The 72089-nt window shown below is 43.5% G+C and overlaps 1 protein-coding gene across 1 annotated transcript; it reads right to left on the bottom strand.

Moving 5' to 3' along the window:
- Positions 1-29713: 29713 nt before the first annotated feature.
- LOC143765201 (protein-glutamine gamma-glutamyltransferase E-like) lies at positions 29714-58661 on the bottom strand. The gene is made up of 13 exons (XM_077251639.1): positions 58504-58661; positions 55050-55223; positions 51480-51722; positions 47644-47762; positions 46372-46500; positions 46106-46283; positions 42696-42834; positions 39607-39710; positions 38277-38519; positions 35570-35899; positions 33392-33549; positions 31659-31792; positions 29714-29961 (listed from the first exon to the last, which is right to left on the bottom strand). The coding sequence occupies exons 1-13, from the start codon at positions 58508-58510 to the stop codon at positions 29811-29813; spliced, it is 2109 nt and encodes a 702-aa protein (XP_077107754.1). The 5' UTR covers positions 58511-58661; the 3' UTR covers positions 29714-29810.
- Between the last annotated feature and the right edge of the window lie 13428 nt (positions 58662-72089).

The raw sequence follows: 72089 nt of genomic DNA, 5'->3' as shown, positions 1-72089 counted from the left end.
CCGAACAGATTCTGCTATGTGTGTGGTTCTTCTACACCAAAAGGCCAAGTATGTTCAATCACTTATGATATTAAAATGATGTACCAGATGTACTTTAAGTGTCCAAAAGCTGGGCCCCTCATGAGATATGCTCAAATTGTTCAAATGGTCTTTGTGACTGGTTGAATAGGAGGAAAGTGGCTATGCCATTTGCTGTTCCCATGATTGGGAAAGAACACAAAAATCATAGTGATGACTGCTACTTTTGTTTTGTCAAACTGAAGGGCTTTTCTACAAAGAACAAACATAAGATTAATTACCCTGAACTTGAATCTGCGATTAGGTCATTTCCACATGATGGTACCTTGCCAGTTCCTGCACCACCATTGTCTGGATTTTATGAAAATGATGTAGAGTATGAAGACTATGGAGCTGAAGCTACTGGCAAAGACATGGAGTCCTCAAGTCAAGATGAGTATGTACCTGATGGAGCAGCCAGAACACTTTACTCAACATGAATTAAATGATCTCATCAGAGACCTTTCATTGTCAAAAGATAAAGCTGAATTTCTTGCATCTAGGTTGAAACAGAAGAATCTTCTTCACGATGACGTCAAAGTGTGTTATTACCGAAACAGAAATAACACTTTAACACAATTTTTCACAGTTGATGGACCAATGGTGTACTGTAACAATGTGAATGGCCTCTTTGAAGAACTGAATCAAGAGTATTTTGTTGCAGATTGGCGATTGTTTATTGACTCATCCCAGAGAAGTTTGAAAGCAGTGCCGCTTCACAATGGAAATCTGAAGCCATCAATCCCTATTGCTCACTCATGTCATCTAAAGGAAAGTTATGAAAATATGTCAGTTGTTTAGGATGCTATACAATATAAGCATCATCAATGTTATATCTGTGGAGACTTGAAAGTGATTGTTCTGCTAATGGGAATGCATTGAAGGTTTCACAAAATATTGCTTCTTCTTTTGTTTATGGGACAGTAGAAACACAGTAGAGCATTATGTTCATCATGATTGGGGACAGAGAAACATCTGTGTTCCAGGTAGAGACAATGTTCAGCATAATCCTTTAGTTGCTGCAACAAAAATCTTTCTTCCTGCACTACATATAAAGTTGGGATTGATTTTAAAAACTTTGAGAAAGCCATGGCAAAGACAAATTCACTAGGGTTCCAGTACAATTCACAGAAATTCTCCAGCATTTCACCAGCAAAACTGAAGGAAGGAGTATTTGTTGGTCCTCAGATCAGAGAGCTTATGAGAGAGGGGGTGTTTGAAGGAACTCTAAATGATAAGGAATTAAGATCTAGGAAAAGCTTCAAGTGGATCTGTGAAAACTTCTTAGGAAAACAAAAATCTCCAGAATATGTTGAAGGTGTTGAGAAACTGCTAAATGCATACCAGTGTCTTGGATGTCGCATGTCTCTTTTTGCATTCACATTTAAATTTCTTCCCTCAAAATCTTGGGGATGTAAGCAATGAACAAGCGGTTTCACCAGGACATTAAAGCAATGGAACATCACTATCAGGGTTTTGGAATAACTCAATGATGGCAGATTATTATTGGATGTTATACTTTTATTATTATTATTATTATTATTTATATAGCACCATTAATTCTATGGTGCTGTACATTAGACGGAGTTACATCAAAATACAAATATCACTTACAGTAAACAAAACTAACAATGACAGACTGGTACAGAGGGACGAGGACCCTGCCCTTGCGGGCTTACATTCTACAGGATTGTGGGAAAGGAGACAGTAGGTCAGGGGTTACAGTAACTCCAATGGTGTTGAGGTGGCCATGTGGTCATTACAGGTTGTAAGCTTCTTTGATAGGGACAACCCTCAAAACTCATATCAACAACAGTCTAATGTCAAGCACTTTTAATTTCTGCTCATATTTTGGTTTCTATTTTACATGTGAAATTATTTTGGTTCAATAAAAACTGTCTTGTAAGGTGAAGCATTTTTTCCTGATATGTATATTAGTGTTTTCTTAATGTCGCAAGTATATTTCCTATACCTTATAATAATGATGCTGCTCCATGGAAACTATACGTGCTACAGAAAAACTATATTCATTTTTTAAATCATATGGCATAAATATGGCAAATTCAGATTCGGCGACCGATTCCGAACATATTTGCTCAACTCTAGTGAGACGTATAAATAGACAATGTGTGACATGTTAGATGATGCATTACGTGAATGAAAACAGGTGTAGGATAGTGATGCATGCTATAAAGATATGTTGAATATACAAAATGTGTAAAGACTATAATGTGAACAAAGTGCAATTTGCTGCTGTATCCGTAAAGGTAAAATGGGTGCATTACTTGATGTAACACTGAAATATGTGAAGCAGAAGTGGCCTAATAATATACCAAACAGCAATGTGATGTACAACTGCAAGACTGAAGAAGAAGAAGATGAGAGTAGTAGCAGTCTGTGAATAAGGCTGGGGTCACACGAGCGCATAACACGGCTGAGTGCTATCTGATGTTTTATCGAATAGCACACGTGACAATGTTATACTATGGGGCAGAGCAGGTCAGCGATTATTTTCTCATGCTGATTCGGCATGAGAGAACAATCACATCATGCTGCAATTGACAGCGAGACTCGGATCACTCGCACCCACACAAGTCTTGGATGTCATCCCAGTGCAGTCCGATATATGCCTAGTCATGGCATGGAAGAGACGGAGAAATTAATTTCTCTTTCTCCTCCGCACCTGTTCTGCGATTTTCTCATGAGAGAGCACAGGCACTCTAATCAGGCTCGCAGCAGAGCAGGAGCCGAGAGTCATAGCATATCTCAGCCCATGCTCTCACATAGGATGTAAAACACAGGTGTGTCTCCGGCCTAATACAACTGTTCAATTGATTGGGGGAGAGAGTGAATGGAAATGTACTAGCCGCAGCATACACAGACTAAGAGCTCACGCCCACTTGCAATGTAATCAGACGAGTGCAATCTAATAAAAAATCAAATTGATCTCTGCCAAATGATAACCTATGGGGCAGCCTACATCTGCAATTATTTTCTCATGCCTATTTGGCATGCGAAAACAATCGCAGCATGCTGCGATTGTGCAGCGCCCCAGGGTCCTGGTTGTTGCAGTAATGTCATTTTCCTCTAGGGGAGCGTGATGTTACGTTTGGAGGCAAAGAAGGACAACTGCATCCAGGTATCACAAACATGCAACACATTTCACACTCCAGGCCACCGGGGGAGCTCTTGCTCCCATTTATTAGGTAACTCCCCACATTGGTAAAACTGGTCGTCTGTAGGGAAAGTTAGTTAGTTGCTGGCTGAGCTTCACTCTGGTAGTTGGTCCCTGACAGGGGTGGGATCCTGTCAGAGATCGAGGAAGAAGGACACGGAGCTGTGCATGCCCTGAGAGCTGCAGCTCCTAGAAAGAGACACTGAAGGAGAACTGTATTGCAGAGAGGGTGAAATAAGTCGTAGCAAAAGGAGTGGATACCAGGAGGGGAACAGCCCTACACAGGCTGCCTCCTTCTGAGGCGCAGGATCCTGGTAGCCGAAACACTGAGGGAGCAACGACCCTTTATGCCTTGCTCCAGAGACCGGCAGGACAGCTAATTTCACATTACCTGTCCGCCCTACACCCAGGAGGCAAGGTGGCACCCCTTAGAGGCTGGGGCATGATAGAGTCCCTATAAACTGCCCCAAGCCACCTGTCATATGGGTTTGTCCTATCCTATCCGGGGGACAGAGAGAGAGAGACATAAGATCTACAACATCTGTGAGGACCTTATGAGAAGCTTAGCAGTAAGGGACTACAACACTGCAGCGCTAGAGCAAGGCTACTGATTTCCACCTGGACAAGGGAACTCTGGACTTGCCTCCAAACCAGCCGGACTCTGCCTGCCCTGTGATCTGGTGCCCTGGACTGTGGATGCTGAAGTCTTCAGTAAAGGTAAAGAGACTGCAACCTTGTGTCCTCGTTCTTCACTGCACCTCTCACCATCCACCATCTACACACTGGGAAGCCCTGGGGACATACTTCACCTGTGGGACGGTATACCATCTAGCTGCCATAACATCACCCCAGCGGATCCCTTAAAGCAGCGTCGGTGACCCTGACCGAATACCACAGGTGGCGTCATGAACACAAAGTTATATCCCTTTAAAGACCTTTCCCTTTTACACGGACGCCCCAGGGCCACGGACAGGGGCCCATGGGGGAACTCCAATTGCATCCCTGAATCTGATCGCACGCACCCATATAAGTCTATGGGTGTGAGTGAAACATTGCACTGTACTCAGATATCACCCGAGTGCAGTGGGATTCCCATGAATGCTGGCAATAGAGGAGATGGAGAAATTAATTTTTGTCTCCTCCGCAGCTGGGCTGTGATCATTTTATGTGAGAGAATCGGAGCACAGAGCACTGACACTCTGATTATGCTTGCTGCAGAGCTGGAGCCAAATGTCATAAGCATATTGCGGCCCATGCTCTCACATAGGATGTAAAACGCTGGTGTGTCTCTGGCCTAATTCAGTTATTCAATTGATAGGGGGAGAGAGTGATTGGAAATGTGCTAACCACAGCACACACAGACTTAGGGCTCGCTTCCACTTGCAATTAAATCAGATGAATGCAATCCAATAAAAAATCGTATTGTATTGGAACCAATGTTATTCAATGACTCAGTGATCTGCAGCGCCCCAGAGTCCTGGTCGTTGCAGTACTGTGGCTCCGCCACTAAGGGGAGCCATGGTACGTCTGATGGCACTGAAGGAGTTCATCTGACCAGGTATCACAGACACCAATACATTTCACAGTCGGGCCTCCAGGGGGAGCTAAGGGTGCTATTCATTAGGCCACTCCTCAGATACTGGTAAAACTGGGGGTCAGGCAGGAAGTTAGAGAGAAAGCTGACTGGATAAGAACCAGGCAACACCTTGTGGCAGAGGGTGTTGTGGGAGAGGATTCGGTAGGGCCTCTGTCAGGTTTGGGACCCTGATGGAGACCTGGCTACAGGAAAGAATGTAACGGGACCGTGCCTGCACAGAATAGCGGCGGTGCCCTAAGGAAGGAAAAGAAGAGAGATATATTGTGCTGAGTGAGAAACGAGATCGAAGCAAATAGGAGAATACCAGTAGGGGTCGTGCCGTGAGATCGAGGCAACATCCTACTGAGGCGTGTAGCCGGTGGCCGGAACGCCGAGGAAGTATATAGACATCTAGCTTCAAGCAATACTTCAAACCTACGGCAGGACAGTCAGTCTCAGGCGGGCTGTCTCACATTAAATCACCTATGCAGTCTTGGGGGGCAACTTGTGGAGAGGGGCGACTCTAGGGTCCCGGAAGAGCTCCGAGCCTACCCGTCATACGGGTGCCATCCTGACCAGAACATCGGGAGGGACGGAGGATTAGCAGAACATCATCTAATCGAGTTGTGAGGGAACTTAAGAAACAGACACAACCGTTGTGGGGTACTTTCCGTAAGCACAGCAGGGAAGGACTACAACACATAGCGCTAGAAGGAAGGCACTGATTTCCACCTGCAAAGTGAACTCTGGAGGTGCCATTGGACCGGCCGGACTTGCGCAGCCTGGTGATCTGGATTCCGGACTGAGGACCCAGAGATCTTCAGTAAAGAGGTAAAGAGACTGCAACCTGGTGTCCTCGTTATTTACCGCGACCTGCACCCCACAACTGCACCACTATCACCACTCACTGTACCGGACGTCCCCCACTGACCGACAGGGCCACGGACCGGGTCTAGCCACCGTGACAACCCCAGAGCAGAGACTCAGAGGCCCGGTACCGGGTACCCCTCGGCCCAGCGGTGGTGTGGGGGCGCTCCATTTTGGCGTCACGAACAGGATCTACTTAAGCCTGAAGAATCAGGTCATGTGTGCCTTGGAACTGTGATTTATTGTGCTTGGACTGTACTTTATTGAAAAGACTGTGTATTGCCATTTGCCGAGAGAAGTTCCCGCCAAAAGCCGCCGCCATTGCTACGCCAGAGAAGAAGGAGGGCGTGCCATGGGAGGAGACTACCAAAGTGGCACCAGAAGCGGCGACCGCCCCCTGCGCCTCTTGTTGCAAAGCGATGACCTGCCTCGAAGCAGAGGACCACCCCCTGACCTGGAATGGCGGGAAGCGGGTGACGGAGAAGCTCGGCCCTGGAGAAATGGCGGAGTCCGATGCATGCACTGCCACCGACTATCGGACCATGACGATAAACAGCAAGTGCCAGAACGAGGAAGGAACAATCCCGGCTTGCCCTCATCCACCGGAGGCGGACCCACGTCCACCGCAGCGGAAGGACCCGAAGTCCTTGGAATCGGCAGCAGAGCTGAGCCTATCCATCCTGACCTCGGAGCCAGCGGAGGAGGAGTCGTGGAAGGCGGAGCCACCTCCGGAGACCGCATTGGAGGAGCCGCGGTCCGGGTCGCAGCCGACTCCAGCATCCTCGTCAATGGACTGGATCGGCATCGGTGGAACCACACCAGGCGCAGGTATGGACGGCGCCCCTGCTCCCCTGCCCGGTCCCGCTCTCGCGACCAATCCTCCCCACAACAGTAACCACTTATTCACCGTTGAGCGGTTCGTCCTCACCCCCAGCACGATGGGGAAGTTTATACCGCCGCTACCAACCAAGAGGGGAGAGCCCATAGATGTGGGCCCAGACGGGGTGATGCTCCGGTGGGACACCCCCTGGGTTGAACCGGATGGAGTCCCGGGGGATGGTCTCACCCTTGCAATACTTACCTGGGAACAGTACAATCAATGCTTGATCCAGCACTGGAAAAATCGAGACGAGGTTGAACAACATGATACGCAACGTAAAAAGTCTGTGCATGGAAGGAAAGACGTGGTAAAGCGGGGAACTGTGTTGGCCTTCCACCCAAAGAGGGGATGGGGTTCCATACAGGAGCCGGGACTGCCCACTGACGTCTTCGTTACAAGTTACAACGTGAAAACTCCCTGCTGCGACCGGAATGGCGACCCACTACGAAGGGGGGATCAGGTGACGTACACCCATCACCGGGGCGCACAAGGATGGTGTGCTCGGGATGTCCGGCGATGTGAGCCTGAGGGGACGTCACCTGCTGCCCCGATCATGACAGATCCAGATTTGCCAGATCTTGTGACCATCACCACCGTACGCCTAGTAGCGGCTACTGAACTTGCAAGCAGGGTTAGCCTTCAAATCCAGACACCGGGTGATCTGACGGCCCCTGCGGGACCTGCCACCGGCACAGACGCCACAGCAGTCGGAGGTCAGGGGCCAAGGCCGCCAGAGCAAGAGTAAACCTCGAAACCACGAGAATGTAAATAGTTCCTTCTTTAATTGTTTGTTTCCCTGCTTTTTGCTGCTAAACCCGTCCAGGGTTAATCCTTCAACGGATCCCTTTGTTGACCCGGGATCCCTATTGTTTTTGTTTGTTTTTGCTATTTTTCCCCTGTTATTAAGAACTGCCGCAATCATGAACAATGCATGATACAAACTTCTTGTATATAGTTTACACCTTCTTAAGGGTGTTTCCTACTGGTTTTATTTGGAAAAGAGACTCTTTGCGAAGATACCGCACCGGAGCCTTTGCTGAGTACAGACTGGTAGCTTGCAAGGATACGCTACCTTGTGAAGACTTGGTCCCCTTTTAAAGGGGATGTTTGTTGTTACATTTCAAGGAGTGACATTGCTTTAAGACTGGAAGAAAGCAATAATGTCATAGGAAAGTGAAAATGATGATGGTGTTTATATGTAAAGTTATATGTATTTGACTAGTTAATTGTAAAAGAAATCCTGATAATGTTCATTGAAAGAAGATGTGAGAGCTAGAAGAAAAGTGCAGTAGGCCCGTGGGGGTAGACAGAGTGTCCTGCATAGTTGGTAGCAAGAAAGTTAAGATGAAAGTTAAAGCTCTAAGAAAATAGTTGATAATGTTGATAGAAAATGGGGATAGAAGGTGAACCCTGAGTCCTTCATAGAAAACTAGTTCATTGTAAAGAAAGAGTTAATAATGTGTTACCGAGGACAGAAAGTGAACCCGTAGGGGTTAGGTAGTGAGTCCTCCTAGGAGCCATATGAAAATGGCTTAGTAGTCCTAAACTGAAAGAATGTTATGTTCTATACTGTGTATAGTAGAGGAAAAGACAGAAGGCTCGGGCTGAAAGGAGCGGTCTGTTGTGAATTTGCTTTTTGCTCCCTCTAGTGGTTACTAGTTTTTTGACTCTGGTTTTTCTGTCATTCCTTTTATCCGCACCTGGGTCGTTAGTTAGGGGTGTTGCTATATAAGCTCCCTGGACCTTCAGTTCAATGCCTGGCAACGTAGTTATCAGAGCTAGTCTGCTGTGCTCTTGTCTACTGATCCTGGTTCCAGTTATATCAGCTAAGTCTGCCTTTTGCTTTTTGCTATTTGTTTTGGTTTTGTATTTTTGTCCAGCTTGTTCCAAATCTATATCCTGTCCTTTGCTGGAAGCTCTAGGGGCTGGTGTTCTCCCCCCGGACCGTTAGACGGTTCGGGGGTTCTTGAATTTCCAGTGTGGATTTTGATAGGGTTTTTGTTGACCATATAAGTTACCTTTCTTTATTCTGCTATCAGTAAGCGGGCCTCTCTGTGCTAAACCTGGTTCATTTCTGTGTTTGTCATTTCTTCTTACCTCACCGTCATTATTTGTGGGGGGCTTCTATCCAGCTTTGGGGTCCCCTTCTCTGGAGGCAAGAAAGGTCTTTGTTTTCCTCTACTAGGGGTAGCTAGATTCTCCGGCTGGCGCGTGTCATCTAGAATCAACGTAGGAATGATCCCCGGCTACTTCTAGTGTTGGCGTTAGGAGTAGATATATGGTCAACCCAGTTACCACTGCCCTATGAGCTGGATTTTTGTATTCTGCAGACTTCCACGTTCCTCTGTGACCCTCGCCATTGGGGTCATAACAGTTTGCCATGCCAGTATTAAATGTTTAATGCATTGCAGAAGAGGGATTATAAGAAAGAAGATTCTGAGTTTTTTTTTTTTTCTCCTTCCCCTTTACCTCAGAGTGGCTATGCTTGCTGCAGACATGAATGTCCAGACCTTGATTACAAGTGTGGACCAGCTGGCTACTCGTGTGCAGGGCATACAAGACTATGTTATCAGAAATCCTAGGTCAGAACCTAAAATACCGATTCCTGAACTGTTTTCCGGAGACAGGTTTAAGTTTAGGAATTTCGTGAATAATTGTAAATTGTTTTTGTCCCTGAGACCCTGTTCATCAGGAGATTCTGCTCAGCAAGTAAAAATTGTTATTTCGTTCTTACGGGGCGACCCTCAGGATTGGGCTTTTTCGCTGGCGCCAGGAGATCCGGCATTGGCTGATCTTGATGCGTTTTTTCTGGCGCTCGGTTTACTTTATGAGGAACCCAATCTTGAGATTCAGGCAGAAAAGGCCTTGCTGTCTATGTCTCAGGGGCAGGACGAGGCTGAAGTGTATTGCCAAAAATTTCGGAAATGGTCCGTGCTGACACATTGGAACGAGTGTGCACTGGCCGCTAATTTTAGAAATGGCCTTTCTGAAGCCATTAAGAATGTTATGGTGGGTTTTCCCATTCCCACAGGTCTGAATGATACTATGGCACTGGCTATTCAAATTGACCGGCGGTTGCGGGAGCGCAAAACCGCAAATTCCCTCATGGTGTTGTCTGAACAGACACCTAATTCGGTGCAATGTGATAGAAAAACCGCAAATTCCCTCATGGTGTTGTCTGAACAGACACCTGATTTAATGCAATGTGATAGAATCCTGACTAGAAATGAGCGGAAAATTCATAGACGCCGGAATGGCTTGTGCTACTACTGTGGTGATTCTACACATGTTATCTCAGCATGCTCTAAACGTATAGCTAAGGTTGTTAGTCCTGTCACCGTTGGTAATTTGCAGCCTAAATTTATTCTGTCTGTAACTTTGATTTGCTCACTGTCATCTTATCCTGTCATGGCGTTTGTAGATTCAGGTGCTGCCCTGAGTCTCATGGATCTCTCATTTGCTAAGCGCTGTGGTTTTACTCTTGAACCATTAGAAAATCCTATTCCTCTTAGGGGTATTGATGCTACACCATTGGCAGCAAATAAACCACAGTATTGGACTCAGGTTACCATGTGCATGACTCCTGAACACCGCGAGGTGATACGTTTCCTGGTTTTACATAAAATGCATGATTTGGTCGTTTTAGGGCTGCCATGGTTACAGACCCATAATCCAGTCCTGGACTGGAAGGCTATGTCAGTCTCAAGTTGGGGCTGTCGTGGTATTCATGAGGATTCCCTGCCTGTGTCTATTGCTTCTTCTACGCCTTCGGAAGTTCCGGAGTATTTGTCTGATTATCAGGATGTCTTCAGTGAGTCTGAGTCCAGTGCACTGCCTCCTCATAGGGACTGTGACTGTGCTATAGATTTGATCCCAGGCAGTAAATTTCCTAAGGGAAGACTGTTTAATCTGTCGGTACCTGAACATACCGCTATGCGTTCATATATCAAGGAGTCTCTGGAAAAAGGACATATTCGTCCGTCTTCTTCCCCTCTTGGTGCGGGATTCTTTTTTGTGGCAAAAAAGGACGGATCTTTGAGACCTTGTATTGATTATCGGCTTTTAAATAAGATCACTGTCAAATTTCAGTATCCTTTACCGCTGTTGTCTGACTTGTTTGCCCGGATTAAGGGTGCCAAGTGGTTCACCAAGATAGACCTTCGTGGTGCGTACAACCTTGTGCGCATTAAGCAAGGTGATGAATGGAAAACCGCATTCAATACGCCCGAAGGTCATTTTGAGTACTTGGTGATGCCTTTTGGGCTCTCCAATGCGCCTTCAGTTTTTCAGTCCTTTATGCATGACATTTTCCGGAAGTATCTGGATAAATTTTTGATTGTTTATCTGGATGATATTTTGGTTTTTTCTGATGATTGGGATTCGCATGTGGAGCAGGTCAGGTTGGTCTTTGAAATTTTGCGTGAAAATTCTTTGTTTGTCAAGGGCTCAAAGTGTCTCTTTGGTGTACAGAAGGTTCCCTTTTTGGGGTTCATTTTTTCCCCTTCTGCTGTGGAGATGGACCCAGTCAAGGTCCGAGCTATTCTTGATTGGACTCAGCCCTCGTCAGTTAAGAGTCTTCAGAAGTTCTTGGGCTTCGCTAACTTCTACCGTCGTTTTATCGCTAATTTTTCTAGCATTGTGAAACCTTTGACGGATATGACCAAGAAGGGCTCCGATGTAGCTAACTGGGCTCCTGCTGCCGTGGAGGCTTTCCAGGAGTTGAAACGCCGGTTTACTTCGGCGCCTGTTTTGTGCCAGCCTGACGTCTCACTTCCCTTTCAGGTTGAGGTGGATGCTTCGGAGATTGGGGCAGGGGCCGTTTTGTCGCAGAGAGGCCCTGGTTGCTCTGTTATGAAACCTTGTGCCTTTTTCTCTAGGAAGTTTTCGCCTGCCGAGCGAAATTATGATGTGGGCAATCGGGAGTTGTTGGCCATGAAATGGGCATTTGAGGAGTGGCGTCATTGGCTCGAGGGTGCTAAGCATCGTGTGGTGGTCTTGACTGATCACAAAAATCTGATGTATCTCGAGTCTGCTAAACGCCTTAATCCGAGACAGGCCCGCTGGTCATTGTTTTTCTCCCGCTTTGATTTTGTTGTCTCGTATTTACCAGGTTCAAAGAATGTGAAGGCCGATGCTCTTTCTAGGAGCTTTGTGCCTGATGCTCCTGGAGTCGCTGATCCTGTTGGTATTCTTAAAGATGGAGTTATCTTGTCAGCTATTTCTCCGGATCTGCGACGTGTGTTGCAGAGATTTCAGGCTGATAGGCCTGAGTCTTGTCCACCTGACAGACTGTTTGTCCCGGATAAGTGGACCAGCAGAGTCATTTCCGAGGTTCATTCCTCGGTGTTGGCAGGTCACCCGGGAATTTTTGGCACCAGAGATCTGGTGGCCAGGTCCTTTTGGTGGCCTTCCTTGTCAAGGGATGTGCGGTCATTTGTGCAGTCCTGTGGGACTTGTGCTCGAGCTAAGCCTTGCTGTTCTCGTGCCAGCGGTTTGCTCTTGCCCTTGCCTGTCCCGAAGAGACCTTGGACACATATCTCCATGGATTTCATTTCTGATCTTCCGCTATCTCAGGGCATGTCCGTTATCTGGGTGATATGTGATCGCTTCTCCAAGATGGTCCATTTGGTTCCTTTGCCTAAGCTGCCTTCCTCTTCCGATCTGGTTCCTGTGTTTTTCCAGAACGTGGTTCGTTTGCACGGCATCCCTGAGAATATTGTGTCAGACAGAGGATCCCAGTTCGTTTCCAGGTTCTGGCGATCCTTTTGTAGTAGGATGGGCATTGATTTGTCGTTTTCGTCTGCTTTCCATCCTCAGACTAATGGACAGACGGAGCGAACCAATCAGACTTTGGAGGCTTATTTGAGGTGTTTTGTCTCTGCTGATCAGGACGATTGGGTGACATTCTTGCCGTTGGCTGAGTTTGCCCTTAATAATCGGGCTAGTTCCGCCACCTTGGTTTCGCCTTTTTTCTGCAACTCTGGTTTCCATCCTCGCTTTTCTTCGGGTCATGTGGAGCCTTCTGACTGTCCTGGGGTGGATTCTGTGGTGGATAGGTTGCAGCGGATCTGGAATCATGTGGTGGACAACTTGAAGTTGTCACAGGAGAAGGCTCAGCGCTTTGCCAACCGCCGCCGCGGTGTGGGTCCCCGACTACGCGTTGGGGATTTGGTGTGGCTTTCTTCCCGCTTTGTTCCTATGAAGGTCTCCTCTCCCAAATTTAAACCTCGTTTTATTGGGCCTTACAAGATATTGGAAATCCTTAATCCTGTATCTTTTCGTCTGGATCTTCCTGTGTCGTTTGCTATTCACAATGTATTTCATAGGTCCTTGTTGCGGCGGTACATTGTGCCTGTAGTTCCTTCTGCTGAGCCTCCTGCTCCGGTGTTGGTTGAGGGCGAGTTGGAGTACGTGGTGGAGAAGATCTTGGATTCTCGCCTCTCCAGGCGGAGGCTTCAGTACCTGGTCAAGTGGAAGGGCTATGGTCAGGAGGATAATTCCTGGGTGGTCGCCTCTGATGTTCATGCGGCCGATTTAGTTCGTGCCTTTCATGCCGCTCATCCTGATCGCCCTGGTGGTCGTGGTGAGGGTTCGGTGACCCCTCACTAAGGGGGGGGTACTGTTGTGAATTTGCTTTTTGCTCCCTCTAGTGGTTACTAGTTTTTTGACTCTGGTTTTTCTGTCATTCCTTTTATCCGCACCTGGGTCGTTAGTTAGGGGTGTTGCTATATAAGCTCCCTGGACCTTCAGTTCAATGCCTGGCAACGTAGTTATCAGAGCTAGTCTGCTGTGCTCTTGTCTACTGATCCTGGTTCCAGTTATATCAGCTAAGTCTGCCTTTTGCTTTTTGCTATTTGTTTTGGTTTTGTATTTTTGTCCAGCTTGTTCCAAATCTATATCCTGTCCTTTGCTGGAAGCTCTAGGGGCTGGTGTTCTCCCCCCGGACCGTTAGACGGTTCGGGGGTTCTTGAATTTCCAGTGTGGATTTTGATAGGGTTTTTGTTGACCATATAAGTTACCTTTCTTTATTCTGCTATCAGTAAGCGGGCCTCTCTGTGCTAAACCTGGTTCATTTCTGTGTTTGTCATTTCTTCTTACCTCACCGTCATTATTTGTGGGGGGCTTCTATCCAGCTTTGGGGTCCCCTTCTCTGGAGGCAAGAAAGGTCTTTGTTTTCCTCTACTAGGGGTAGCTAGATTCTCCGGCTGGCGCGTGTCATCTAGAATCAAGGTAGGAATGATCCCCGGCTACTTCTAGTGTTGGCGTTAGGAGTAGATATATGGTCAACCCAGTTACCACTGCCCTATGAGCTGGATTTTTGTATTCTGCAGACTTCCACGTTCCTCTGTGACCCTCGCCATTGGGGTCATAACAGCGGTCCTGTAAGAAAGGAGAGGCAGTAGGTCTGGCGCCGTTAGGACAGGCGGTCCTGCAGATTTAAAGAAGGAGAATGTGAAGTTAAAATTGCCTTATAATGTGATTATAAGAAGGTCTTTAACGGATGCTGAGTGTACGTCCTTAAGGGCGATGTTAAATTATTGTTCAAAGAATTGCACTAAGTAGAATACCCGGTTGGGTAACAAAAGTTATTTATAGCCTGTTGCTGTAATATTTAACCATGTTTTGTAACGTTCAAGTGTCCTCACCTCCCATAAAGGGAAGCTCTGTTCAAGTATACTTATTGTTATTTGCACTCAACAAAAATTGTATGTCTTTTTGCTAACCTGTATTGTTGTTTCTTCCCAGTCCCGGAGTACTGGATTTAACCGGGGGGGGGAGTGCAGCGCCCCAGAGTCCTGGTCGTTGCAGTACTGTGGCTCCGCCACTAAGGGGAGCCATGGTACGTCTGATGGCACTGAAGGAGTTCATCTGACCAGGTATCACAGACACCAATACATTTCACAGTCGGGCCTCCAGGGGGAGCTAAGGGTGCTATTCATTAGGCCACTCCTCAGATACTGGTAAAACTGGGGGTCAGGCAGGAAGTTAGAGAGAAAGCTGACTGAATAAGAACCAGGCAACACCTTGTGGCAGAGGGTGTTGCGGGAGAGGATTCGGTAGGGCCTCTGTCAGGTTTGGGACCCTGATGGAGACCTGGCTACAGGAAAGAATGTAACGGGACCGTGCCTGCACAGAATAGCGGCGGTGCCCTAAGGAAGGAAAAGAAGAGAGATATATTGTGCTGAGTGAGAAACAAGATCGAAGCAAATAGGAGAATACCAGTAGGGGTCGTGCCGTGAGATCGAGGCAACATCCTACTGAGGCGTGTAGCCGGTGGCCGGAACGCCGAGGAAGTATATAGACATCTAGCTTCAAGCAATACTTCAAACCTACGGCAGGACAGTCAGTCTCAGGCGGGCTGTCTCACATTAAATCACCTATGCAGTCTTGGGGGGCAACTTGTGGAGAGGGGCGACTCTAGGGTCCCGGAAGAGCTCCGAGCCTACCCGTCATACGGGTGCCGTCCTGACCAGAACATCGGGAGGGACGGAGGATTAGCAGAACATCATCTAATCGAGTTGTGAGGGAACTTAAGAAACAGACACAACAGTTGTGGGGTACTTTCCGTAAGCACAGCAGGGAAGGACTACAACACATAGCGCTAGAAGGAAGGCACTGATTTCCACCTGCAAAGTGAACTCTGGAGGTGCCATTGGACCGGCCGGACTTGCGCAGCCTGGTGATCTGGATTCCGGACTGAGGACCCAGAGATCTTCAGTAAAGAGGTAAAGAGACTGCAACCTGGTGTCCTCGTTATTTACCGCGACCTGCACCCCACAACTGCACCACTATCACCACTCACTGTACCGGACGTCCCCCACTGACCGGCAGGGCCACGGACCGGGTCTAGCCACCGTGACAACCCCAGAGCAGAGACTCAGAGGCCCGGTACCGGGTACCCCTCGGCCCAGCGGCGGTGTGGGTGCGCTCCAGATCATCTGCGACTTTTTTTTATCATCTCAGATCGGATTGCGATCGGATGCAAATTTCAGACTGATAAGTAGTGTTGAGCATTCCGATGCTGCAAGTATCGGGTATCGGCCGATACTTGCTGTATCGGAATTCCGATACCGGGATTCCGATACTCTTGTGGTATCGGGTATCGGGTATCGCAACAACATTAATGTTAAAATGTGTAAAAGAGAGAATTAAAATAAAAAATATCGCTATACTCACCTGTCCGACGCAGCCGGGACTTCAGCGAGGGAACCGGCAGCGTTGTTTGTTTAAAATTTGCGCTATTACTTGGTTACGTGAATTCCCGGCTTGTGATTGGTCAGGTCGGCCATGTTGCCGGGACGCGGACCAATCACAGCAAGCCGTGACGAAATTACGTCACGGCTTGCTGTGATTGGTCCGCGTCCCGGCAATATGGCCGCCCTGACCAATCACAAGCCGTGACGTCACGGGAGGCTGGACACGCGCCCATTTTAAAATGAGCGCGTCCAGCCTCCCGGCTTGTGATTGGTTGACCGCGGCGCAACCAATCACAAGCCGTGACGTCACGGGAGGCTGGACACGCGCCAATTTTAAAATGAGCGCGTCCAGCCTCCCGGCTTGTGATTGGTTGACCGCGGCGCAACCAATCACAAGCCGTGACGTCACGGGAGGCTGGACACGCGCCCATTTTAAAATGAGCGCGTGTCCAGCCTCCCGTGACGTCACGGCTTGTGATTGGTCAGGGCGGCCATATTGCCGGGACGCGGACCAATCACAGCAAGCCGTGACGTAATTTCGTCACGGCTTGCTGTGATTGGTCCGCGTCCCGGCAACATGGCCGACCTGACCAATCACAAGCCGGGAATTCACGTAACCAAGTAATAGCGCGAATTTTAAACAAACAACGCTGCCGGTTCCCTCGCTGAAGTCCCGGCTGCGTCGGACAGGTGAGTATAGCGATATTTTTTATTTTAATTCTTTCTTTTACACATTTATATGGTTCCCAGGGCCTGAAGGAGAGTTTCCTCTCCTTCAGACCCTGGGAACCATCAGGAATACCGTCCGATACATGAGTCCCATTGACTTGTATTGGTATCGGGTATCGGTATCGGATTGGATCCGATACTTTGCCGGTATCGGCCGATACTTTCCGATACCGATACTTTCAAGTATCGGACGGTATCGCTCAACACTACTGATAAGATAATGGGTACAAGAAAAAAATCAGGCAGCACACGTTAAATGCGTGTGCTGTCCGATTTTTAAGCACCCTTCTCCTTGAAAACCTGACATTTCATCAGCCACGTACAGTAAAATCACACCGTGACCCATCAGAAAAGAACAGATAGTATAGATATATACATATAATACAGTCCTGGTCATCATTATTGACACCCCTTTATTTTTTTATAGACTGTACAATATCTTCAGAAACAAATGGAAATGTACCAAAGTTGTATCCTCAGCATTTTTTAATTAGTTGTCTAAAGTAATACAACAATAAAAACAGTGTTTTTCAACTCACAAGTTGTGTTGGACCCTTCCGTATGACATATGATCTTACATCTCTATTTTTTTTCACCTTTTGCTGCCTGGCATCATATCCCGCCCATACTCCCTATACACACAGCAAACACTAGTAAGGCACTCCTCTTTTGTGTCTTGTGTCCTCTTTTTGCCCCCCTATCTCTTGAATTTTTTCTTATCATATTGTTTCTTTGGGTATTTGCCCTATCGACCAGGGCCTTGTAAGGACAGTAAGGGCAGCCATCGAGGAGCGGGGGCACCACTGATGCATCTGGTAGGGTGCCAACCTCCATTGGTAGACAGGAAAAAGCTTTAAGGTGTGTGCAGTGTCAAGAGAGCCAAATATCCAGTGTGGTCACTTATGATAATGGTATATATCTACTATCAGGCCATGTGCACACGTTCAGTATTATTTGCGTTTTTTTCGCGTTTTTTCGCTATAAAAACGTGATAAAACGTGAAAGAAAGGCAAAAAAACGCTTACATATGCCTCCCATTATTTTAAGTGTATTCCGCATTTCTTGTGCAAATGTTGCATTTTTTTCCACGAAAAAATCGCATCGCGGAAAAAAAAGCAACACGTTCATTAAATTTGCGGAATTGCGGGGATTCCGCACACCTAGGAATGCATTGATCTGCTTACTTCCCGCATGGTGGGCTCAGCCCCGTGCGGGAAGTAAGTGGATCATGTGCGGTTGGTACCCAGGGTGGAGAAGAGGAGACTCTCCTCCACGGACTGGGCACCATATAATTGGTAAAAAAATAAAAATAAATAAAAAATAGTCATATACTCACCTTCGATGGCCCCCGGAGTCTTCCCGCCTCTCAGCGGTGCATGCTGCCGCTTCCGTTCCTATAGATGGTGTGTGTGAAGGACCTGCGATGACGTCGCGGTCACATGACCGCGATGACATTGCGATCACGTGACCGCGACGTCATCGAAGGTCCTGCACACACCATCTATAGGAATGGACGCTGCTGAGGAGATCGGCTGTCTGCAGAGGGTGAGTATAACCACTTTTTCATTTTTTTATTATTTTTAACATATCTTTTTACTATTGATGCTGCATAAGCATTAAACTAGTTTAATATTGGTGGCCCAGCTGACACATACTAGTGCATTAACCTATCCTAGTGAAGCAGGTACAAGGATGCAGTAACGGTCGGAGGCAGAACAAGGGTTAACAGAAGGACTTAATGTAACAGCGTTACTAAACACAGGGAGAGGATAAATGGAGGGGAAAGGTATCAAGGTATCAAGACTTATCGATCTGACGTAGATGAGGAACAGTCTCTGTGACGATCGATGACGTCCTGGCTTGAACACTTGAAGGATCCGGAGTCGTCCTGGTCCGGAAGAGGTCCTGGGTCCTGATGTCACCAGTGGTCCTAAGATGTCCGGTCATGGGTCCTGAAACCAAGAGGAGAACCGCTGGAGAATTGACAGTCCTTTCTTTTAAGTGCCAGAACAGCACTACAGTATGTGGGAGCAGATATATCAGGCAACTGTATTTGGTTTGCGGCCTGGTTGCTCTGTCTCGAGGTACGTCCCCTGTGGTCGGGTCATGAAGAGGAATCAGAGGTGGATTATAATGAGGTCAATCTGTGCGGTAGCCAAGGGCCCAGTGGTGTGGGGGGCACTGGGCAACCGCTCAGATTGACCGTCGCCATCAGGGCATTACTGCCCTGACTCGAGTATGGGCCCGGAGGGCAGAGGGGGGCCGCATCAGGCCCCGTCTCATCTGCTCACCGGGCCCTTACCGGTGCTGTGGCAGTTTAACGCTATTGACGTGCGGGCTCCAATTGGAGGCTGGCAGCTGAAGTCAGCCGCAGCGCGCACATCGCCGGCATCTGATGTAATTGTCAGTCGCCGGCAAGTGCGCGCTTCAGCAGCGTGTAGGGAGCTTCGCTGCTGGAGCGCGGACAGGTGAGGAGCACTTTTTTTTTTATTACTGCGAACGGCAATCCGGGGGGCCCGGGCCAGAATGCTGGAGACACTGGGGGCAATATGCTGGACACACTGGGGGCAATATACTGGACACACTGGGGGCAATATGCTGGAGACACTGGGGCAGAGATGCTGGACACGCTGGGGGCAGAATGCTGGACACATTGGGGGCAGTATGCTGGAGACACTGGGGCAGATTGCTGGACACACTGGGAGCAATATGCTGGACACACTGGGGGCAGAATTCTGGACACACTGGGGGCAGTATGCTGGAAACACTGGGGCAGATTGCTGGACACACTGGGGGCAATATGCTGGACACACTGGGGGCAGAATGCTGGACACACTGGGGGAAATATGCTGGAGACACAGAGGCAGACTGCTGGACACACTGGGGCAATATGCTGGACACACTGGGGGCAGAATGCTGGACAAACTGGGGGCAATATGCTGGAGACACAGAGGCAGACTGCTGGACACACTGGGGGCAATATGCTGGACACACTGGGGGCAATATGCTGGACACACTGGGGGCAGATTGCTGGACACACTGGGGGCAGAATGCTGGACAAACTGGGGCAATATGCTGGACACACAGGCAGAATGCTGGACACACTGGGGGCAATATGCTGGACACACTGGGGCAGAATGCTGGACACACTGGGACAGAATGCTGGACACACTGGGGACAATATGCTGGAGACACTGGGGCACATTGCTGGACACACTGTGGACAATATGCTGGAGACACTGAGGCAGATTTGCTGGACACACTGGGGGTAATATGCTGGACACACTGGGGGAAATATACTGGACACACTGGGGGCAATATGCTGGAGACACTGGGGCAGAGATGCTGGACACACTGGGGCAGAATGCTGGACACACTGGAGGCAGGATGCTGGACACATTGGGGCAGAGATGCTGGACACTGGGGGCAGAGATGCTGGACACTGGGGGCAGAGATGCTGGACACTGGGGGCAGAGATGCTGGACAATGGGGGCAGGACTGGAGACAGATGGGGCAGGATTGGAGACATGGGCAGAATGTAGATATGGGGCATGATTGGAGACACGTGGCAGAATGAAAGACATGGGGCAGGATTGGAGACAGATCGTACAGGATCATGGGGCAGGATGGATATGATGGAGACTGATGGGGCAGGATGGGGAGATCATATGGGGCAGGATTGGATACTCATGAAGGCAGGATGAGAGAACATATGGCTGATGCCAGGAATGAGATACACTAGGCCAGGATGGGGAATATCATTACCATAGGGGCTAATTAAGGCATATTATTACTGCAGTCATGTATTCATTTTATTTTTTTAGGATACTGTTTTAAATGGGGGGCGGTCCTGTTACTGTGTAGAGTGACACTATGTTGCCTCTTTTTCTTCATGTGGTGTAATGTAGAAGTTGGGAAAAATTAAGTAATGTGTTCTGCAAGCGGAGCTCGAGATAACTGTGTTATTTCCTGCAGAGACGAGTCCTGGCTGGATGAAGTGATGGCGGTCTGTGCTGGATGAAAGATGAAGGACTTCACCTAGAGACGTCACTGGTGAGTTAGTGCTACCTATACACTGACACTATACACTGTATACTATATACAGAGCACCTGTATATAATGTCACCGGTGATCACTATATTACCTCTACACAGACACTGCATACTAAGTACAGATCTCCTGTGAATACTGGCACTTACGGTGATAGTATTGTGTTTTTTTTGTTTGTTTTTTCTTCGACCTAACTGAAGGGTAAATTGACTAGATCAATGGATGTTTGACAGGTTATAGTTTCACACAGCAACTATTTTTCTGGAATAATCTGGTTCAGGTATATGATGACCCCGTCACATGACCCCATCACATGACCCCATCACATGACCGGGGGCCCACAGTGTCTAAACAGCCCGGGGCCCTGGCTACCCTTAATCCACCCCTGAGAGGAATTACTCATGCTCAGTGGTGTTATGGGAGTCAGAACTGTCAGGGATACCGGGTGGCGTTTCTGCCTTTCGTCTCCAGCAAGTCTCCGTGGGCCCCTCAGGCTTGGGCCTACTTTGTCTTGACTATACAGCACGGGAGGACTCACAGTCGACCTCCGCGCACTACAGCTTCCCTCCGCCACTCTGCCTGTTCCCGCACACTGTCGCTCTTTTATATTCTCCATGCCCCTGGTTTCAAGATTGCCCCTTCTTTTTAGCCAGGGTCACTTAGGGCTAATGGAACGCTCGCCAGGGCCGTGGGGTACTCGGTACTGGGTCTGGTACTTAAAAGAAACTGTCAGGGCGGCGGCGACCCAATCAGTGGCCCTGGGCACCCATATAGAAGGGAAGGTCTTTAAAGGGGTTTGAATAAAGTTGGTTTGTGATGCCACCTGTGGTACTCGGTAAGGGGTGACTGAGGCTGCTTAAAGGGGTCTGCTGGGGTGATGTTATGACAGCTGGGATGGTATGGCTTCCCACAGGTGAAGCTGGGTCCTTAGGGCTCCCAATGTGTTTTGCAAGGATGGTGTGTGTTATGACCCCAATGGCAGAGGGTCTCAGAGGTTTCAGCGAAGTCTGCAAACACAAAAAACCAGCTCATAGGGAAGTGGTAACTAGGCTGACCGTATACCTGATCCTAGCACAAACAACTAGCAGTAGCCGGGGAACGTACCTACATTGATTCTAGATGTCTCGCGCCAGCCGGAGAACTAACTAACCCTATAAGGGAAAATAAGACCTTTCTTGCCTCCAGAGAAAAGACCCCAAAGTTAAATACAAGCCCCCAACAAATAATAACGGTGAGGTAAGAAGAAAAGACAAACGTAAGAATGAACTAGGTTTTAGCAAAGAGAGGCCCAATGACTAATAGCAGAATATAGGAAGATGACTTATACGGTCAGCAAAAAACCCTATCAAAATATCCACGCTGAATATTCAAGAACCCCCAAACCGACTAACAGTGTGGGGGGAGAATATCAGCCCCCTAGAGCTTCCAGCAATATCAGGAATCACATTTTGTACAAGCTGGACAAAAATAAGAACAATGCAAATAAACAAAAAATAAGGAAGCAGGACTTAGCTTATCTTGCAAAGAACCAGGACCAGCAGACAGGAGCAAACAGAAATGAACTGATTACAACGATGCCAGGCACCAGACTAAGAATCCAGGAAGTTTAAATAGCAACACCCCTGGCCTAACGAACCAGGTGGGTACCAAGCTGGGGAAAGACAATCCCAGTGCCATACCACTAGAGACCACAAGAGGGAGCCAAGAAGTATAGTTCACAACAGTACCCCCCCTTTAAGGAGGGGTCACCGAACCCTCACCAAGACCACCAGGGCGATCAGGATGAGCAGCGTGAAAGGCACGAACCAAATCGGCCGCATGAACATCAGAGGCGACCACCCAGGAATTATCCTCCTGACCATAGCCCTTCCATTTGACCAGATACTGAAGCCTCCGTCTAGAGAGACGAGAATCCAAGATCTTCTCCACCACATACTCCAACTCGCCCTCAACCAACACCGGAGCAGGAGGCTCAACAGAAGGAACCACAGGCACAACGTACCGCCGCAACAAAGACCTATGGAACACGTTGTGAATGGCAAACGACACCGGAAGATCCAAACGAAAGGACACTGGATTAAGGATTTTCAAAATCTTATAAGGACCGATGAAGTGAGGCTTGAATTTAGGAGAGGAGACCTTCATAGGAACAAACCGAGAAGACAGCCATACCAAATCCCCAACACGAAGTCGGGGACCCACACCGCGGCGGCGGTTGGCAAAACGCTGAGCCTTCTCCTGTGACAACTTTAAGTTGTCCACCACATGATTCCAAATCCGCTGCAACCTATCCACCACAGAATCCACCCCAGGACAGTCAGAAGGCTCAACATGTCCCGAGGAAAAACGAGGATGAAAACCAGAGTTGCAGAAAAATGGCGAAACCAAAGTAGCGGAACTAGCCCGATTATTAAGGGCAAACTCAGCCAATGGCAAGAAGGTCACCCAATCATCCTGATCCGCAGAAACAAAACATCTCAAATAAGCCTCCAGTGTCTGATTAGTTCGCTCCGTTTGGCCATTAGTCTGAGGATGAAAGGCAGATGAAAACGACAAATCAATGCCCATCTTAGCACAAAAGGATCGCCAGAACCTGGACACAAACTGGGATCCTCTGTCAGACACGATATTCTCAGGAATTCCGTGCAACCGAACCACATTCTGAAAGAACAAAGGAACCAGATCGGAAGAGGAAGGCAACTTAGGCAAGGGTACCAAATGGACCATCTTGGAAAAACGATCACACACCACCCAGATGACAGACATTCCTTGAGACACCGGAAGATCTGAAATGAAATCCATGGAAATGTGTGTCCAAGGCCTCTTCGGGACAGGCAAGGGCAAAAGCAACCCGCTGGCACGAGAACAACAAGGCTTAGCCCGAGCACAAGTCCCACAGGACTGCACAAATGACCGCACATCCCGTGACAAGGAAGGCCACCAAAAGGACCTAGCTACCAAATCTCTGGTGCCAAAAATCCCCGGATGCCCTGCCAACACCGAGGAATGAACCTCGGAAATAACTCTGCTGGTCCATTTATCAGGAACAAACAGTCTGTCAGGTGGACAAGAGTCAGGTCTACCAGCCTGAAATCTCTGCAACACACGTCGCAAATCAGGAGAAATGGCCGACAAGATTACTCCCTCTTTAAGAATACCAGCTGGCTCTGAGACTCCAGGAGAGTCAGGCACAAAGCTCCTAGAAAGAGCATCAGCCTTCACATTCTTTGAACCAGGCAGGTACGAGACCACAAAGTCAAAACGGGAGAAAAACAATGACCAACGAGCCTGTCTAGGATTCAGGCGCTTAGCAGACTCGAGATACATCAGATTTTTGTGATCAGTCAAGACCACCACACGATGTTTAGCACCCTCGAGCCAATGACGCCACTCCTCAAATGCCCACTTCATGGCCAACAACTCCTGATTCCCAACATCATAGTTCCGCTCAGCAGACGAAAACTTCCTAGAAAAAAAAACACATGGTCTCATTACAGAGCAACCAGAGCCTCTCTGCGACAAAACAGCCCCTGCACCGATCTCAGAAGCATCCACTTCAACCTGAAAGGGAAGTGAGACATCAGGCTGACACAAAACAGGCGCCGAAGTAAACCGGCGCTTCAGCTCCTGGAAGGCCTCCACGGCTGCAGGAGCCCAATTAGCAACATCAGAACCTTTCTTGGTCATATCCGTCAAAGGTTTAACAACGCTAGAGAAGTTAGCGATAAAACGACGGTAGAAATTAGCAAAACCCAAGAACTTCTGAAGACTCTTAACAGACGTGGGTTGAGTCCAATCATGAATAGCTCGGACCTTGACTGGGTCCATCTCCACAGCAGAAGGGGAGAAAATAAAACCCAAAAAGGGAACCTTCTGCACTCCAAAGAGACACTTTGAGCCCTTCACAAACAAAGCATTATCACGCAAAACCTGAAACACCATCCTGACCTGCTTTACATGAGAGTCCCAATCATCAGAAAAAAACAGAATATCATCCAGATAAACAATCATAAATTTATCCAGATACTTCCGGAAGATGTCATGCATAAAGGACTGAAACACTGAAGGAGCATTAGAGAGCCCAAAAGGCATCACCAAGTACTCAAAATGACCTTCGGGCGTATTAAATGCAGTTTTCCATTCATCTCCCTGCTTAATGCGCACAAGGTTGTACGCACCACGAAGATCTATCTTGGTGAACCACCTGGCACCCTTAATCCGGGCAAACAAATCCGACAATAGAGGCAAAGGATACTGAAATTTAACAGTGATTTTATTCAGAAGCCGATAGTCTATACAAGGTCTCAAAGATCCGTCCTTCTTGGCCACAAAAAAGAATCCCGCACCAAGAGGGGAAGAGGATGGACGAATATGCCCCTTTTCCAAAGACTCCTTGATATAAGAACGCATTGCGGCATGCTCAGGTACAGACAGATTAAATAATCTTCCCTTAGGAAATTTACTACCCGGAATCAAATCTATAGCGCAGTCACAGTCCCTATGAGGAGGAAGAACACTGGACCTGGACTCACTGAATACATCCTGATAGTCAAACAAATACTCAGGAACTTCTGAAGGAGTAGAGGAAGCAATAGACACTGGCGGGGAATCGCAATGAATTCCCTGACAGCCCCAACTTGACACAGACATAGCCCTCCAATCCAAAACTGGATTATGGGTCTGTAACCATGGCAGACCTAAAACGACCAAATCATGCATTTTATGCAGAACAAGAAAACAAATCACCTCCCGATGTTCAGAAGTCGTGCACATGGTCACCTGTGTCCAAAACTGCGGTTTATTTTCCGCCAATGGCGTAGCATCAATTCCTCTAAGAGGGATAGGATTTTCTAAAGGCTCCAGAACAAAACCACAGCGCCTGGCAAACGACAAGTCCATAAGACTCAGGGCAGCACCTGAATCCACGAACGCCATAACAGGGTAGGAAGACAATGAGCAAATTAAAGTCACAGACAAAATAAATTTAGGTTGCAAATTACCAATGGCGACAGGACTAACAACCTTTGTTAGGCGTTTAGAGCATGCTGATATAACATGTGTAGAATCACCACAATAAAAACACAACCCATTCTGACGTCTATGATTTTGCCGTTCGGTTCTAGTCAGGATTCTATCACATTGCATTGAGACAGGAGTCCGTTCAGACAACACCGCCAGAGGACCAGCGGATTTGCGCTCCCGCAAACGCCGGTCAATCTGAATGGCAAGCGCCATAGAATCATTCAGACTTGTAGGAATGGAGAAACCCACCATCACATTCTTAATGGCTTCAGAAAGGCCATTTCTGAAATTTGCGGCCAGAGCACACTCATTCCATTGAGTAAGCACGGGCCATTTCCGAAATTTTTGGCAATACACTTCAGCTTCATCCTGGCCCTGAGAGATAGCCAGCAAAGCTTTTTCTGCCTGAATTTCAAGATTGGGCTCCTCATAAAGCAATCCGAGCGCCAGAAAAAATGCATCAACATTTGCCAATGCCGGATCTCCTGGTGCCAACGAGAAGGCCCAATCCTGAGGGTCACCACGCAAGAAGGAGATAACAATTTTAACTTGCTGAGCTGAGTCTCCAGACGAACGAGGTCTCAAAGATAGGAACAATTTACAATTATTCCTAAAATTCCTAAATTTAAATCGATCTCCAGAGAACAGCTCAGTAATAGGAATCTTAGGTTCTGACATAGGACTACTAGTAACAAAATCCTGAATGCCCTGCACCCGTGCAGCAAGCTGATCCACACTAGTAATCAGAGTCTGGACATTCATGTCTGCAGCAAAGCCTGAAGCCACTCAGAGAAAAAGGGGAGGAAGAAAAAAAAAAAAAACTCAGAACTTCTTTTCTTTTAATCCCACTTCTGCAATGCATTAACTATTCACTTGGCCTGGCATACTGTTATGACCCCAATGGCAGAGGGTCTCAGAGGTTTCAGCGAAGTCTGCAAACACAAAAAACCAGCTCATAGGGAAGTGGTAACTAGGCTGACCGTATACCTGATCCTAGCACAAACAACTAGCAGTAGCCGGGGAACGTACCTACGTTGATTCTAGACGTCTCGCGCCAGCCGGAGAACTAACTAACCCTATAAGGGAAAATAAGACCTTTCTTGCCTCCAGAGAAAAGACCCCAAAGTTAAATACAAGCCCCCAACAAATAATAACGGTGAGGTAAGAAGAAAAGACAAACGTAAGAATGAACTAGGTTTTAGCAAAGAGAGGCCCACTGACTAATAGCAGAATATAGGAAGATGACTTATACGGTCAGCAAAAACCCTATCAAAATATCCACGCTGAATATTCAAGAACCCCCAAACCGACTAACGGTGTGGGGTGAGAATATCAGCCCCCTAGAGCTTCCAGCAATATCAGGAATCACATTTTGTACAAGCTGGACAAAAATAAGAACAATGCAAATAAACAAAAAATAAGGAAGCAGGACTTAGCTTATCTTGCAAAGAACCAGGACCAGCAGACAGGAGCAAACAGAAATGAACTGATTACAACGATGCCAGGCACCAGACTAAGAATCCAGGAAGTTTAAATAGCAACACCCCTGGCCTAACGAACCAGGTGGGTACCAAGCTGGGGAAAGACAATCCCAGTGCCATACCACTAGAGACCACAAGAGGGAGCCAAGAAGTATAGTTCACAACAGGTGTGGTGCAGTCTCTTTACTGAAGGGTTCAGGCATACACTGTCCAGGGTACCGGATCACAGGTGTCGATGGTCCGGCTGGCTTGGAAGTGAGCCTGGAATCCCCCTTACCAGGTGGGTTTAGAAGCCTTCTGTCTAGTGCTGTGGTGTTGTAGTCCCTTGCTGCCTTAGGCCTCTCACAAGGTCCTCACGTTTTCTTTCTGTCCCCTTTAGGTAGGACACTACCCATACGAGAGGTAGCGCGAGCCTTTTTACAGGATCTCTATCACAACCCGGGCTCTATTTGCTACTGTGTCCTCAGGTGTCAATGGTGGACAGGTAACTTGCCATCTGCTGTCCACCAGTTTCTGCCGTGGGGCATAGAGTTACCCCCAAAACCTCCGTCTTCCGACTACTGGTATCTGCGTTCAGCGTGGAGGAAGCCCAGTCGCAGCTTCTCTCTCCAGCTCTTCACTTCACCTTTGCTCCTTCCTCCTTCATGCTCTCTACAAACTGTTCCTTTCTTTTCCTTTCCTTGGTCTGCACGGCCCCTCACTTTCCTCACAGGAGCTGCAGATCTTCTCGTCTGCACTGCCCCTTTCCTCTGTCTCTCTCACAGACTGCTCACTAACTTCCCCTCCAGCCAGAATATATATGGGGAGCCACCTACAACCTGGATCAGTTTTGCATGTCTTTGAATACCTGATAAAAGAAATCCTTCCTTGCTTCCAAGTGTGACATCACTCTCCCCGTGAGGAAAGCAATGCCACTGTAACAACTAGGAACCTGGGGTGTTACACCAACAGGGACAGCCATCAATGAGTGGGGACACCACTATCATATTCTCTAGGGTGCCAACCTCCATTGGTAGGCAGGCAAAAATATAGGCTTTAGTATAGGGCAGTGGTAGCAAGTCCCTTCAAGTATATTTTGATTTCTTACTTTTTGTGTGTATGTATGTCTGTTTTTGGATGACTTCATTCTTTTAATACATATCTAATAAATATAATTTTAGGTATTTTTTTCTATGATAAACTATTATATGAGAGACTACACTTACATTTTTTTCTGATAAGCCAGCAGCTGACGTTGGGTTGCAATTGACTGGGCGCATGGCAGCGATGTCATGCAAACCTATTGCTTTGACGCTGAAGAGAGCTGCTGGCTTCAGAAGACAACAAAACGCCACAAAGGAGTGAGGGAAAGGTGAGTAGGAGTGTTTGTGTTTTTTTATATATATTGAACAACAGCAGTCCAGGCAGGATGGGGCAGAGCAAATACTAGGATAGGGGACATATTCCAGGATAAGGGGGAGCATATACCAGGATGGAGGGACATGTACCAGGATGGTGGAGCATATACCAAGATGGTGGAGCATATACCAGGATGGGGGAGCATATACCTAGATGGGGGAGTGTATATCAGGATGGGGGAGCATACATCGGGATAGGAGAGCCTATACCAGGATGGGGGAGCAAATGCCAGGATGGAGCATATGCCAGGATGGAGGGACATATACCAGAATGGGTAGCATGTAAAATGATGGGAGAGCATATTCTTTGTATCTGTAGTCTGGTACCATTGCTCGTATCTGTGGCTGCACAATGTTGCTCCTGGCTGCTGTCTGCTGCACCATTTGCTCCCTGCTGTCCCCACCTGCTTTCTGCATGAGTTGTTTTTCTAATCTAAAACCTCAGTACTCAGGTTAAATTGCCGGATTGGCATTTTGCGATAAAAAGTGGTTTTGAGTTGCAGTTTGGGCACTCGGTCTCTAAAAGGTCCACCATCACTGATCAAAAAAATTAACTGAAGACCAATATATATATATACAGTATATATATAAAGCTTCTCCAAAAATAATCAAACTTTTCACTGACTAATCCAATTGGAGTAGGAAAACACTGAAGACACTGTACATGTGAATTCATAGACACAGTGTCTTCAAAAATGGCATAAAATTGTAAAATGTACCAATAAAAATGCTCACCACCTGGAAAGAGATCGGGTTCAGTAGCTAATATATATATATATATATATATATATATATATATATATATATATATATATATATATATATATATATATATATATACTGTATGTATATTGTTTGAACATATTTTCTTTATATTAATAGTATTTTCCTTTGTGTGACATTTTTTGCTTGCACCTCATTTTGGAAACTACATTGATAATGCAGGACTGCTATTATAAGTACAATTTCTACTTATAATCGCAGAGGGCCCTTATGGGGAATGGGGTCTATGGGAATCTGCCCAGTTTACTCCCTCCGAATGCCGATACTGGGCTTCAACAGACTCCCAATGCACTTCCAAACTACGGTAATTTACAAATTGCTTCTAACTTTGATTTCTCAGCGATGGCACACTAAAATTACTACAAGACAGGTATAATTGTTATTGTTACAACCTATGCTGCCATATCACTGGCTTGATTAGTAAAATGGTCCTGAGTTGTCCTTTCAACAACAATAATATCACAAGCTATGCATCTGGATAAAAAAGGGGACCAGGACAGAATATTCCATTCACTTTATTTACATATTAACACATATAAAGCTTGAGCATTTATCATATATTTATTCACCCCCCTCCTCAAAGAAACATGTTTTTTTTAAGATTGAGCCACAACAACTGACTGAAATGCCTTAACATTGGGGAATTTCTTAGAGGAAAAATCTGCGCAGAGGCTCTTCTCTCCAACTCTGTAGGGGTTGATTTCAAATTCAATGGTGACTCTTTGGTTTTGCTTGAGAAGTGGCACTCTGTAAAAGTAAAGGTACATCTTTTATTAATAGTTACTGTACAATTTGTAAAATGTGGATTCATTTACATTTTACAGAATCCGTTTAAAGGGTTATTATTTCCATCTGGTTGATGTTAGTCTTCATAATAGGGATTCCATCTCCATAAACCAAGATGTGGCTGCAGATGGGTATTTTTTTCTTTTGTTCAGTTAGATAGGAATTTCATAAGCAGACAAGCATGGTATGCTTGGCACTTTTAGAACTCCTTAAAAGAATGGAGAATGCCACTGATGCAGCCACTTCTTCATTTATAGGAGATGAGTGTCAGGAACCCTTATTCTGAAGATAAGTGAGGTTCCCAGATCTTTAGACTCACATCTATAAGACATTTAAAGCATAACCTGTAAATATTCCATAAATGTCTAACATGGGAATGTCCTTTTAAAAAAGAAACCCCGACACAAACTGAAATTGTGTTGAAAAGTAGTAGTGGTCAAACTTTTTTTAAAATTAAGAACAGAGTATTACACAGATGATGCAGAGGTTGTGGTGGCACCTAGGCCCGGAAGTCTAAGGAAAGCATAAATGGTTCCTTTGCCACAAATGGTGAAAGGAGAAATGAACAAAAAAAGTGCTATAAATGAAAAGTAATCACTGGGCGCCCTGATACAGATTCTAGGTACTTTTTCAGATTTCTCAGAATCAAAAAATGATGATAACTGTGAAGACAGTTAGTTACTTTTTGCACTTGCTCCACTTGCCAACTTTTTTTTTCTGGACAATATATCAAACAATCATGGATAGCCAACAATACTTACTGACACATTGTAATATCATAAATTGATTATAGTTACAGTCAAAAAAAGTTTGCTCAAGCCTCTCTTGATTTGAAAAAAAAAATCACAGACACATCAAATTTATTTTACAAACAGGCTAAAAAGTGATCTATTTAATGGACTGTCGAGGAATGTCTGGACGGTTGGTAACACTTGCTCCACAGTCATGTTTTCTTCATTCATGACTGCTGATTCACCCCACTGCCTTGGTCAGTGCTAGATTACATACTAGCCCTCAGGAGATGTGTGAGACAACAGGTGGTAGCAATGGTTGAGACCGTAAATTTTCTATAAGATTTCTCAATAAGACTGCCAATAGAAAAAAAAACCCTGAAAGAAGTCTGAGTTGATGCCAGCAGAACAACACGGACACTTATCCTACATGTATCCTGCCCTGAGCTGTTCTTGTACATCTTAAGCTATAACTTGGGTACCATTGCTCTAAAAAGTTGCCTGAGTTAGACTCTCTACTGCCTTTTATAATATAATTGAATAATTATCCTCATAAGACTATATTTAAGGAATCATCTATTTCAGACAGCCTTTTTTCCATATGCCATAGACAAGAAAGTGGTTCTCTCACTGATGAATGTGGTGCATCAGTTCTTTACACTAATTACTACTAAATTCTCTGCAGCACTGATATAGGAAAAATCATTATTTAGTAAGGTTTAATTAAATCAATTGACCATTACATGACCCTAAAGTGGACAACCCCATTAAGAAATTTCTGAGTAGTTAATGTCTATATACTGTATGTGGCTATACGAGGTTTGAAGTGCGCTACTATATCTTGTATTTTAAAACATTTTTGAACATTACAATATATTTGCACATTGTGCATGAACTTTGTTAAAAAAATGTGTACAGCACACTTACTTAACAACGAGGGGCTCCTTCATGAGGCCACATCCCTCAACAGTGAGAACACTGTCATCAACATTTTCTTGAATAGGATTAGCAAATATTATGTCCACAGTTGATCTTTTTTTCAGTTTAGCTTGCTCGTTAACCTAGAAATATAAAATGAAACATGTAGGATTAGCAAGTTAGGTGGAAATTGTAATCTACAGGCCACACACACAATACATGAATGTCTATGGGCACGTGAGTTGATGCGGGGTTTGATGCTGCGTATTTATGCAGCATCAAGCCAACAGTGGCCAGCTGTGACAGCATAGTGGATGGGATTTCAAGAAATCTCATGTCCACTATGTGTCCACAGATGCCCGTGGATCACCCACGGAGATTGACATGCTGCATGAGTCTCCAGACTGCAGCATGTCAACTTTTTCTTGCAGAGATGCTTGTCTCCGCAAGAGACATTTCACCAATAGAATGTATTGGATGCGGTAAATCCGCATGGGTCAGTGAACACATGCGGATTTACCTGCGTTCAATATATGGCAGTGCTTTTGATGCAGTGCCCATGCAGGGCTTTGTATAGTTGGGAAAGGGGGATGGACTGACAAGATGCATGTAGGTACCACAGGGAAAGGTCCCACCCATGCGTCCTGCTAGTTTCGAATATGGGTAAATTAATGCGCTTCATATAAATCTAATGTGCTTGTTTGTGTCATGTCGGCAGGCTGTGATGAGGGGTTTTTTGGAGTTGATGGGCAAAAATGTAGTTGGGGGTTGTACATTGAATAGATGATAACCTCCTACTGGTTTTGCAGTTTTGGTAATTGCCTGGTAGAGTTTGGGGCTCTTTATTGTGGGGCCCCTGGGACTTGATGGTATGGAATTGATTTTAATGGCACTAGAGGTGCCTCCGAGCCTGTGGTTGTGGCTGGCGGTAATGCTGGGTGTTTATTAAATTTGTTTGCGCCTGGTTTTGAAGCACCACACACCTCTTTACCTCAAGTTATTTAATATCTGCTATGTTTATTATAATAAAGGCCGATTTGGTCAACTTAATTTAAAAAATGTGATTATGTCTTTACTTAGGAAATCCAGGAGAAAAGAGGCTGGGGAGGTAAAAAATTGAAACTGGAAATTTAAACCTCTACAATACTGTAGTCCTGCAGTCAAGGAGAAGCAGGTTGGTTGGTTTTGAACATGCCAATTCTTTATTCCCACAGGAGACTAGACAAAATCAGAGGTGTTTGGGAGAAGTAAATTCTTTTCAACCCATTGAGGGTAACCTGTTAATTGATTCTTGCTACCCACATTCGGGGCAGAATGGAGCTAATCCTCCGACTGTATGATTGAAATCAGGTATGTTTGAAAAGCTACATGAGATTAAAAGCAGGGATGTGACTAGACCAGTATGACCACTCAAATGGCTTCTCTCCACCATGCTCCAGCTGATTGACAGACCTGTCCCATGGGCATTCATAAGGAGAGATCTGTCAATCAACTTGAGCCACCTCATACTAATCACATCTCTCAAGGTTCCCAGGCCAGATATTCACAAAAAAAGTGTTACTGGCTGAAATCACCCAACCACGTTGTACCTGAACATTTACAGCAGTAAAGATTCCTTCTGTGTTGTAAGTTTTGATCCCATAATATCGTAGGTAGTCCAGATGTTACATCCAGACTAGACAGCTAAACACAGGTCTAATAGACCCTTCTATACTGTACATAAAACAGATGTCTCATCTTACCCTGAATAGCAATGGTGGGTTCTTCAATGTAACCACTTTTTCTACCAGCAACTTTCCTCCCATTTCATCTTCACAGACAGCCCCAACTTGAATCATGTTGTCTGGTGTTATGGCATTTTCATATTGAGGATATGTAATTTTAAAGAAGACACTTTTCTCTAAAAAAAAGAAGAAAAACTAGAACTTAATATGATAATCTACACATTCTGTAAGACTATTTAACACAAAATTGTTCTGTTTAAAGATGGGGGACGAGAGAACTCGACATTCATGAATAACACTACATGTGGAGGAGAGGATAAAACCACCACTAGCCGAGTATAATCCAGATAAAATATATTTTTTATTAGATTATAAATTAAAAAATAAAGTAAAAAGTCTGCTAAATTCCAAAATACAGGGACCAAGGTTACAAATAGTGCCAAGTGATTAATCCACAATCAGATACAAGTAATACAATAAATAAAGAATAGAAAATACAAAAAGTGAATAAAAGTATGAAAGGATGAGTGTTTGATCCTATGACCAATACTTAGTCAAATAGCATTCATAAAATGAGTATGAATACAAAGTGCAAAATGCAATATTATTGAGATAACTCAACAGAAATATCAAGATACCACCAAATAAATGAATACAAAATTAGATACAGCTCGACGGTATTCTGGTAGTAGATCCTATTGTGCAAATCACTAAATCAGGTGACACATTGGTTCATCTTTACATATCATGCCCCACTGCAATGTGTTTGTCTTAGGGTGCTTTCACATTGCATCCTGTGTCCCCGTCGGGGCATATGTCTGAAATCACCCGAACAATGGGGTTCAGACGCATGCGTCGACAGAGCCATAGACTGTACTGATGATGGCAGAGCAAATGTGTGCTCTGCCATGCATCATTTTCAAGATTTTATAGGAGGCGGAAACTCAGACGTAGTACACTACGTGTGGGTGTCTGCCTGTTGTAGGCTTACATTCCCCAAAAAAGTACACGACAGCTTACGTTCGCTCTGCTGTTGCAATTACAGCCTATGGCCCCATTGGCGCATATGTCCAGAAATCGATTTGCTGGGGATTTTGGACATATGCCCCAGCGGGGACACAGAATGCAATGTGAAAGTGTCCTTAGAAAGCTCAACTATCAAGTATAGATGTATGATATAAGGATCCCTAGTCTTTATGTTTGGGAATGAACGTGTTGATGGTACGTTGTTGCAGCAGGCAGGAATTGGCCACCTTGGTCATGTGATTTTATTGTATTATGAATTTTATAAAATAGAAATGCTATTTACAACACTAGACTACCCAGGGATATTACTGCTAAATCTCCCATGATTCTGAATACAGCTACTAGAGATTTGATGGATTGCAATTGCAATGGATTGGATTTTTTTTTCTGTGTTTTGGCAGATTACATGGTAAAGTGAATGGTGTTATTCAAAACTCCAATTCAGAATAAGTCCTCATATGTTTATGTTGATGAAAAAATAAAAAAGTTTTGGAAGAAGGGCAAAAGTAAAAACAAAAGCCAAAAAGTGTAAAGGTGTTCAAGTAATAACTTTCGCAGCTTTACATATATAACTACTATATAATATGATGTACACTTGGTGGTACTATCTAAGTCATATTCACAAAGATCATCCTACAGCTAATTTTCTTCAGCTGCCATTTCTACAAATTCTATGCTTTCCTCAAGTCTCATTTTTCCTCACCCAAATTCATAATCTATGGTGCAACACCATGGACAAGTGACCAAGTTATTCCTGCAAAGTGTAGTGGCAAATGTTTTTGTTATGGCCAATAATGTGTCTCTGGGCCTTCTATTTGATGCACTTTCTGCTAGAAACTTGTCCCACCTAGTGATGAGCGAGCATGCTTACTAACCCATCGTGCATCGAGGTACACATCAAGCTTCAAGGATGTATGTATGGCAGGCAATCCCCGCATGTTTTTAACAGCAGCAAAAAATGCGGTGCGAGGAGTCTAGCATGGCGCTCAAGCACTCCACTACCTGATGTGTTACAGAGCATCCGATGCTGGATCGAGTGGTGAGCACACTTGCTCATCATTAGTCCCCAATTTATCTAATGCTGAATTTTTTAAATCTTTTACTTTTTTTAAAAAATCTCACCATGTATCACAGTAAACTCAAACACAAAATGATCAAGAAAATACACACCTGCATTTGCTCCGAGTGTAACTGACTGCGATTCTACAAGGATATCCTTGACCGGCGTTCTGTTATAAATTATGGCAGTAGCAGTCATGTTGACCTTCACCGTCCTGGTGGCACTAGTAGTGCTTTTGAGAGTAAGTTCCATTTTCAGATCCTCACCAACTTGTGTTTCAGCATTCTTAAAAGTGCCAGAAAATTCAGGCTGAACAGCTTGCTCTTCTGGTATTGCATCACGAGATGACATTCCTGCTGCCATCATACTGAACCTGGCAGGTGCTGGAGGTCGCAATTTATCTTTAGCCTTCTGAAATACCTCTCTTTCCTTAACAGAGCCTGTACAACAATAGAACATTTTTTTATGTATTTTAGTATCTTGCTAATTTATTTAAATTTTATTTATTTTTTAAATTAGTCACTTTAATGGGAACCTGCCAGCAGGTTTTTGCTGTAATCTGAAGACAGCATACTGTAGGGGTTAAAACACAAATTCCAGCAATACCTCTCTTAGCAAGCTCCTGCTGTTGTTTACTTGTAATGATTGTTATATCACCAGGAGCTGGACCAGAGCAGGTAGTCTGACTCCACCCCCTTCTGTGATTGGCATCTCACTGTCTATAGATATTGTATACATAGAACCTGGTGTGGGTGGGATTAGATTTGTCAGCTCTGCTGCATTGCTAAATTTAAAACCTTTGATTGTGTCAGAACGGCTACATACAGTTAACTGAGTAATATATTGCTGGAAGCAAAAACATGCTGACAATTTCTCTTTAAAAGTTTTATGCCTGTGTTTAAACTCTGCTCCAATGAGAGGACCAGTTCATGGGTCACATGAATTTACAAATCCTCCAAATCGCATATGGCACTTATTCAGTACCTAAGTCTGTAATTTTATGGCCTAAACAAAGTTAAAGCCCTCCACGGTCATATCAGTCTCAAAGGACTCCAGCCCTGCCCACAGTGACAAAATGGAAGGTAGGAAATCTAAATTTCCAACAACCTAGTTGGATTGGGGGACCATTTTCATTTGTGTCATATTCTTTTTTTCCCTATCATTTTATCAACCAGACATGTAATTAATTAGATCTTATAGCTTACTTGCCAAACAACTCATAAAATACACTCTAGAAGCAAATAATTGACTCCCAATGGAGCTATGATCTACTTGACATTAGGACCCGGTTGTAATGGGGAAGCATTATTGAGTCAGAGCTTTGATTCTCTAATACAGTGTCCCAAACCCCGTCCTCACGGCCCCCAACATGTCTTGTTTTCAGGATTCCTTAGTATTGTACAGATGATGGAATTGCTATCAAGGAATCAGAAATTGCCGTAGGTTCTCTCACCTGTGCAATACTAAGGGAATCCTGAAAACATGATCTGCTGGGGGCCGTGAGGACTGGGTTTGGGAAACACTGCACTAGAGTATTCTTTAGTGCTCCGATCGGACAATTTACCCTGGTTAACAGTTGACTCCTTGTACCAGTAATAAGACATAATAAAAAGATCTTCTTCATCTAGAATCTTAGCTCCTTTTATATGCATGTAGGTGCAACTCAAGCCTCCACTGAGCACCTGGTCATATAAATAATATACTTTACACCTAAGTTAACGCATTTTCATTATATTTTTAATAGTCACTAAATCTGTACTGTTTGACTATAAAATATAACTCTATCAGAAAGCTCCTTATTTCCTTCTTGATTCATTTTATGATTCTGTTCCCCATTAGTGACACATAATTGCTTAAGGATTATACAGGCATTGTTGAACTAAAAAAGGGCCGAGACTCCTCTAGTAGGGACTGCAAGTAGCCGATATCACGGCAAATAATTTTAATGCAGTTTAGGGCTAGGTCTCCTCCTACCTTAGCATGTTTGCCTATAAGGTGCAAAAGCATCCAGCGGATTACACTGGTGTACAGTGATTTTGGTGCCAACAATGTCTGAACGGTTTTACATAAAGTTTATGGTGCTGATTAAGAATTTGACTGCGGTTTTGCTATACTCAAGTTTCTGAGATAGCTAATAGTTAACTAATTTTACTACAGTAGAATTCTAGCTTCAAAAAGTCGACTTGTTAGCATTGTACGCCTACAAATTGAAACACAAAATAATTATATGGGATATTTCATTACCTACAGTGTTATAAAGTTAAAAGGCCAAAAGCTATTGCATTAATCACATGCAAGTCACATTGGGAGAATGCATTGTTTTCATGGAAGAATTGTCTCAAAAACTACAAACACCAGCAAAAGTACGGTAAAGGGATTTTTGCATTCATCCCCCTCCAAATACTCTAATTCCATTCAAAAAAACCTTGGCACCTGAAAACTTTTTTGTAGACCTGTGTAATTATTGATGATCTCGTATCCTGGGGCAATAGTCAATAAATGGCATATGAGTGATGTGTGATGGCCAATGCTGTTTTTCTAGTGTTTAGTAGGATTTAAAAATGTCAAGTTCCCCATCATTATAAAACAGTACAATGACAAGGAGGTAGTCAAAATAATAAAATAGGGCTTGTAAATGGTAATGTATGTCTGCTGTGCTTTTCCACCAAAGACCTAGTTGAAATATATAGTGTTCAAATCAGCAGCTTGCTCGATTGGATGTATAATGAATGCAATCTAATGACTAATGTTTCACATGTATCATCATCGCAAATTAGTACAACAAATCAGTTATAACACAGAGTAATTTGTCATTACCTTCAGGGTATTTGTAGTCATTCGTGACATCTAATCTTGTGAAAGACCCAACAGCCTTGGTGCTGGTGAACTGTCCTACGCCTTCAGGTTCTGAATAAACCATGGTTGTTATTCCATTATTATCTACACTAAAGTGGTCTGTGTCTGCATTCACCTCCGCAAACACAAATGGGGTATCATAATTGAGGTGCACATCTCCTTCTTTCACAGCTTTTAGAGAGCATGGTCCCAATCGGAATACACCTAGTGGATAATATAGAAAATGGGTCATTTAGCAGAGTCAACTAAGGGCATTATCTCATTAACAGCCACCAACTGAAGGGTAAGTTTATCTCTCAGCACAATTATAATCTGAATGAAAAGGCAAAAAGCAACCGTTGCTTTAATTTCTATTTTTATAAATCAGTAGTACACATGAAAATAATATCTTACACTCTCAAAATTCTCAATTCACGGGTAAAATGTGTATTCAGTAAAGATGGATTTTTACATAGAAGACGAGCTGCTACTGATGAAATTCTATGTAGAGGGGATAGAGGAGGAAGCGGCTCTATTCCACAATGAATCTTATAAAAAATAGCTGCCATCTCCTATCTCAGATAGATAAAAATCTGTCTTCACTGAAGACAGATTTTATCCAGGAATTGAGAATTTTGAGAATTAATTATCAGTCCTGGTGGATAAAGAGGCAGATTTATCTAATAAGGTAAATTGCAATGTTTAATATTTAAATATCTATAATTGATTTATGAAATAACAATTTAAATGACGGTTACACTTAAAGTGACTTTGCAAACATTGCTTTACTCATCCATCCAGTACTTATGCTGTGCCACAGATTGCATTATACTCTAGAGCTGCATTCACAATTCTACTGCAGATCATTGAGCACAGTCGATAATCTTGATATCCAGCCTATAACTAACAATATAGCTGAGTTCTGATAATGCAGTAGGACATTTACATGGACCAACTAGGGATATGATATGACCGCCGATCTGTAAACCTTTACCGGCGATCAACGCTTATTTAGTAGCCAGTTTACACTGGCAGAGCTATCTATTACAGATAAGCTGCCATGGTACTCAGCAGTGCTGGCCCAGTTTACAGAAGACTGTGTAAAAGATCATTTCACCTAATGAACAAGCCTTTTGCTTTGTTATTGGATGATAGGCAGCCTGTTTAGACTTCAAGATATTGGTGAAAAAAGCATTTTTAAGAGAACATGTTCGCTATTTCAGTATAAATGCAGCTTTAGTTTTTGTCTTTAATGCAAAATATCTTGTGTTCTTAAGTGTTTCATTTTATTGTTATGATCTTTAGTTCATACCTCCACTTGGTTCTTGAGGAGTTGCATCCAGAATCTGCCACCCGTTATAAAAAGATCCAATATCCTTTCTGGTTGACCAACATTCATTCCATGCATGGAAGTTCCTGAGAAGATATCAAACAAGGTAATGGTTCTTTTCTCCAAATGTTATCTTTTTTTCAAATGTTTTATCCATATAGATCTACATTTATATAGCAGAACTGTGTATATAATGAACTACTTAAAATGTATTTTTCCATATTAAAACTTAAAGTACAGCAGGTTGGAACATAGCAGCAGCCAAAAAACTCATGTAAAAATAGTCAAATATTACAATTGCATCCTGAGACCATAAAGGATTATTCCCACTTTCAAAGATTGATATTGTCAGATAGTACTTGCTAACAGCTTGTTGTCCAGGAGACTGATTACCTCGGCTGTCTAGCTTGTAAGCACTAGTTCAAAAAAAATCACTGAACAGGTACGAGTTGACAATTATGCTTCAAGTGAGAATTTATTAATAGTGATTGCTGAAGCGACAGGCAAAATGACGTTTCAGCCAGTTAATAGCCTTGATCATATAGTCGCCCATTTAATGAAGCATGTTAGGTCAAAGATAGTTATTATCCCTGTGGTGTAGTATTTCATACAATATGATATGGTGTATCAGGGATCTATACACAGGTGCTGACAAAAGAAGGTTCCACACAGTAGATTCTGGTGTGGAGCTCGCGCTATCCGTTGGTGGCACAGTGGTAGAAGATGACACTTCCGTGTCTACGCGTAGTGCGCTACTGTGTGGAACAGTCTTTTTGTCAGCACCTGTGTAAAGATTGGGCTGCCCATGACTGGGTTTTGATGTGGTGGTCTCTTAATTTTTGCCAGAGCTCTATCTCGATGGTATAAAACTTGAGATATTCTTAATAAAATTGATAATTCTTATTCGCCTAACTGCTGGAGATGCAATATGTTACCTGGAACACCCTCCCATATTTGGTATGAATGTGCTAAAATTATACCCTTTTGAGAAACCATACATCGTTACGGTAAATAGGAAAAGCTCTTAACATATCGACTCCAACTAGTCCTCCTTAACGTCCAACCTCAATATCAGCATTTTAGTGCTTATACTATTATTTCCCATCTCCTTAATGCGGCTAAAATCCACATTGCAAGACATTGGGAAGGTACTGACCCCCTTCTCTCTTAGAGTGGATTAATGAATCCAATAGCAAATATTAATTTGAAAAAATTCACCTGATTCAACCCAATCGAGACAAATTTCGAGAAAGCTGGCAACAATGGTGCGAGTACCAAACCAAGATTAAGCTTTAATTCTTGGAATTCACTACCAAGTATGTTTGTGCTATATATAGCTTTGCATGTTTTAGTCTGTCCGACAAAGAAAAGGGGAAAAAAAGGATTAATTCTCAACAAGACTACCACTTCTACCCTCTCTTCTCATCCCTCTTGCCCCTGTTTGTTCCCCCTCCCCCTCCCTTTCCTATTCCCAGTTCCCTAAAAATTTGTACCCCTTAAAGAAAATGAATATTGATTTTTTTTTATAAATCTTTGCTGTTACATTGCTTGTGCCAATATTCTTAAATAAAGAATTTATTTAAAAAAACAGAGGTACTGAGTGACCGTGTGACTTCAAAGGGAATCTGTCAGGGAATTGCCTAAATTGTGGGCATCATGAATCACAATTTGGCTACATGATTGCAGCCAGGTATTGTATTTTTTGAGGGGCAGCACGGTGGCTCAGTGGTTAACACTGCAGCCTTGAAGCGCTGGGGTCCTGGGTTTAAATCCCATCAAGGACAATATCTGCAAAGAGTTTGTATGTTCTCCCCATGTTTGTGTGGATTTCCTCCAGGTTCTCCGGTTTCCTCCCACATTCCAAAGACATACTGATAGGGAATCTAGATTGTGAGGCCCTTTGGGTACCGTCACACTATACGATTTACCAACGATCACGACCTGCGATACGACCTGGCCGTGATCGTTGGTAAGTCGTTGTATGGTCGCTGGGGAGCTGTCACACAGACCGCTCTCCAGCGACCAACGATGCCGAGGTTCGCTGGTAACCAGGGTAAACATCGGGTTACTAAGCGCAGGGCCGCGCTTAGTAACCCGATGTTTACCCTGGTTACCAGCGTAAAAGTAAAAAAAAACAAACAGTACATACTTACCATCTGATGTCCGTCAGGTCCCTTGCCGTCCACTTCCCACTCTGACTGAGCGCCGCCGTACAGTGAGAGCAGAGCGCAGCAGTGACGTCACCGCTGTGATCTGCTCTCACTTTCCGGCCGGCAGACAGTCAGAGCGGGAAGCAGACGGCAAGGGACCTGACGGACATCAGATGGTGAGTATGTAGTGTTTGTTATTTTTACTTTTACGCTGGTAACCAGGGTAAACATCGGGTTACTAAGCGCGGCCCTGCGCTTAGTAACCCGATGTTTACCCTGGTTACAAGCGAACGCATCGCTGGATCGCTGTCACACACAACGATCCAGCGATGACAGCGGGAGATCCAGCGACGAAAGAAAGTTTCAAACGATCTGCTACGACGTACGATTCTCAGCAGGGTGTCTGATCGCAGTAGCGTGTCAGACACTGCGAGATCGTAACGATATCGCTAGAACGTCACGAATCGTGCCGTCGTAGCGATAAAAATGCCACTGTGTGACGGTACCCTTTGGGGACAGTGTCAATAATGTCTGTAAAGAGCTGTGGAATTAATGGCGATATATAAATGAGTAAAATAAATTAAATAAATGCTTCAGAAACTATGCTTCGAAGATCTGGTGGTGGGCCATAGCCATAGATCAGGCTAGCACTGCTCTGCCTCCAGCCGGCCATTCTCAGCACCAATGCAGCAGCGCTGGGCTAGACTAACCTACAGCTATAATCCCCTGTCAGATGTTCAAAATATTTTAGAGTATTCAGGTTGCAATTCATACTTCCCATGGATTGGGCAGCATATTTCACCTGACATATTACCTTTTACTTAAACATTTTCTGATGGTTCCCCACACAAAATCAAACCTTTTTACTAAATCTAAGCACCCAACTGTTGAGCTAGATTTGTCTGTATTTCATGAACTTACCATACACTATCCCTTGTCCTCGAGTTGTTTCTTCTTCCGTCCTTATCATAATAGTTATCAATAACAAGATTCCCATCAGTGTCATGAGCAGATTCAAAATTAATGATCAGACGAGCAGGAATCCCAAGACATCTGAGTACTGGTTGATTAAAGAGAAAAAAAATCATTCAATAAAAAATGATCTAAGACATTGGGTCACTGTATAAGGAAGTAATAAATAATGTAGTAATAAATCAATGGCTAGTAATAAATAATGTCATGGATCCCAACTGTGGTCATGTGTATAGTTCTTAACATGGAACCTTGTTCCTTTTATGTGTTTATCCAGTGTATGTAAAAATTAAAGCAATTTTGCAAAAAGTAAAAAAAAAATACTTTGTAAACCTCTGTTCCATAGTTACAGCCTACAAACTAACATATTGTGTAACAACTAAACAAAAGGAAGTGCATACACCCAAGATAGTAAAATATAATAATCTTCATTAAACAGTTTAAAATACAATAAAAAGTTGAATTATGGGAGGGGAAGAGAAAATTCCAGAGCAGAGTTAAGCACGTCCCAGAAAAAAAATCACAAGAAATAATAATTAATATACAGGCAAATCAACACTTTTAAAAAAAATTGCTCCATCTAATAACTAATTGGTGTAATATCCAAGAAGATATAGTATAGTATTAAAATATACGGCATAAGAATTAGATCAAAGTGAAGAAATAAAGCCACTGTACATATTTCTAATGATACAATGACGTATCAGCCGAATACTCACTAAATGGTTTCATGTATCATAGCAATTTTGTGAAAAATTCTATTATATGCTGATTTACCTGCATATTAATTATTAATTCTTGTGATTTTTCCTGTGTTGGGCTTCACTCTGCTCTGAAATTCTCTCTTCCTTTTCTCATTATTCAACATTTTACTGGATTTGAAACTAAGTGTTGAAGATCATTATATTTTACTTTCTTGGGTTTATGCACTTCCTTTTGCTTGGTTGTTATGTATTTTGGAAGTACTGCCATTTATTTACCCTTTGGTCATTTATTGGCATTGACACATCATGTAGTCTGATGCCACAGTCATCTGTTACTAATCTTCCATTTGTCTCCTCCTCTACTGCCTGTTAGTCTTCTTTCAGACTGGTGTTGCACCTACGTGTTGTATCCGGTTTTTTTTCACGTTTACAGCATGTAGCTATTAAAATCTATCCATCCATGAAAAACACTGATAATAACACATTAATGGTAAAAATGGACACACAGATGACACACTGATGCACAACACCGGTACCATGATTTCACACATATGTTTAACCCCTTAACCCTCGGAGCTTTTTTCAGTTTTGCATTTTTGTTTTTTGCTCCCCTCCTTCCCAGAGCCATAACTTTTTTCTTTTTTGGTCAATATGGCCATGTGAGGGCTTATTTTTTGCAAGACGAGTTGTTCTTTTGAACGTCATCATTAGTTTTCCCATGTCGTGTACTAGAAAACGGGAAAAAATTCCAAGTGCGGTGAAATTGCAAAAAAGTGCAATCCCACCCTTGTTTTTTGTTTGGCTTTTTTGCTAGGTTTACTAAATGCTAAAACTGACCTGCCATTATGATTTTCCAGGTCATTACGAGTTCATAGACACCAAATATGTATGTCTAGGTTATTTTTTAATTAAGTGGTAAAAAAAACAAACAAACTTTGCTAAAAAAAAATGCGCAATTTTCCGAGACCTGTAGTGTCTCCATTTTCATGATCTCGGGTTGGGTGAGGGCTTATTTTTTGCGTGCTGCACTGACGTTTTTAATGATACCACTTTGGTGTTTATAAGTTCTTTTAATCGCCCGTTATTGTATTTTAACCTAATTCTGTTTTTTTGAATTTTTTTCTCGCTACGCCGATAGATCGGGCGATTCTGAATATGGTGATACCAAATATGTGAATATGTGTGGGTTTGATTTTTTGTTTGTTTTATTTTGAATGGGACAAAAGGGGAGTGATTTAAACTTTTATATTTTTTTCATATTTTTAAATACCTGTGTTTTCTTTTTTACTTTAGCCATGCCTCAATAGCCTCCATGGGAGGCTAGAAGCTGGCACAACTTGATCAGCTCTGCTACATAGAAGCGATGCTTAGGTCACTCCTATGTAGCTGAATTACAGTATTGCTATGAGGGCTGACCACAGGGTGGCGTTCACAGCAATCTGGCATCAACAACCATAGAGGTCTGCAGGAGACCTCTGGTTGTTATGCCGACAAACCGATGATCCCCTATCATGTGATGGGGGTCACCGATGCGCGCATTTCTGGCCGGATGGCCGGAAGCGCTTGTTATATGCTGCTGTCAGAGTTTGACAGCGGCATTTAACTAGTTAATAGGTGCGGGCGGATCGCGCTTATTGCAAGCACATGTCAGCTGTTCAAAACAGCTGACATGTCCCGGCTTTGATGCGGGCTCACCGCCAGAGCCCACATCAAAGTGGGGGTTCTGCCATCGAACGCACTATTCCGTCCAATGGCAGAAAGGGGTTAAACATGGATGCATGAATAAAGACCGCAAGTCAGAAGTAATGGTTGCAAGCTATTAATGTAAGTCTATGAGAGCCAGAAAGAGGCACAACATTGAAAAGTGACCTCCGGCTCGATGCAACAAACACTGGAGTAATCTGGCAGGTCACAACCTGCTTAAGACTGACCAAAGCAGTGGCAATAAAAAGTGAAGATTGTGGGTAAGTAAAAGACTAGGGGCAGGGAGCTTAGATTAGAAGCACCACTCCAGAGCTGCAATAAAAATATAATGTTGGAGTGGTACATTAGCTGTTACTACACTATAAACTAAAAAAGTACAGTAACCATATAGTAAGCACATTCAGTTTTCAGGATTAACAGACATAAAGTCACTCAAGTTCGTGGGCTGGTATTGCAGTGCATGTACTGCACTTACTTCTATGATTGGTGTAGTTTTAGCAGAGCTCACTTGTTGATCTGTGTATTGCTCTGCCCACACCACAGGTTTCTGTGTACATTGTATAGTGACGAGAGCCGCTAATCAGTGTTGGGGGTTATGGTTGGACTAGGAGACACGAGGCCAGTTGTCCTGTAGTGATAATCTGCTGATAACACTGATGGTATTGAAATAGCAAAACATAGCAATTAATTGATTATTCACTGTAATAAGGGTCTCTCTCTCTGTTTCTATATGATGTTGATTTCAGATTACATTTAAAAAATGTGGTAACAGATTCCCTTAAAGATACAGGGGTTGAACCAGAGTTTCAGACTAAGACCATGGACAAAAGTGAATTTGTTTGTAGGAGAAAAAACCAGACCCTTTTCTTATGTATTACCTCTTTTCAACTGGAGCAACTGTGGTTGCCCTAAAACCATTTTTAGTAGATCCTCATCTATAACTGTACCCACCTGTGCAGAGTACTCCTGCAAACACCCAACATTGCCCGAATTTGACCGACTTTCCACTCTGCATCCACTGACGGAGGATGGCAACACTTCCATTCCAATCTGTTGGGCTCAATCCTCCGCTATAGTTCCCACTCCAGTTCCCCACAACCACGCCATTGTCATAATCATTAGTGTTCACCTTTAAAATAATAATTAGATGTTTAATTGCTTTTTCAAATTTTACATTGTTAAGTGTCCTCCGGCTAATTTACTTCTCCTGCTCTCACCATAGCAGACATGACTCTCCCCACATGCAGGGGATCATTTCTGCGAGAGACATCTGCAGCTGTATCTGTTGCATAGAAAGAACTCTTCTCCAGCAAGGCAAGGCAGATGTTCAAGATGTCGCTTTCAAACTGTTCGGGCAAAAAAATATACATTACATTCAGATAATGAATTCCTTATATTACACATGATGGAAAGACAAATTAGTTTCAGAGTAGTGATGAGCAAGTATAGTCATTGCTCGAGTCTGCCTGAGCACGCTCGGGTGATCTCCGAGTATTTGTTAGTGCTTGGAGATTTAGTTTTCATCGCCTCAGCTGCATGATTTACAGCTGCTAGACAGCCTGAATACATGTGAGAATTCCCTAACAAACAGGCTTTCCTCACATGTATTCAGCCTGTCCAGCAGCTGTAAATCATGCAGCTGAGGCGACGAAAACTAAATCTCCGAGCACATCCAAATACTCAGAGACCACCAGAGCAACAATGCTACTCGCCCATCACTATTTCAGAGCTCTACATGTCATACGAGACTGCACTATTTTGTGCCACGTGAGAAATACTACAGATTTTTATAAAGGTATGCATCAGCGGGCATTACGGAAACCCATTTAAAGTTCTGACATTTTTGTAGAAAATTGAACTTAAGCTGGAAAAACACTTCAAAGGGGATTTCTAATCTATGTTAAGGCCTCCAGTTTGCCAGTGGGCGGTGAGTGCCATAGGACAAGACTAGCGTTATGGTCATGCCTCTACTTACTGAGGCAGCTTTGCCTTTTCATCATCAGAGGAGCGCAGGAGCGACACAACTGGCCAGATGCCGATTCAGAAATGCTCTTGTAGATGGAATAGCAAACTGCTTGCAAACAAGCGCTTCTTGCCTAGGAAACCCGCCACTCTGCTAGACTGCAAAGGTGGCCGGTTTACTAAGCAGCAAGAAGTAGACTATTCAATTAAAAATCACAGATCAATTGCAAAGTTGTTTTTTACAAGAACTTTACAATTTTAACCCCTTTCAAGTTGAGATCCCTTTAAAGGGAACCTGTCAGCATATATAGTCAGGAATGGATTCATCAACTACACCTAGCTAAGTAGTGTGGATGTCACATCCTGAAAGATGAGCAAGAGTTTAATGCCAGGCATTGTGCAGCACACTATATTGTAACCTATAGAAAACAAAGACCATGATTAACCTCAGATTGACATCTTCATGGGTTTGGGTCATAGCAAGCCGGATGTTTAAAAAGTTAAAATGTTGCAATCAATTTACATACCTGACCATAGATCCATCTTCTACTGTAAAAGTTATTTGCATTTCCAAACCAATACATTCCAACATCATTAAGCACATACTCTGCCCTTTCTGTATCACTGTTCATGTAAACTTCATCATCTAAGAAGAAGAGAAAAAAATCATGAGTCTTTAGGTCAGTGAATGTTGGCATCACAAATGGAGAATGAAGAACTGGGTTGTCTTATGGTGTTCACATAATAGTATGCAAATGTATCCAAACTAACAGGCAATAGGTTATTAATGAATTATGTCTCCAAATGACTTCTCAGTAGTGATGAGTGAATATACTTGTTACTCGAAATTTCTCGAGCATGCTCGGGTGTCCTCCCAAGTATTTTTTAGTGCTTGGAGATTTCATTTTTCTTAGCCGCAGCTGAACGATTTACATCTGTTAGCCAGCATAAGTACATGTGAGGATTCCCTAGCAACCAGGCAACCCCCACATGTACTTATCCTGGCTAACAGATGTAAATCATTCAGCTGCGGCGATGAAAACTAAATTTCCGAGCACTAAAAAATACTCGGAGGACCCCGGAGCATGCTCAGGAAATCTCAAGTAACGAGTATATTCGCTCACTACTTCTCAGTTATTACTTCTACTGAAAGCATGGGCTTCTGTGCCACTTATCAACAGATATAAACATGACTGACAGCTTAAAGGGGCTGTCCAGACTTATATATATTTTGGGTGTGGTCACACAGGACTGTCTGGGGGCGTGTCTTTAGGCTGCTCTGCCCTGTTAAACTGTGAGCCATGCCCCCTTAGTAAAAACCATAAACATTTACACTACATAAAAAGGCCCAGATCTCTGGAACCTGGTGAAAGCCTTTTAAGTATTATAAAATATCAGTCATTTAGACCTGTCTCAGCATAAATCTATGTACAGATAAACAGAGAAAAAAAGACCAACAACTGATAAGAATGATGGTACAGGTTGATTAAAAAAACCCTTGCAACCAAGGCTTCATTAAGTCCCATATCTCAGTTCAAAAGACTTTAGGGTCTGATTTATCAAGACAGGCATTGTTCACGCCAGTCTTGATGAGGAGATTTGCTGGAATCAGACGCTCCTGATTCATGAAGAGGCACACTCAACTTAATGTATCAGGAGCACTGGGTGAGCAGCATTCTCCTCTGTGTGTGCCTCACCGCACATTAAATTGCTTCCCCTGCTGGAACAAGATTTGTGGCGAACACAGTTCCTTGCCTCCTAGTTTCGCTCATTTTGTCAAATCTGGGCAAAAATGGCATCAGAAGATCAAAAGTTGGAAAATGTTAGCACAACCTTGAGTTTTCAAAGCTTTTTACTTCTGTAAAAGCTTTGATGAATTGGGCTCTGTGGCTACATTCATACATTAATGTCCATTTACTGCACATTTTATGAACTAACAGCACACAGACCTACAGAATTTCATTCATCCATTCACATATCTGTTTAAAACAGGCCTTTGTATCAGACTTGGCCATTACAGCCTATAAAGATCTGTTACAACACATGAAACACAGAAGACAGACTTTTAACTTCAGTTTTCTACTTGTTTCATCCATTTTGAACTGATCAATTGTTAAGTTCATTAAGAAATTGAAACATTCTACCTCGGTTGCGGACATATCATTGATCCAGCCTGTGCAGCCGCACTGGGGCCCAAGAAGTACCACCCTCAGAAAAGGTGGAAGTGTACATTATGATCAGCTATTGGACTGCAAAGGGCCCATATATTGTTTTTGTACAGGGGCCCTCTTCTCTCTGTGTCACTGGTCTTCCTGCTTCAGTTTTTAAAAATGGGAAAAACCTGATGTAACAGATGCAAAATGGATGACACATGGAAGATAAACCTTCCATTTGCACACATGTAAAAATAGACATGGATGAGTGAAGGAATCACAAAAGAACAAATTATAATTCATTAATAGGATTTTGCCTCCTGAGATAGATTCTCAAATATGTTATTAACCAACATTTACCAAACACACAATAAGTCTGATATATTATAACAATCTCTGATAAATGTGCCCTTATGACTCCTAACAGCCAATCAGGTATTTCTTTTATTTCTCAAGACTACGTTGAAAAAGTGAAACACAAATCGCAATTGGAAGCTTTGGCCAATAACATAAATCACCATATAGTAGATATAGTATACCGTAGTCTACTGACCTACAAGCTGGCGAAGGGTGAATTTTTCAATCAATACAGATATAAAAGTTGACATTTTTACACAGCATGCAGTTGCATAAAAATCTAGTGACTTTTGACATTTTTTATGGCCTGCTATGTTTTTGAATAGTGGGCAGGACTGATGCGTTTATAAAATGGTCTTCTCATTTATTTCGCCACATTCTTACTTATTTTGCACACGTCTGTTGACCTTCTTAGCATGATTACCGTGCTACAAGTGGCACCAATACTATTAAGATACAAAGTCCGGCTCTTCCATACAAGCCGAGGCTCAGTATCGCTGTTACCACATGTGTGGTACCACTTCATATTCATCAGGATAAGACCGACACATGCAAAGATATACATCTATAAGGCCTAATGTATTATGCAAAATTATGCATTTTTCATTCATTTTATATGGTTCTCAACAGTGATCGATAGACATATTCTAGAGATAGATTTCTGCTCTAATTTTCTAATAAGTGATTTATAACACCTGAAATGTGTTTTTGAAAAATATTTTTTTTAATTAGTTCCTTTTAAGTCTGGTAACCTAAAAGGAACTAATCCTATACTTCATCCTATAGTCCTTAGAAGGCCAACGCTGGTTGGTACCATCCTTCTTGTTGCTCAATGTCAACTTAGACAGGATTCCCTCCTCTTGATGATTTTTAGACTGCTTGAACTGCTTTAGATCTTCTTGGTAGTACCCATATCTGGTAGGGTATTGAAAATATTAAATGTTATCAGTATATGTACTCTAATCGGCCTCCCTCTTACCAAACTCTCCCCGCTCCAATCTGTCCTGAATACTGCTGCCAGGAACATATTTCTCACCAACCGTTACACCGATGCCTCTACCCTGTGCCAGTCTTTACACTGGCTACCCATCCACTCCAGAATCCAGTACAAAACTACTACCCTCATCCACAAAGCACTCCATGGCTCAGCACCACCCTACATCTCCTCTCTGGTCTCAGTCTACCACCCTACCCGTGCCCTCTGCTCCGCTAATGACCTCAGGTTAGCATCCTCAATAATCAGAACCTCCCATTCTCGTCTCCAAGACTTTACAAGTGCTGCGCCGATTCTTTGGAATGCACTACCCAGGTTAATACGATTAATCCCCAATCCCCACAGTTTTAAGCGTGCCCTAAAAACTCATTTGTTCAGACTGGCCTACCGCCTCAACGCATTAACCTAACTATCCCTGTGTGGCCTAATAAAAAAAAAAAAAAACACAAAAACAAATAAAAAAAAAATAAATAAAAATAAACATAATCAGGTTCCTTGCATCATGTTCTCATATACTCTATGCAGTTAATAGCACTCTGTGTCTGTACTGCTACATACTTAGGCAGTTAACTGGTTCATGCAGCTTTACATGAACACCCGAGCCTTACACTATGGCTGGTCCAAATAACTAAAGCAATTGTTACCATCCACCTCTCGTGTCTCCCCTTTTCCTCATAGTTTGTAAGCTTGCGAGCAGGGCCCTCATTCCTCCTGGTATCTGTTTTGAACTGTGATTTCTGTTATGCTGTAATGTCTATTGTCTGTACAAGTCCCCTCTATAAGTTGTAAAGCGCTGCGGAATATGTTGGCGCTATATAAATAAAAATTATTATTATTATTATATTATTATTATATGTACCTCGTGCCCAGGGGTTAAACAGCAAAACAAAGGTTCCCAAATTAGCAGATGAAGTACGTCCTCCACTGGTGATCTGTAGAGAGGCCGTGTAACGACCTACGACTGCAGTTACTGGAGGGTTGATGGTAAGTGTCAATGTGTTGGTACTGGTGGATCCACGTACTGCACTCCAAGATGTTCCACTGCCAGAACTGGAAACTGGCATCACAGCCCTTGTGTTTCTGGATTCAGAGGCTCTGGAACCTGTCAGTAAAAGGTACAAAGAATTACACTTAAAATATCATACAGTACATCTATTTTTTCAAACACAATTTCGGGTGACTCTACACAATTCAGTGTAAATGTCACAACATAAAAAACATATGAGGAAACCTATTAATTTTAATTGCGCTAATTATTTGACTATGTAAAATTCTTTAAATGAAGAGTTTTTTCTTTTTTTTAAGCAGGGGTGAAGGTTCATCCAGTACCGAGCTAAAAAGGTCCAGTACTATATCAACTGCCTAGATATTTTTCATCTAGCGGGTGATGAGCATGTAATGTTATCTCACGTTTGTTTCAGATGGATTTAAAGGGAAACTGCCACCATGAATTTGCCCTCTAATCTGTGTAAAGCAATGATATCAGCAATGTGTCACTTACTGAACTTCTTTAGTGCAATTTTGAGAAAATCACTGTTTTATCAACAAGAGATCATCACTAGAGGACTAGTAAACTAAATATTCAAGACCTCTTTATAATGAAGTCCCCCACCACTGATTGGTAGCTTTCTGCCTATGCACAGTGTACACAGAAAGCTGCCAATCGGTGGTGTGGGCGGGGTTATACAGAGCTCAGCATTCAGAGAACTGGCAGATCTGCAGCAGAAAAAGCTCAGATATTGTCAAAACTACTGCAAGCAGCCCAGTACATTGAAGGAACAAGGTCGCTGCCCCCACATCATGCTGCTGCTAAATGGGATAGAAGAAACCTTGGGATTCATCTCAAGTGTTACGGGTGCTTCTGCTTCCATGGAATGAATAATCATGTCATCTGCTCAATCACTAGTGAATTTCTCCATATTTGCAATATAGGAGTTGTCTGTGAAACACTAAAAACTAGATACACACCTTATTGCAAAACAGGTAATTAGTTTCCTGTCTTTACACCCTCAGTATGCCCTAAAAATGAGCCAAAGTGCAAATTCTTTGACTATTTCCACAATATTAATATACAGTATAAACTGTGCATGTGAGGTCACCTGAAATCATCGATATACCTGTATATCATGGAAATAGGGCAAGCAAAGCATTGTTACCAATGTAATTATCACAATTATGATCAGAAAAGACAAGGTTATGGTCTCTGCATGGCTTGGTCACCCCTCTCCTTGGCCTTATATCAACTGCTTGGTTTGCCTTTATGGCACATACCGTACATCCTTTCCTGGTCCACCATCAAATATCTGTAACAGTGCCTCCCACCGACCTAGAAATATACCGTGCTATAGTGCTCTTATGTAGTAAATGGGTCTTTAGGCCCCCTCAGAAACATTGGCCGATGTGCAGCATCTACAACTATACACCCCATAGCATCACAGGTTTATCAGATTGTTAGTGTTCAGCCGTTCCAAATATTTTTTAAGTATAGGGTTGCACAGAGTTCATAAAAGGATGATCAATATCACCATCAATTATTTTTAATTAAAATTTAACATATGGCAGTATGTCAAAATCGACTGTATGCTCCTTCCTATAAATCATATCCAAAGATGAAATGGAGGTCTAACAAGGTAATAAAAGTCTATGAATTTGTATTAAAGGTATGATGGATGTGTGAATTACTGTAGGTTTTTGATCATGATTAATTCAAAATGATAGCATCTCCTTTTGGTGATGTGTAATCCATGAAACATTGTGACATTGTGGAGAGTTCAACACTAACTGATTGCTTTGATGCGTAACCCAGATGTTGGCAAAATGTCTGGATGTGCCAGTTTAGTATTTAGGATTAAGCATTGTTTCCAAACCTTAACATAGCATTGTTCTTTTGTTATGTTCTTAATTCAGTTAACAATATTTTGAAAATAACCCTCTTAACCCAATTATGCTAAAAATTAAAAACAATTTGTAGTCTTCAGCTATGGAGCAAAATATAAAATTGTGAGTGGCAGGCACCAAATGTCAGCAAAACTCAACATACAGAGATGGCTCTATACTGAGTACGTCAGAACTGTTCACAAGAAAACCCTAATTTATTAAACGGATTTCTCACCATATTTCACAATACAAACTGAAACATCATTAAACAGATATCTCAGACCTAATGCGATTTATATACTTATTTTTATCATCCATGTCAGAAAGGTTTTACAATCGTTTGTGATATTTCAGTTTTTCCTCTTTAAATTTGCAAAAAATTCTACATTTCTGTTTTTCTTTTTCAGTCAAGATGGGGTGTAGAGTGTATATTAATGAGAAAAAAAATGAACTTTTTTGAATTTTCCAAATGGCTGCAATGAAACAAAGAGTGAAAAATTTAAAGGGGTCTGAATACTTGTACCCACTGTATATGGGTATGTAGATCATAGGAAGTTGAATAAAATGACACCTTTATACCCGCGATCTGATGTTTTATTCCAAAGATATCCATGTTTTTCTTATATGTAAATGAGCTGTTCAGGGCTATGGGCCGAACACTGATCAGTATGATAATGTGTCTCCAGAGATTATTATAAATAAAAGGAGGCGTTACCTTTGTTAGACATGTAACTAACACAGAAAAGGAGACCTGAACTTTGTCTCCTTACAAACCAATTGTTTGCAGCTCTCCAAAGTTCTGCTGTATTGCAACAATATTGCAGCCCTGTCTACCTGTAACCTGAAAGCTGAGAGGAACCTGCAGATATGTCTCTTATGACACAGCTCTGCAGTGAGATCAGGAGAGAAGAAAGCGCCCTTACACATCACACTTGTGACTCCCCCTTATATTTAGAATAATCCTTGGAGGCAGATTCTTATGCAGATCTGGGTCTGGCACATAGGCTGGACAGCTTATTTACATATAATAAAATTATGGAATAAAACATCAGAACACAGATATCAAAGCATAATTTTATTCGGTTTCCTATGACCTACGTGCCCATATAGATGGCTTAGGAGGGTTGATCCTACAGATAGATTCCCTTTAACAGGAGTGTAATGCAGGCTCCTGCACACTTATATAACACATGTAGTTCACTATACAGGGTGGGCCATTTATATGGATACACCTGGGTGGGCCATTTATAAAGTTGCATCCAAAATGGCCGACTTCAAAATGGCCGCCATGGTCACCATCCATCTTGAAAAGTTTTCCCCCTCCCATATACTAATGTGCCACAAACAGGAAGTTGATATCACCAACCATTCCCATTTTATTTTGGTGTATTCATATACATGGCCCACCCAGGTGTATCCCACCCTTTATTATGTAAAGCAAGCATGGCTTGATCATGGAAAAATGTCTTTGATCAGCAATTTCACAAAACAGAACGATTGAAACTCTGTGAGCTATTTTACATTGATGTGTAGGATGCTAGAAGAAGCTTACCTGTTTCAACCGTAATGCTGAAGGCATCTCCAGACTGAATGGACCTGCTGAATGTGAAGATGCATTTAAAGGCCTGTCCTCTCCTGACGACCAGTTCTGTTGTATCATAGTCATTGGTTCTGTGAGCTAAAGCATTTGTGCTCTGCTGAAAGTCTACTCTGGTCAGCTGTAAGCCTAGAAAGAAAAGATACATATATTATAGCCTTGAAAAACAGTTAACTCACTAAGAAAATTCTGAGATGAAAGTATATTAGCGTATGATTGGACTAACACTAGTCATTACTAAAATTGGCATTGAGATCAGCACCATATTAACGGCATTTATGTCCTATAGCAGGACCTGATAACAACCACATCACAGATGGAATTTATAACCCTCAGTATGGGCCTAGCTGGAATTGTGAAGCCTGTGACTAACTAAATGTGAACATGTGTTAATAAATGACACATTCCAAGGAAACTTTTTCACATTTTTAAGCATGAGACTCTTGTTGCACCTCTATAATTAAATCTAGCCTGGTAATATTGAACAAAATTTATGACATTTGGCAGCTACAATGAAGCAGGGTGTGGTTTTTATAGACTTTCTGGTGAGCACATCTGGTGCCAAGTATCAATTAGTAATTTTCTGTTGCAGTATCAGGGCATTACTACCCACACAAATGTAGTTTTGTGTGAAGTCGAGGGACCAATAATAATAACAATTACATAACAAATGTATTATTCTCTTTTATGGTAGAGTGGCTCCTCACAGTGCCATGATCAGAATTTTTGAGCCACTTATTGTCAGTTTTCAAAACACAGACACATGTGAGGAGTTTTGATCAATGGGGATTACTACTACATCTCACATGATGGGATTCCCACCATCTCATCTCATATGGTTGACAGCACCATGTCTATGAAGCTCGCCTTCAGTCTAATTGCTTATCTTTTGTTTTACTGATTGATTGGGAGCTCAATATTTGCTCCATGTGTGGTATATATAAATATAATCCATTGCAAAAGAACAAAAAACATTTTTTTAGTCTTCATAGTTTTACTTTTAAGGTAAAGGTTGGTTGCCTTGTAATGCTGAGACCCTAGGTTCAAATCATACCAAGGACAACCTCTGCATGGAGTTTGCATGGTGTCACAATGTTTGTGTGGGTTTCCACCAGGCACTACACAGATTCCTCCAATATTCTACAGACATACTAATAGGGAATTTAGATTATGAGCCCCAGTGGGGATAGTGCTGAAAATATCTGGAAGGAGCTGTGTTATATAAGTGAGAAAAATAAATAAATGATCTGTTGTTAAAATATCGTACACCCTAATGAATCCTTATTGCAAATCTTGAGCAGCAGGCCATTTTGGATTTCAACACCTTATCTTCTATATTGCTTCTCTGTAGGCATACTACTGAAGTATAATCTCAACTTCTGTCTCCTTCAGATTTCTGGAGGATATGACCACCAGTCACAAGGGCTGGAGAAGAAAGCATTGCATAGATACATTTTTTTTAATGCTAGATAGGAGGTGGACTGCAAGGAGATACATTGTCTATCTGCCTGAGGTTATCGTTATAAGCATTGTCCAGTTTTTACAATGTCAACTTCCTAAATGTGTTCCCGGAAAATAATGTCATCACCAAAGCTTGGACTCGAAACAATCAGCAATTACCTGCTCAGGAACATGCCCGGAAGTATTCTGTTGTGATAGAAATATTGCATTGCATGGTATCCATTTAACCCCTTCACGACATGCGCCGTACTAGTACTGCACATGTCATTTCTCCCCCTTTGATGTAGGCTCCGGCAGTGAGCCCACATCAAAGTCGTGACATGTCAGCTGTTTTGTACAGCTGACATGTGCGCAGAATAGCGGCGGGTGAAATCGCAATTTATCCGCCGCTATTAACCTGTTAAATGCCGCTGTCAAACTCTGACAGCGGCATTTAACTACCGCTTCCGGCTGCCCGGCCGGAAATGAGCAAATCGCCGACCCCTGTCACATGATCGGGGGTCGGCGATGCATCAGGATGGTAGCCATAGAGGTCCTTGAGACCTCTATGGTTATTGATGCCGGCCTGCTGTGAGCGCCCCCCCTGTGGTCGGCGCTCATAGCAAGCCTGTAATTCAGCTACATAGCAGTGATCTGATGATCGCTGCTATGTAGCTGAGCCGATCGAGTGGTGCCAGCTTCTAGCCTCCCATGGAGGCTATTGAAGCATGGCAAAAGTTAAAAAAAATGTTTTTAAAAATATGAAAAAAAATAAAAAAAATATAAAAGTTTAAATCACCCCCCTTTCGCCCCATCCAAAATACAACAATAAAAAAATTAAAACCTATACATATTTGGTATCGCCGCGTTCAGAATCGCCCGATCTATCAATAAAAAAAGCATTAACCTGATCGCTAAACAGCGTAGCGAGAAAAAAAATGGAAACTTCAGAACTACGTTTTTTTGGTTGCCGTGACATTGCATTAAAATGCAATAACGGGCGATCAAAGGAATGTATCTGCACAAATTTGGTATCATTAAAAACGCCAGCTCGGTACACAAAAAATAAGCCCTCACCTGATCCCAGATGACGAAAATTGGAGTCGCTACGAGTATCGGAAAATGGCGCATTTTTTTTTTCTTTAGCAAAGTTTTGATTTTTTTTTCACCACTTAGATAAAAAATAACCTAGACATGTTTGGTGTCTATGAACTCATAATGACCTGGAGACTCATAAGATCAGGTCAATTTTAGCATTTAGTGAATCTAGCAAAAAAGCCAAGCAAAAAACAAGTGTGGGATTGCCACTTTTTTTGCAATTTCACCACACTTTGAACTTTTTACCCATTTTCTAGTACAAGACATGGTAAAACCAATGGTGTAGTTCAAAAGTACAACTCGTCCCGCAAAAAAATAAGCCCTCACATGGCCATATTGACAGAAAAATAAAAAAGTTATGGCTCTGGGAAGGAGGGGAGCGGAAAACGAAAACGCAAAACCGAAAAAGGGCTGCGGCGTGAAGGGTTATTAAATAATTTGGATGCTATTAAAACGCACAGTGTACTGGACCCTCCACACTGAGATACACTAACACTAGCTAATTCGTAGCTCTAAAATAATAAATTAATAATGGAATGATGAGTAAGTTATAACAATCCATGGCCCACCATCAGTGGCAGCACATATCACATAAAAAATGGAAATGTCAATAAAAACATATAAAGCTCATTAAATGTAATGAGATGTTATTCTAGCCTATAGAGTGTATATTGGACATTACTCAACATATAGTGAACCCAACAAATAATGAATTTGATATTGAACCCCCTACTTGTTACCCCCTGGTCATCCTTATCAAACTGAATAAATTGTAAGTTGTAATAATACAAATAACACTGGGAACAAATGAATGAGATATCCTACATTCATCATAACAGGTTCTACTGATGCTACATTGAGGTATACGTACTTGTCATCTTGATCCTCTTTCTTTGTATTACCGGCTGATGCTCTACTGATGGAGCGCTGAAGAATGATTAGTCCTGGATGATTTTTCATCACTTATATCCAAAACTCATGTTTCACTTTGACGATGTCAATATGCAAAACTTATGGGTGAGGTTTTTCATGAAAATGTAAGTGCTTTAAACATATTGGGATTGCTCAAGTTTGGGTGTGTATAGTATCTTCCGTGTCAGACAGCTAGCAGAGCCTGTCTGGGGACATAGCATTCAGATATCTAGACTATGTTTCAGGGGATAATTAAGGAAGCATTGCGTTATTATGGTCGTGCATTCATGCAATTATGATAAACCCAAGATTAATTGCCCAATAGTTTTTGTGATTGTCCAGGTAATGGCTTACTAGTTTGTTTGTATAATGGAATGCTATAAGCAACAGAGAAGACTAAAGTCCAACATTTGAATATGTTGTGCAGAAATAAATGATATACGGTAATTAATTTACTTACAACAATGTTAAGTAACATTTTTAAATACATTAAAGAAAATTATTCTAAATTATATACTATACTATAGTCTACAGCTGCAATCACATTATTGCAAGCTGCTGATCTGAAATTTCCTTGATTAATCTGAGAATTTGTATTCTGAGTAATAGGTTTTTTACACTGTATCTTAGTTCCTAAAAGGTGATCAAACATATCAAAAAACTTTTGACATGTCAAAGCCGCAAGTCAGAAGTTTTATTAGGCTGAGGTCTGAGTCCTGGGACTCCCACCATTCACACAAATGAAGTGGTAGAAGCTTAAAGAGAACCTGTCACCAACAAAATGCAGTTCAATATGCAGCCATCATGTTGTAGAACTCCCCTGTTCTGAGCTGAGCAGATTGATATAAAGTTTTGTGAAAAAGGATTTCTGTGTTTTAATCAAATGGACCTCTGCTCTTTCTGGGTTTTTCAGTCCAGTGGGCGGTCCTATCAGTGACTGACAGCTTTCTTTGTATAAGAGTGCATACAAAGAAAGTTGTCAGTCACTGATAGGACAGCCCACTGGACTGAAAAACCCAGAAAGAGCAAATATTTAAATAATTAAAACACAGATTATACTGAATCTTTTCTCACAAAACCATATCAATCTGCTCAGCTCCCCCAGCTCTATAACATGATGCCAGCAGATTGGACTGCATTTTGATGGTGACCGGTTTCCTTTTAAGCGATTGTCCAGCATTTTATAATGATGGCCTATCTAGTTCCTAACACTGCCTGTGATCACGGAAATGAAGATGCAAAAGCACTCAACTTATTCGTGAGTTTCAGCATAGAGGTGTACAAGGTCCAAAAATGGTATATGTGTCAGTACATCGCTCTACTCATGCTCGGGGTAAGAAGGGTTGTCCAGTACTTTATGGTGATGGCCTGTCTGTGGGATAGTTAATCAATATCTGATCAGTGGAGGAGCGACACCGGGTATCCCCACTAATCAGCTGTTCTCGGTGCCGGTAAGGGTATGGCTCCACGGTCCGGAGGGGCGGCGGTATCGCCGCAGCGGCGAAGCCGCTCGGCGCTAAGCCCCGCCCCCTTCCTGGGACGCGATCATGCCGGATGTGTTAACTCTTCACATCCGGGATGATCGCTCGCTCCCATAGGGCCCTGTGATATGCCTTGTGGGGACGCTGCGTCCCCGCAAGGTGTACGGACATGCTGCGATCTGAAAAGACGCGCAGCATGTCCGGAGTCGCAGGGCCGCCGCGTGCGGGTTTCCACGCAGAGTGGAGACGGGATTTCATACAATCCCCTCCACTATGCTGGAACATCTGGACGCTGCTTTTTTGACGCTGCAGCTCTGCGCAGCGTCAAAAAAGCAGCGTTTCCTGACCGTGGAAACATACCCTAAGAGCCGGATGTGGTCTGTTCGGTGGGGAACTATGCAGTTCCATCAACTGTATAATTGGTGTGGCCGAGTACCGCACATCCATGTGTATTCATTTAAATAAGTGGGGGATCTGCAGTGCCCCACTGCACCCACTTTAGAGATGACAGAGCCATGTAGTTTCACTCTGCAACTGAGCACATGTGGTTGTTGCTGGAACCAACAGCTGATCGGTGGGGGTCCTGGGCGTCGCACCATAACCCATCTGATATTAGTGACATATCCTACAAATAGACCATCAACATAAAGTACTGGGCAATCATTTTACTCTCGAGCAAAAGTAGAGCGATGTACTGACACGTACATCACTTGACAATTTTGTACACCTCTATTCTGGAGCTCAAGAATAAGCTGAACTCTTTTGCATCTTCATTTCCATGATTGCAGGAAGTATTAAGAACAGGATAGATAATCAATATAAAGTAATGGAAAATCCCTTTACTCTCAACCATGAATAGAATAATGTACTGACACATACAGTTCCTTGCAAAAGTATTTGACTCCCTGGAACTTTTCAACCTTTTCCCACATATCATGCTTCAAGCATAAAGACACCAAATGTAAATTTTTAGTTAAGAATCTACAACAAGTGGAACACAACTGTGAAGTTGAACGAAATTTATTGGTTATTTTAAATTTTTATGGAAATTCAAAAACTGAAAAGTAGGGCGTGCAATATTATTCGGCCCCTTTACTTTCAGTGCAGCAAACTCACTCCAGAAGTTCATTGTGGATCTCTGAATGATCCAAAGTTGTCCTAAATGCCTAATGATGATAAATATAATCCACCTGTGTGTAATCAAGTCTCCGTATAAATGCACCTGCTCTGTGATAATCTCAGGGTTCTGTTTGAAGCACAGACAGCATCATGAAGACAAAGGAACACAACAGGCAGGTCCGTAATACTGTTGTGGAGAAGTTTAAAGCCGGACTTGGATACAAAATGATTTCCAAAACTTTAAACATCCCAAGGAGCACTGTGCAAGCGTTCATATTGAAATGGAAGGAGTATCAAACCACTGCAAATCTACCAAGACCCGGCCGTCCCTCTAAACTTTCATCTCAAACAAGGAGAAGACTGATCAGAGATGCAGCCAAGAGGCCCATGATCACTCTGGATGAACTGCAGCTGACGTGGGACAGTCTGTCCATAGGACAACAATCAGTCGTACACTGCACAAATCTGGCCTTTATGGAAAAGTGGCAAGAAGAAAGCCATTTCTCAAAGATATCCATAAAAAGTGTTGTTTAAAGTTTGCAACAAGCCACCTGGTAGACACACCAAACATGTGGAAGAAGGTGCTCTGGTCAGATGAAAAGAAAATCGAACTTTTTGGCAACAATGCCAAATGATATGTTTGGCGTAAAAGCAGCACAGCTCATCATCCTGAACACACCATCCCCACTGTCAAACATGGTGGTGGCAGCATCATGGTTTGGGCCTGCTTTTCTTCAGCAGGGACAAGGAAGATGGTTAAAGTGAACCTGTCACCTCAAATTGGCGTGATATTAAAATGATTTGTTACCGGTCCGATGAGCGGCGTATCCTCTTCATTTCTCCACCCCATCCGTCCCTGTTTTCTGCAATATTTTAGGAAATAAGAGTATGCGTGCTCCATAGTTGGCGCATGAGCCATGCAGTGTTCGGTGGCACATGCGCAGTATGCTTTGCCCTACTGAGGGCAAAGCCGAAAGCATTACTGCGCATGCGCCCGTGCACTATGTCCCAGAACACAGCATAACACCTCCGGGACATAGTGCGTGGGCACATGCGCAGTAATGCTTTTTGGCTTTGCCCTTGTGACGCCCGGGAGACCGAGGTACCCAGCACCAGATCAATGAGGTCCGTCTCTTGAGGGGGATGTCACTAGTGGCTTGACCCGGGGCTGTGGCCTCAGGCGATGCACAGTGTAAGGGATATCATGAAGGAACAGACACTTACTTGATCAGCAGCAGGCCCTCTCAGCTGTGATGACTCCGATCCTGGATTGATGGCTATTGTCCAAATGAAAGACTGAGGCGCTGGAACGTTTAACCAGTTTACTTCAACAAAAAGGGATTTGTGACCAACACTGTCACTGGAGTCTGTATAAGAACTCTGAAATTACTTTGACCCTGCCAGGATTTCCACCTCTTATTATGCGCAGTTTCTGTATGGCCCTGCTGCTGTGTGTGAACTGGCTGCCGGCCCAATCTGTCTCTTCTATACTCTGGTTCGACGGACAACCCGAGTCCTTTTTGTCGGCTTACCCCCTCTGGGAGTACCGCTGAACTCTGTGTCTGTTGCTGCGTCTTACCCTAGTGAAGCTGATATCACCTCACGTCCTTCCGGTTGCTGTATTATATATAATGAATATAGCCACGGATCCGGTATCCATCTCTGCGCCTATTATGGGTAGTGATTATTGCTACCTGGTTCTCACACTGTCCTTTTTCTCTATTCCTCTTTTCCTACTATGGGTATTACGGGCCTATAATCCGTCATAGGGCTGTTAGGAGTTCAGTTATACGACCTCTCACTTTCAGCTCCTCAGCCTAACTGCCAGTCCTTTTCTCAGACCAGAATAGATCAAGGGGAGTCTCTGGAGCTCCCCCTTCTGGCCGGAGATGGTAGTGCAGTCTTGCTATTTTAGTATTTGTATTTAGTGTCAATAACTATTTTTGTGGCAAATACCCCTAGGGGCGCCACATTCCCCCTTAGTTAAGAACAGTACTCCGGGACTGTGGGATGATAACATTTTGAAATAACAATTGATATGTACAAAGTCTTAAAAATAAAAAAATTACAAAAACCACTCAAAGAAACAAAAAAAATGGAATTCTGTAAAAAATCACTTCAAATAGCGTCCATTAATACAGTCCTATCCTTGAAGGTAGGAAGCAAAGTTCACAAAGCAATCTTTCCGGAGCTTTGATTTAGTATTTCCAGGCTGATAAAAAGTTCAAGAATATGCAAGAAGTTCATACAGGTAAGTCTCTGTAGGTACTGGGCTTAAACGTTACAGAATATTAACAATGACTATAGTCTTATAGTTGGTAATCCGCATACCTGGCCGGTAATTGACCCTGGGTACTACGCTGGGATCTACGTAATAGTGGTGTCTCTTTATGTGGTGTATTTCTGTCTACTGCGGATATAGTATCTGCCCTCTCTGCTAAAGATAATTCCACCACTATGGGGTTGGCAAGTCCACCGTGAATGGGATCACTCTGATCAGGAATCTGTTCTTCCTGACCTGGAACCTCTTGTAGTACGTGGTCAGCCTCTTCCTGTCTTGGGACTTCTAATATTGGATTCGGTGTTGGATAAAAGGCCACCATGGGAACCACTACTGCACCATGGTATGTTAGTAGGGTTTTGGGAAAGTCTCCTATACAGGTGTGATACATTTCCTCCACTTTTTCCTTTACTGGTTGAACCTGTATAGGTTGAATAACTTCTGATTCTGGCTGGACAACTTCTGGCTCTTTCAACGTTTCCGGACATAATTTAAGATTGTCTCTTGACACTAGTACAGATGTTAAACCTCCGTTTTTGCTAATGAGTAGTGTTGAGCGATACCGTCCGATACTTGAAAGTATCGGTATCGGAAAGTATCAGCCGATACCGGCAAAGTATCGGATCCAATCCGATACCGATACCCGATACCAATACAAGTCAATGGGACTCATGTATCGGACGGTATCCCTGATGGTTCCCAGGGTCTGAAGGAGAGGAAACTCTCCTTCAGGCCCTGGGAACCATATTAATGTGTAAAATAAAGAATTAAAATAAAAAATATTGCTATACTCACCTCTCCGACGCAGCCTGCACCTTACCGAGGGAACCGGCAGCGTTGTTTGCTTAAAATTCGCGCTTTAACTTCCTTACGCGAAGTCCCGGCTTGTGATTGGTCGCGCGCCACCCATGTGGCCGGGACGCAACCAATCACAGCAAGCCGTGACGTAATTTCAGGTCCTTCAGGATTTTAAAATTACGTTCCGGCGTTGTGATTGGTTGCGTCGCAGTCACATGGGCGACGCAACCAATCACAAGCCGTGACGTCACGGGAGGCAGGAGACGCGCGCATTTTAAAAGGAAGTTAAAGCGCGAATTTTAAGCAAACAACGCTGCCGGTTCCCTCGGTAAGGTGCAGGCTGCGTCGGAGAGGTGAGTATAGCAATATTTTTTATTTTAATTCTTTATTTTACACATTAATGTTGTTTCGATACCGATACCCGATACCACAAAAGTATCGGAATACCGGTATCGGAATTCCGATACAGCAAATATCGGCCGATACCCGATACTTGCGGTATCGGAATGCTCAACACTACTAATGAGACACATTTTAGGATTATCCATTCTTGTTGGTAAAACTGTGTAGGGTACGGCTTCCCATTGATTATCCAGTTTATTGGTTCGACGATTCCTCTTGAGTACTTGGTCACCCGGTCTTAATGGAGTTGCTAGAGCATTCTGGTTGAAAGTTCGCTCTTGTCTTTCTCTGGTTTGCTGGAGGCTTCTTTCCACACTCTCTTGCACTTGGCGATACTGCTTTTGCCGTACGACATCCCAATTGGAGTGTTGAACTTCTGCGTCTGGTTTCAGAATTCCCATTTCTAGATCGATTGGCAATTGGCCGGGTCTTGCACGCATAAGATAAGCTGGGGTCCAGTTGGTAGAGCTCACCGGGACATGATTATACAGATCCACCAAGTCAGGCAATTTCTCTGGCCATTGATTCCTTTCCGTTTCAGGTAAAGTCTTTAGTAGGTCTATCACAATATGGTTCATCTTCTCACATAAGCCGTTTGTTTGCGGATGATAGGCCATCGTCCGGATCTTTTTGCAACCATACATATTACAGAATTCTCTGAAGATCTCTGATTCAAAGGCTGTACCCTGGTCAGTGAGAACCTGTTCCGGATATCCATGGGGTCTACAAAAGTACGTTTGGAACGCTTTGGCTGCTGTTTTTGCAGTCAGATCTTTTACAGGTACTACTACCAAGAAGCGTGAATAATGGTCCACGATGGTCAAGGCATAGACGTAACCGGACCAGCTCGGTGTCAACTTCACGTGGTCCATGGCTACCAGTTCAAGTGGTTGTTTGGTGATCATGGGCTGCAGTGGTGCTCTTTGGCTCTTTTGATCGTTCCTTCTGAGGTTGCACGGGCCACAGTTTCTACACCACTGTTCGATTGATTTTCTCATCCCGACCCAATAAAATCTTTCTCTCAGAAGTACTTCTAGCTTTTTCCAACCAAAGTGACCAGCACCATTGTGGTAAGCCTCGAGGACCATCCTCACATCTTGTTTAGGCACGATAATCTGCCAAACCAATTCATGTGTTTTCGGATTGGTGTATCTTCTACAGAGTTTCCCTTGATACAGGAACATTTTGCCTCTCTCTTTCCAGAGTTGATGCGTCTCTTCTGGGGCATCCTCATCGGGATATGCACTTTGCTCAGTCAGTAGTTCCTTCACTAGCTTCACAGCCGGATTGCTATCTTGGGTGTCAGCCCATCTATGGTGTGCTAACGGATTAAAATTCACTTCTTGTTGTTTCTGATAGGTATTTGACTGACGATGTTTTGCCTTGGGCTGATGAAAGGCTGGTAGTTCAATTTCTTCAAGCTCCCCCGTTTCTTCTTCTACATCTCTCAAGTGTGGCATCCAGGATAGGGCATCGGCATTTCCATTCTTGCGACCTGCTCGATACTTGATCACGAAGTTGTAATTAGATAACCGGGCTATCCATCGCTGTTCTAACGCACCTAATTTAGCCGTGTCTAGGTGGGTCACTGGATTGTTGTCAGTATAGACAATAAATTCTGCACCGGTCAAATAGTGTTTGAAACGTTCAGTCACAGCCCAAACTACTGCCAGTAGCTCCAATTTGAAGGAACTATAATTTTCAGAATTTCTTTCAGTAGGCCGGAGTTTTCTACTTGCAAAGGCGATGACTTTCTCCCGACCTTCTTGCTTTTGTGACAGCACCGCTCCCAATCCCACATTACTGGCATCGGTGTAGAGGATGAAAGGTTGATGGTAATCCGGGTACGCCAGAACTTCTTCTCCGGTTAGTGCCTTCTTTAGTTGTTCAAAGGAGTCTTCTCTTTCGTCGTCCCACCGAAAAGGAGGGTTTCGGTTTGAAGGTTTCTTCGTCTGCCCTATCAAAGCATCTTGCAAGGGTGCTGCCAATTTGGTAAATCCTTTTATAAATCTACGATAGTAACCCACTAATCCCAAGAATTGCCTCACTTCTTTTGCGTTGGTAGGTCTTGGCCAATCCCTTATGGCAGTTATTTTCTCAGGATCCGGTGCTACTTTCTCCGAACTCACGATGTGTCCTAAGTATTGTACCTTTGGCTTGAGAAGGTGACATTTGGATGGTTTGATTTTCATACCATACTTGGATAAGGCTTCGAACACCTCTGCCAGGTCTGTTAAGTGCTGTTCGTAAGTCTTTGAGTAGACGATCACATCATCTAGGTACAGGAGGACGGTCTCGCAGTTCTTGTGTCCGAGGCAACATTCCATCAGTCGCTGGAAAGTACCGGACGCATTGCAGAGTCCGAACGGCATGCGATTAAATTCGCTTAGACCCATTGGTGTGGTGAATGCCGTTTTTTCTTTATCCCTCTCAGCCACAGGGACTTGCCAATACCCGCTTGTTAAGTCTAAGGTGGAAAAATAATTAGCAGATTTCAAAGCAGTCAAGGACTCTTCTATCCTAGGCAAGGGATAGGCGTCTTTATGGGTGATGTTATTAATCCGCCGGTAGTCTACGCACATTCTCATGGTTCCGTCCTTTTTTTTGACAATCACCAGAGGGGCCACCCAAGGGCTACAACTATCTCTTATTACACCGGCCTGTTTCATCTCTCTCAACATGTCCTTCGCGCATTGATAGTGAGCGGGCGGTATGGGTCTATATCTTTCTTTTATCGGGGGATGGTCACCGGTGGGGATTGTATGTTCCACCCCTTCTATCCATCCGAAGTCTAATGGGTGTTTACTGAAGACCTGTTCATATTCCGTCACTAATCTATACACCCCTTGTCTTTGATGGGTAGGTGTTGAATCTACACCCACGTCTAGCTGTTGGCACCAATCCTCCGATTCTCCATCTGAGCCGTTATTTTCCACCTGATAGGTCGATTCTAAGGGCTCAACGGTTGTGATGGCATTGTTGTCAACAGTATATAACTTTGCCATTGTAGCGTACCTTGGCAAAGTGACCTCTTCCTCTCCACAGTTCAAAAGTCGTACCGGCACCCGTCCCCGGTGTACCTCGACCACCCCTCGTGCCGTGAGTATAGTGGGCCTGCTGTCGGTGTACGCTGGTTCTATTAAGGCTTGATAGTTTCGTCCTTTAGTACCAATGGCCGCTCTACACCATACCAGCATTTCTGTTTTTGGTGGAATTACAATAGACGTTGGATCACTCACCCTCACACTGCCGATTTCTCCACCTGCAACTTCTATCTGTTGCCTTAACATTAATACTTTTATTTCCCTCCGGAGAACTCTCTCTGCTGGCAGGATCGGGCAGTTTCAGCAATTTGTTGTAAGACAAAAATAACTTCAGAAAAGCAATTCTCTAACACATTCATTCCTATCAATACAGCTGGTTCACAGTTCTGCCGGTCAACATCAACGACAATTATACCCTGTTTCTCCAATTCTGCTTTACCAATCTTTATGGTCATCTCCCTGAATCCTAGTTTCGGTACCAACTTACCATTACTGGCCCATATATTTAGTTCAACATCAGAGGGTCCTTTATCAATATCTACCTCAGCCCAGTACCTCTTATAAAGGATATATGGTATAGATGAAATCTGGGAACCTGTATCCAGCAAAGCGTTGAAGGGAATTCCGTCCAGCACGATAGGGATGATGGGTCGTCCTCCGATGTACCTGTCGTGCCAGGGTGTTGGGCCTTGAAAATTCATTCCTGCGAAGCGGCCCGCATTCCCAGGGGATTCCCGTTTAAATCACAATTTTGTGCAAAGTGGCCTGGCTGCTGGCAACGGCGGCAAATGGGCCGTCCATCCGGTTGGTAGTGGTCACGGGGTCGTCCTCTCCATGTCGGGTATCTCCGGGACCTCATCCATGGAACATCCTCTCTACGGTTTGCCAACTCCATCTTGGGTTCTCTCATCTCCTGCATGGTTTTAGCCATTGAAGCAACAACATCAGTTAAAGAGTCAAGCTTTTGCTGAAGAGCCTCATTAGTAATGGGCCCCAGGGACTTAGCACTGGCACCGGACATAGCTGATGTCACTGGCATTCCCCGTTGCTGAAGTGCATCTGCCATGGGTTGTGTGAGATCCTGATCCCGAGGTGCCTCTGCCAGCTGGAGACGTATAGCGCTCTCCTTTAATTGGGCAAATGTCAATTCAGGGTTCTTAAAAACAAGCATGCTCACATGCCCCCCGTGAGAAGGGGTGTAGAGTCCCTCAATAAATTGATCTCTTAGCAGTTTATCGGCTCCTGTGTTAAAAATGGGTTCAGCCAGTGTAAGTGATTTAAGGGCTTCCTGCAGGTTTAAGGCAAAATCTCTCACGCCCTCATTAGCTTTTTGTTTGCAATTAAAGAATCGTACTTTAGCTTTGCTGCTGGCAGTGGTTTCAAATGTAGCTTTTAATCCAGCAAATATGCGTTCAACAGTACCTTTTAGATCAGTTGCCCATGCCATGACTTCTCGCTTAGCATGGCCACTTAACTGCATCATCAGGAGACTAACACGCTGAGCTTCACCCACGGGGAACATATCAAAATGAGACAGCATCTTTTCCCTGAAACTGTCAAGGGTATTAGGTTCACCTTCATACATTGGAAGCCACGGGCCACCCGGGGTATATGGCATCAACACCGGCATGATGGGCGCCACTCCTTGCACTGCTGCGCTGCCAGGCTCTCTATCGACACTCTATCTTTCAGCTGCATTAGCATCGCCGGGTGCTGCGGCGTCTCCGTGCTGCGACATACTGTACCCCCTTAGTTAATCCAGACCCCTCCGGTCCCAGCTTCCGTCTAGATAATGTAGATTCGTTCCTCTGTGCAGCCGGATGACAATGACACGCCCCCTGCTGCCTCTAACTGCCGCACGCTCTGTGATGGTGGATTTTGAAGTTTTTCAGTTAGACTGGGGCTTGGGTAATGACGTAGCTCGATTAACAGTTTTGTGCCTAATGGTTATGAGATGATTACATCAGGGGATGGTGGCCATTTTTACCCCATTATAACCAATGGAGAAAAGTCACTTTCAATAGTTTTCAATGGGGAACGGGATTTTCTTTAACAAAGTCAATTTCCAAGATTTTTCATCCAAATTTTCACAGTTTCAGACTCCAATTACGGCACACAATACCCGGTGTACGGGCTGGCCGATCCTGTTCGTGACGCCAGTTGTGACGCCCGGGAGACCTAGGTACCCAGCACCAGATCAATGAGGTCCATCTCTTGAGGGGGATGTCACTAGTGGCTTGACCAGGTGCTGTGGCCTCAGGCGATGCACAGTGTAAGGGATATCATGAAGGAACAGACACTTACTTGATCAGCAGCAGGTCCTCTCAGCTGTGATGACTCCGATCCTGGATTGATGGCTATTGTCCAAATGAAAGACTGAGGCGCTGGAACATTTAACCAGTTTACTTCAACAAAAAGGGATTTGTGACCAACACTGTCACCGGAGTCTGTATAAGAACTCTGAAATTACTTTGACCCTGTCAGGATTTCCACCTCTTATTATGCGCAGTTTCTGTATGGCCCTGCTGCTGTGTGTGAACTGGCTGCCGGCCCAATATGTCTCTTCTATACTCTGGTTCGACGGACAACCCGAGTCCTTTTTGTCGGCTTACCCCCTCTGGGAGTACCGCTGAACTCTGTGTCTGTTGCTGCATCTTACCCTAGTGAAGCTGATATCACCTCACGTCCTTCCGGTTGCTGTATTATATATAATGAATATAGCCACGGATCCGGTATCCATCTCTGTGCCTATTATGGGTAGTGATTATTGCTACCTGGTTCTCACACTGTCCTTTTTCTCTATTCCTCTTTTCCTACTATGGGTATTACGGGCCTATAATCCGTCATAGGGCTGTTAGGAGTTCAGTTATACGACCTCTCACTTTCAGCTCCTCAGCCTAAATGCCAGTCCTTTTCTCAGACCAGAATAGATCAAGGGGAGTCTCTGGAGCTCCCCCTTCTGGCCGGAGATGGTAGTGCAGTCTTGCTATTTTAGTATTTGTATTTAGTGTCAATAACTATTTTTGTGGCAAATACCCCTAGGGGCGCCACACCCTCATTAGGGCAAAGCATACTGTGCGTGCGCCACCGAAGACTGCATGGTGCACGTGCCAACTATGGCACACGCATACTCTTATTCCCTATAATATTGCGGAAAACAGGGACGGACGGGGTGGAGAAATGAAGAGGATACGCCACCCATCGGACCGGTAACAAATCATTTTAATATCCCGCCAATTTGAGGTGACAGGTTCCCTTTAAAATTGATGGGAAGATGAACGGAGCCAAATACAGGACCATTCTTGAAGAAAACCTGTTGGAGTCTGCAAAAGACCTGAGACTGGGACAGAGATTTGTATTCCAACCAGATAATGATCCCAAACATAAAGCAAAATCTACAATGGAATGGTTCACAAATAAACGTATCCACGTGTTAGAATGTCCAAGTCAGAGTCCAGACCTCAATCCAATTGAGAATCTGTGGAAAGAGCTGAAAACTGCTGTTCACAAATGATCTCCATCAAACCTCACTGAGCTCGAGCTGTTTGCCAAGGAAGAAAGGGTAAGAATTTCAGTCTCTCAATGTGCAAAACTGATAGAGACATACCTCAAGCGACTTGCAGCTGTAATCGCAGCAAAAGGTGGCGCAACAAAATATTAAGTTAAAGGGGCTGAATAATATTGCACACCCCACTTTTCAGTTTTTGAATTTCCACAAAAATGTAAAATAAACAATAAATTTCATTCAACTTCACAATTGTGTTCCACTTGATGTTGATTCTTCACCAAAAATTTACATTTGGTATATTTATGTTTGAAGCATGATATGTGGGAAAAGGTTGAAAAATTCCACGGAGCCGAATACTTTCATACATCATTTGTGGACCTTTTATACCTCTATGCTCCAACTCAAAAATAAGTTGAGAATAACAGTGGTGGATGATCGCAGAATCCTTTACACGATGAAGAAAAATCCCTTCACAACGTCAATCAAAGTGAAGCACACTCTCCAGGAAATAAATGTATCAGTTTGTAAGACTGCCATAAAGAGACTTCATGAAATCAAATACAGAGGTTTCACCACAATTTGCAAACCATTAATCAGCCTTAAAAATAGAAAGGCCAGATTAGACTTTGCCAAAACCATCAAAAGAAGCCAGCCTAATTCTGAAAAAGCATTCGCTGGACAGATGAAACTAAGATCAACCTGTATCAGAATGACGAGAAGAAGAAAGTATGGAGAAGGCCTGGATTGGCTCATGATCCAAAGCATACCACATCCTCTGTAAAATATGGTGGAGGCAGTTTGATGGTATGGGCATGTATGGCTGCCAATGGCACTAGGTCACTAGTGTTTATTAATGATGAGACTGAAGACAGAAGCAGTTGGATGAATTATGAAGTGTGCAAAACTCAAGGC

This window comes from Ranitomeya variabilis, chromosome 4 (assembly GCF_051348905.1).
Source record: "Ranitomeya variabilis isolate aRanVar5 chromosome 4, aRanVar5.hap1, whole genome shotgun sequence".
Classification (NCBI taxonomy): domain Eukaryota; kingdom Metazoa; phylum Chordata; class Amphibia; order Anura; family Dendrobatidae; genus Ranitomeya; species Ranitomeya variabilis.
The sequence above is the reverse complement of the archived record's forward strand: the minus strand, read 5'-3'. Positions and strand labels throughout refer to the sequence as shown.

Bases quoted from the DNA above. Each gene is read 5' to 3' on its own strand.
- LOC143765201 (XM_077251639.1), bottom strand. The intron at 47,763-51,479 runs GTACATATAATA...TCTTCTTCTTAG, and splicing joins GTTTAACCCCTGGGCACGAG to ATGATGAAGTTTACATGAAC. The intron at 38,520-39,606 runs GTATGAACTAAA...ATTATCCACTAG, and splicing joins TCCTCAAGAACCAAGTGGAG to GTGTATTCCGATTGGGACCA.